The following is a 70208-nucleotide window of genomic DNA, read 5'->3' on the forward strand; positions in this document are numbered from 1 at the left end:
CTAGAGAGGTAAAACAGTGAGACCAGAACAAAAGCACCGTTACACCCCATGCCCAGTGCCACTGCTCCAGGCTGGGTGTGGGAGCTCTCTTTCGCGCACTCAAATCAAATGCTGCAGCTGAAGTGCTTCTTCTGCCAAAGGGTCAAACCTGCCCACTTGGACAGGGATATCTGCTTGCTTCATACATGTGCTTTATCATCCTTCGCTGCTTAAACAGAAGACAGATGGCTGCCATTGGGCAGGTTTGAGGATTTTTCCTTTTCTTTCCTTAGTGTGATGGGTAGCGTGTTATTGAATAAACAGACAAGCCAGATCCTGGGAAAGGTCAGGATTCATTATGAGTAAGAAGAAACAACTTATCCCCCACATGCATATAATTGGACCTGACTGCTGTTAACACGAGGCAAACAGGCAGCTTCCGACTGGGTACCTCAAGGGAGTGTTATAAAAATAGCTGCAGGCTCAACCAAGTTTAGCCAGACTGGAGTCAAGACTAGCACAATAGCTAACAGGAACCACAAAGGAGATTAGAAAGAGATGCAAAGGACACTGCAGGTGACTGCCTGCCCCCCAGACACGTATTTTGCTCTATTCATTGTGATGGCCCCCATGTTAGTCTGGAAGGGACAAAGCAGGAAATCTTTCCAAGTACCTTCACCACATCTTTTGTGAAGAACTGATACTAAAGCAATACTGCTTCTTCTGGCTAATACTTACGCATTTTTGAAATTATTCTTTCCCTGCTGTTAATTTTCAGCCAGACAGAGTCTAACTCTAATGATTACTATCATTATCTCAGGAAGATCAGCTGGTCGGATACCTGTTGGCTTTAGGAAGACAGGAGCGTCAGCATGGTTGATGCTACAGCCAACCTTCCACCCTAGTCGGAGGAAAGCAGACGTAACCCGTGTCCTCAAAAAGTTAACTGAGGTCTTGTGACAACCTGACAGAACAAGAGGAAAGGGCCTCAAGTTGTGCCAGTGGAGGTTTAGGCTAGATATTAGGAAAAATTCCTTTACTGAGAGAGCGGTCAAACATTGGAACAGGCTGCCCAGTGAGGTGGTGGAGTCACCATCCCTGGAGGTGTTCAAGGAACGTGTGGACGTGGCACTTTGGGACATGGTTTAATGGGCATGGTGGTGTTGGGTTAATGGTTGGACTTGATGATCTTACAGGTCTTTTCCAACCTTAGTGATTCTGTGATTCTGTGAACCCTGGAGAAGATAGGCAAGAGCAGTATTTCACCAGCATGTTTCTGCTTTGAACTGAGACTAAAAGGCAGAGAAACTCAAGCGTGACCTGCCACAGAGACCCTGCACCAATGCACTCAAATCCGGTTCAGATCAGGCTAATTGCACTGTGATAACTCCCCAGATAAACAGCCACACCTGCTTAAGCCGATTTAATTTAAGTTCGCTCAGCAGACGTTTCAAAACAGTGAGAGCACTTTCTGTCGGGTTTTGCAGCACAGCCTGGCTTTGCACCAACACATCAGAACCATTCCCGCTGAGAGAAGGCGGATTCAGTACTTCGGGCAGTACGACCTGCCGGCCTTACCCTGCTGCTTCGGGAGCCACCACCAAGCGCTCGAAAACCAGACACCAACCACCTCCTGTGCATGGCCACAGCAGGCAGCCGAGCTGCCTTCACCTCCCTGCAGCCACGGGGACAGGGAAACTCAGTTAAGCATCTGTCACCCCTCTGCATGTACGGGGTGGTGTTACCTTCGCATTAAATTGTCCTGAGATGTAGAGATCTGTAGTTTGTACCACCACAGTTTTAAAGAGTAGATCACACTTTCTTTCCAGTGGAGGTCCACCCCTGCATTTTTCATAGTGTTTCATCTCTCTGCAAGGCAGAGGCCCTGCCACAGAAGCTAGAATCTGACTTCTTAGGAAAAAAGAAAAAAAAAAAACAAAACAAAACTTATGCAGTCTCCAAAATTCAGTTTAAGGAAAAAAGTGAAAGACGGACACACAATGAAAAAACCCTAAAGTCATTTCAGATGAGATCAATAAACAGAAATCAGTACTGAATGCAAAAAAACAATGGCATTATAGAACAAGAAGTGGAAGTTCAACCAACACTTGAATGGGGCAGAGTGCAATTTCCAAATACATAGAGGTTGCATCCCTCATCCAAACCTCATAAGGCATGAGACCCTCCTGTCTTGAAAAGTTAATCTTGTAATCTTCAGTGATAACACCTTTACTATGAAAGACTGTGAATAAAAATATAGGCTCTTTGGAATATAGGTGTATGATAATGCACAATATTTCTCAGCCTAATTTATCCCAAATCTGAAGTGAGGCAACTGCAGGCTTAAAGCCCAGTAGACTCACCTACTCATTTTTTTTCTTTATTTTTTTGTCCCCCCTAGGAGAGTTTAACTTTTTAGAACTTGATCTGATGAGTCTGCAAATAACTGTCCCAAGTTTTAGCAATTCACATCTAATTGGATGAATAGCAATGCAAACCAACATAATTGCTGTAAACTGCCTGTATTGAACAGTGAAGAATCTGCCCAAAGAAGTGAAAAATTGCACTAGTCACTCCCTTTGCTGACAGCAAGAATTTTTCAGATGAAAAATGCTTCCTTTTTGCTATTCCATACCTCTGAAATTATCATAGCCTATCAATATAAAAGGAGAAAATGGCACCATTCAGGAATGCATGCTTGGTAAGTAAAGTGCCATAAACACGCCATTGAATTTAGACTGTGCTTAAGCCTCATCGGTTTCAGAATAGATTTTGGTGCTCTTCTGAATGGACACCTAAATACATTGTAAGTTTTGCAGAACACTTCCATCCTCGGAGGAGGTCCAAGCTGGCTGGAAAAGCACAGCCTTCCTGCAGAGGAGCAGCTGCTTTCTCGCTAAGCCTGCACACGCTCTCGGGACACTGCAGAGATGACACACGGGGCCAGCCTCGTCCACCCGAGTCGGCATGCTCCATTAGGTACTAAACCACAGGTGTCTGAGCAAGCCTGGCTTGTAGAGCCGTGACGCCAGGAAAGAGCACCACAGGTCAAACATCACAGTGGTTAAGGATGGTGCTCGATGCTCTCCGACGGTGGAAGGGGCTGGAAATGGCAGCGACGTGTGACAAGGAATGTTAAGGGCTGCCTTTGATATATGATCATTAACAAGCTCCTCCATGCAAGGTGCCAGCACTTCACCTCCCTCCCAGGCATCTTAGAAAGAAATTAAGGCAAAAAGTGCTACTGGTGCCTTGTGCTCCCAGGCACTGCTGTCGTTTATGGGAGGACAGAGGAACTCTGTGTCAAAGGCCTGGGTTTTTGCTGGCATCCTCCAAAGCTCATATGCCTCTCCACTGACTTAATTCGGGCAAGGACAAATGCGAAAGTCTAGCTCTGACTCTGCGTGGGTCAGAGGGACTACAGCTATCACGGTGCGCTACCGTGGGGACTGCAGGTACTCTGATCTTACCCACTTCCCTGGGTGTAAATGTGGCACCGAGAGAGAAAGGAGGCACTAATTAATTGGCAAGACTGGTTTGATAAAACAAGTGATAAAATGATGGGACTAAAGAACATCACTAGCAGTACTAACACTTGCAACTGAGGCAAGCAAGGTCCTCCCAAATGACAACGGGTATGACTAGCGTGGTTTGGACTAGGAGGGAGCATCATTTGCTCCTGCCGATTTAGCAGAGAAAGAGATTAAAATTCTTTTTATATCTTTTCTTTAGTTCCTTGTGAACAACATTGCTAATGCTTTCAAATGAACAGGAACATCCCTGAAACGCAATAAAAGCCCTGATTGTTGGCTTAGCTACTACAGAGAAGATTCTCAACATTGAGAAACCCAGGTAAGAGTTTCCTGACGGTGTCTCAGAACTGGTAGGGAAAAAAAAAAAGTATCTGCCTTACAAGAATATCATAAGAAATGCAACATGGTATTTTGCCAATGATAATTGATTAGAGACATTGCTCTGCCCTCCAGAACACTTTGGCAACTTTCCCAAAAGAGATGTGATTTTTTATTTTTTAATCTTTAATGACTCTCAAGTCACACAACAGGCAGTTCACATAATTCACTAAGCTACATTGCTGCTTTCCTTGCCAGCAGCAAGCAAAAAACCACAGACTTGCCCTTGCTCCATTTCTGTGCCTATTGATTATATCATTAGGTAAGCAAATTGGTTACCTCACTTCAGACTCAGTGCTAAATTACAGGTTTGTCATCACCTTAATAGGGTATCGACTGCCATGGAAAGAATACATTGAAAATCCCTGTATCCCAGGAGAAGTAATTGTGAAGGAGCATTCCCAGCTCAGATATACTCTAGAGCACAACACACATTGTAATAAATTATAATTTATAGCAAGGTTAAAATTCAAGCCATTGCATATGCTGCAAGCACTCATTTTAACAGACCAAGTTGCCCATCAAATACAGTCTTCCCTAATAGTTAAATTGCTCTGTCAATGGACAGCAAACTGGCCTCCCAGTACACAGAAGCGCTCACGATGTGTTCGTGATGGCTGAACTTCCTAGGGGACGGAGACGGGACAGATTTACAGGAGCCTCCCACGGCAGGGGTGCTTACCTGGTCCTGCAGGTCTGACTCCTGGGTTTTATCTCTGGCTCTGCCACTCCCTTTACTGAGGACTTTGGGCTCTGCTCACCTCTGTCCTGGTGAGAAAAGGGGATTGTACTGCTTTCACCCACCTGCAAAACAGTCCTGATGAGGGGAAAAATTGGTCAAAGAAGTGACTAAACCTCACCAGATACAGGAGTAACCTAACCCCTTGTCTGACTCTTCCTACCCACAGAGTGCATGCTTTGAACAGGAACTACAGCCAGGAAATAAGCTGCTGCAGCCTGCTCTCAGACCCACTTTTCGCCTTATAACACAGATATAATGAGAGCATCTCCTTTCTAGGTCAGCTTAAAATCCTCTAAAAGCCCCAGAAGGATATACTGAGTTAGGGCAGACAGCACATCCTGACTTCAGCCACAGGGAAAGTGCGTTATCACCACTTCGCAAAATGCCCCAGCCTGCATTAAAGGGGCAAAGTCACAAGGCAAGTTTGGTTAGGTCCTGAAAGCAGAGAGATGGGCAGAGACAGCTCTTGTGGTCAGGGGAGGTACCAGACGCCCTGGAGAGAAGGTCTCCATCCCGCAGCAGCCCGTGCAAACGCACACCCTATTTCATCAGGGCTACTGACAAGTGAAAAAGTAGATACATTCTTCTGGAAGGACCTCTCTGTTAGTCACAGAAAGCGTTCATTGATTTCCATTGGTTTTTAGATTAGGCCTTTAATTACTATTAATTTAAGCTGGGGGTTGCAAAGCAACTTAGCAGCAAAAAGGTTGGCAAATACCTGAACCACTCAGTCATTCTGCCAAACACGTCTTTAGACGCAGTTCAGGTTTGGGGTGGACATACACGTTCTCACCTGCTTAATCTAGAGAAAACAGATCGTCTGCTTTTTGGCTTTATTCTGTATTTCACACGTATCAGGATTCCTCCTCCACATCCACGTACAATTTTCATGGGGTTTTGCTAGAGAAGAGAGTTAGCCAGCAAGTTACTTGTATTTCCCAAGAAGCGTCATTAACAGTGTGTGGCACCCCTGCCTGCCCCTGCCCGCAGCGGTGTGATTAAAATGCTCAGCCCAGAAGGCTGCACGAGCAGATCACACAACGCGAAACCCACAGTGGAAGGAGAGCAAGACACGGGGGAGAAGAGGAAATGCAGGAGGACTCCGCATAGCTACGGTGCTAGGGCTGAAGGAAAACAGCCCCTTTGCCATTCACTAGTATCTCAGCTGTCATTTTACCTAAGAAAAAAGTGGAGCTGTGCATTTCCCTCCGCAATGGAAAAAAAAAAAATCGGTGGAGGGCAAAGCACAAGGAGCTGCCGTCATGGGACAGGCCACAGATCCAAGACAGGATGATGAAACATTGAGATCAGGGAGGTTTCTCATTCCCTGCAGCTCCCCTCCAAGCTCTGAACAGACATTATGAGAAACCATCATTAGGAAGAGCCTTATCACACCTACATAACCCCCGAATACTGCCAGAACAGTTCATTGCAGGATAAATATATCCTTGGTATACAGCTCTCTGGACTGCAGCAGCTGGATGATTTTAATTAGGTTTCTTTGTAACGATATTAAGGAAGCTTATCATCATCTCAAGCATTGAATTCAATGAAAGATTCACTCAAGCACACACAAAAATCTAAACAGCTCCAGGGAAAATAGGTAACTTAGAAGGGCCAACCTGTACCACAGGAATTAAAAAGTTTGAGGCATATTTACACTTGGAAGATATACTCCCTTAAGAGCAGCCTGGTGTTTATTGAAATGATGTCTGAATACCTTTATCAATACTGGGTCTATTTAATGGGTATCTTTTATGATTTCTCTAGAGCAGAAACATTAGACTTCCATGCAAGGACCCACGGATACTCTCAGAAAGCAATTCTGTGTGGCAAGCTGATGCAGATCAAATGTACTCATTCCCCACCATCTGAATTTGAAAGTAAAATGGGGTTTTATGTTCCTCATTTTGTTTGCTTCCATATTCCCATGAAGCTGAAAAGCTCGGTGCTTTTTCTGGCAGGACTTCCTCACCTCAGAGCAGGAAGAGCCTCCTGTACTCTGTTTAGAAATGAAAATGCAAACACGCATGCCTGCACAGACAACCTGTAAACACTAACTTCTCTCTCGAAAATACACCAGGAATGAGAAATTATAAGGAGAACAGCGTTGCTGCCTGGGGACCTGGTTGTTCCTACAGGTTCAGTAACACCTGTGTGCCTGAGCACGCAGTTTTGTAAGGAAGCCATCTAACTGATAGGTCCTTGCTGCACCAGAGTCCATGCAAGGACAGCTGCCCCGCTACCTGGGCACCAGCATGAGGAGCCCATCCCTGTGTCCACAAGCGGTTGTTCTGCCACCTGAAATGCGAGCAGTTTCCGTGAGCTGTTGCTTGCAGCGAGGCGGCTCCTTCCCCAGCTCCAGCCAGAGAACGACGTGCAGGACACTACATCGCTCTGCTGACTCCAAACCAGCAGCAGCAGGGGCAGCGCTCTGGCCAGGCTGAGCTGTTTGTCTTCAGAAGGGAATATACCTCTTTACACCCTGCTGTAGGATGCTCTAAGATCCCATGTGTAGGATGGACAGATGGTCCTCCAGCTGAGACTATAAAACCTGAAACTGCCCACTCTCCATGTACGCTGAAGAGCTCATAGCACTTTTCACTCAAGGTGCTCTTTGCTGCAAGGGTCCTTAGAAAAAACACAGTGCACAGCTTTTTCAATAGCACCTTGTGAAACCGAGTCCCAGTTTCACAAAGTGACGCAATTTGGTGCGTCTAAGGCACGCAAGTGCTTTAAAATACTCCATCAACAGATTTTTTTTACTTCCAATTTTAGGAAGAAGCAGAAATTACAGCAACATGGGGGTGCCTGCCCCTGGATAACAAGGGATGGAGAGGGATGCAGGAGTCAACAGTGCTTGCAAATAAATACCTGAGACATCTGTGCTGAGTTTGTGCCTGTCCCAAAATTCACCTTGCCAGAAGGAAATCAACAATGACAAAGTTTGCCTAAGACAATGATCAGAAGGATTAAACAGAAATGGGTGGAGAATTCCCAAGAGACTTGAGGAAAGGCATTGGCTTGGAAACAAGTGTGAGAGACACATGAAAATTTGCAGCAGTGAGGAGAAAAGTAACAGCAGCAGGCAAACCTCAGTCCAGCACCACCAAAAGGTTAGGAGGGTTAGTTATAAGAGGGAATTTAGGCATTTATAGGCATTAATTAACGGCTTGTAAGTATCTAGTCCCATGGTTTATCTGTTGTATTTCCAATACTGATGCTGAATATACAGTTCACCGATTGCCCATTTATTAGATGCCCATAATGAATCAACGAAGTGCTTTGATCCTGATTTGATTTAAACCATGCGAGTCAAGCAGTTTTTCCCTGCGACACACCAGAAATTTTCCTGACTGCAGGGGAGAACATAAGAAGAGGATCAGGCTTATGAGTCCAAATCCCAGATCCTTCACTCATCTCTGAAAACATGACTCACCCAGCAGTAATGTTCCCCATCATCTGGAAGTTTAGAGCACCATTTCAGTGCTTCACGGAGTACTTTGAGATAAAAGATGCCATATAAAAATATTTGATGTTTAACGCTTTGGCAGGTGTGACATTCCATCTCATAAAGGATAATCAGAGATATATACGGGATAACACATTACAACTTTATCTTATAAATCAGCCATAGCAGAGCTTAAGTGCTTATCCAGCAAGTCAGACAGACCAAAACCAGAAACCACCCAGAGGATTTTTTTTTAAATGTTATATTTGATTCCCTTTCAAACCCATTTTGTTTTATTATTTTTTTAAGAGCTGAAAGAAGTCAGATTAGATATTTAAACTCAGGTGCCTTTTCAAATGGGAACAGATAAACTCAGAGCTCAACATTTAAAGCCAACATAAACCTTAGGGATTTCTGTAGCTTCCAGCAGAACCATATTGCCATTTATGCTCCATTCAAGGCAAGACAGATGCAGTCCCAAACCCAAATATGCCTGGATAATAAAGAATGCTATAAGCCAGGCCTTTTCTGAACTTGTGCAATCAGCTGATTCTCTAATAGAAACTACTTGGCAGCCTTTTTTGTTTCCCCACAACAGCTTAATACATACGGATTAAAGGACCCAATCCTGAAGTTTTTATTCTTGTGAACTTGTGAGTATGGCTGATCTCAACCTTCGTGATTACGTGTTGAGATCTTTTTCCTTCAGTAAGTTTCTTACACCCACTGTTTTTTTTCCCAGGGAATTTATAAAGCTAATATTAAAAAAAAAGGCCAGGAAGAGAGAAATTTGTACACATAGGCCAGTGTATCAACTGACTGTCAACCAAGATTTGAAATATGATGGGGCTCAGTAAGATTTGGGGTTTTTTTCTGTGTAGGAAACAAACTGCAGGAGAAACCTGGCTCAAAGCAGTGCCTGTAGCACAGGGACAGGGAGAGAGGTTGAGGAAGCAGAGGAATCCCTGGTTTGTCTTCTGAAGCTTCTCCATGTTCTCCAAGGATATAACCGGGCTCCAGGTAATGGAACACAGCAAAATTTATTTGTTCCCAAGATTCTTTATTAGGCTAAAGAAAACTATAATCCCTAAAGCTCCTCAGTCTTGGATGCACTTGCGTAAAAAAAGTGTCTCTCCAAAAGACTTCCCTCCAAAATGTATTCCTTGTAAGCAACTCAGTGCTGCACATGGTCTATAAAACATGCTATCAAATCCACCTTTCAGCGGTCAACAAAAGGAGCAGACCACCTACCTGCTCACAGATGATGTATGCACCCAGATGCTCAACAAATTCCCATTTTTTTATACAAAATCAAAACCCTGCCCCTCGTCTCTGCAACCTCAGCCCTGTCACAGGGACATGCCTGACAGCCGGCAGCTACTAAAGAACTTTTGGGTGCTGCAGTGACCTACTTTTAAATAAAATCTGCACATCAGGTCTCTAGGAAACTCTCCCTCATCATTCTCTTTGCCTGAACAGTCAGACCAGGTAGCAAACGCCTGTAGCACAAACATGTATTTTCTTCATGGTTTCATAGAGTTCTGCCGACTTTCACCTCCAGGCGTGCAAAGCAAATTATATTTCTTATGTAGCTTTTTTTCCTTAAGCTATGCATGTGAACAGCTACCGTAACTCTTTCAAAAGAGCATCAGCAGAACATCATTGCTTGTTAAAAGTATATTCTAGACAGAAAATTTCTTTTAAAGCAAACTACTTACCAATTACTCAAATCAGCCCATTTATTTTCCAGGCCACCAAATCAGTGCAATTATGATTCGTTTCAGTACCTGAATGTCCTTTTACTTATGCCAGTGCTACACTGATGTATCCCTCACCTGCACACACACAGGCTCCCGCTTCCAGAGGCAGCTTTTAATGCCCACCAAAGGATTTCTCAGCCAACCCCCTGTTTAGAAACCCCAAGACCTAAATCTTGTGCCTTTTACCAAGAAACAGCTAACAGTACCAAGATGCTGCAGGACTCACACCAGGGTAGACAAAGCAGTGCGAGACCATGACAAACCCTCCTGCCAGCTCAGTGACCACCTTCGGCGGGGGAAGCAGGTCACCCCAAGGGCCAGATGTCTGCAGGACTTGGTCCTTCAGGCACTGCCAGCACAAGAAGGGCTCCAACCTCCACCTACAGCTGAGAACAGAAATTTTTAAAAAATTAACCTCCATTCTACTCATTTTCTTCACAGAATTTTGTCTCCCCTTGCTTACATCTTATTTTTGCAATGAGCGTTTTCACAAGAACAAGGACTACCTGTGAGGAGTTCATCAAACCTTACGACTCATGGTCCACCTCAGGTCACGAATCCCTGCCTCTGGACTCCATTGCTTCTGCAACAGTCCCGTGCAGGCTCTCCACCAGAAACGCTGCTGCTTCAGGATCTTGGGTCCTGCTTTCACACACATGCTGCAACTAGTAGGAGAGCATGAGGCAGACACACGCAGAAAGAGCAAACAGTATATGCAGAACTCTTTACAACTTAAGCTAGTTTCAGCTGCCGCAGAGCTAGCAGCACTGGCATTTTGGTAGTTCGAGTTTCTGAGAATAAGACAGATGATGATTTAAAATTAAATTTTTCAGGAGCAACTGAACAATACATTCAATCTCAAGAACTGGAAGTTCTTGATCTACTAGAAGAAGCAGAGGTTCTACCAGACCGGATAACCTATTTCTTGTCCAAGCATGAGAACTTCGATTCCATTTGATTTTAAAATCTAAAAACTCTAACAATGTATATTGTAAAAAGGGTTTGCCTATGAAAAAAGATCAGAGGGATGTATAAAACATATCCCGTCTTACTCTGGCACCATTCTAATTATCCAAACCACTAAAAAAAATACTCTGCAGAGGGGCTCTCTTTTAGCTGGACTTTTTATTACCAAATTCACCTTGCCTGAGCTTTGGAAGAAGACAGGGAGACCTCTTGTGAAAGAACGATGTACTGCAAGCACGCACCGCACCACCTTCTTGGTACGTTCCTTCTTTTCCCTCTTTCCATACTAATGGGCTCTTCAGTGAACATACCCGTCTCTTCTTCCCCATTGATTTCATCTCAGCCACCAGCACCATGGTGGGAAGAATACATCCAGGTCCTGCAGCTGACAGGGATGCACAGAACCTCTGCATCTGTGGGAGACCCAGAAGGATTTGGACCCTGACCAATAGCTTCTACCATAATTTAATTTTGTGCTCATATAAAAATTTCTGTTTATTTCAACAGACTTGAACTCAGATCCATATATGTTTTCAAAGTGTTTTACAAGCACCTGAAAGTTTATCTTTCATATATTTGCCTCTTAAAGAAGGAAGAATGTAAGAATATAAGCAAGTCAGAGGCAGTGGAGGAAAACAAACTATTGCGACAAGCAACAGACACCAAAAATGCCAAAGATGGTGCATGGAAACTTATTTTCTCTAAAACGAAATCTGTGTCTTACAGACCTTTGGCTCCATTTGGTTGGTTGCAGAGCTGGGTGTATTACACACTAACAGTAAACATGGTTGATGTAAAGTGCAAGTATATCTGTAAGTCTGGCTTCCCTGAGGGATCCATACACACGCGCCATTAGTAAATAGAATGCTACGATAGCATCAGGTGAGTTGTCTGCATATCGCTGCTCGAAGACCTCGTGTACCCTGACCCAACTCTAGGAACAGCTTCATTGTCATCACAGCCTTCCTCATCAGAAAGCTTTTGATACAGTGCAAGGCTAATTCAACAAGCCTTGCAAAGCAAATGCACTCCACCGAGCTCGGTGATGGTACTTTCTTCCACAGGCTCCAACTCCAGCTTCAGTGCGCACTCCCCGCAGCCAGTGCGGGACAGGGACCTGCAGTCAGTGCCTCAGCGCTGCCTCGCTGCAGCCGCGGATGGCAGCAGCAGTGGGATGGCTTAAATCCGTGACTTGAGAGATCAAAGTCTCAAAAATTGGGCTTAAAAAACCCCCAGGAGAATACCTGGCACGGCCCAAAGAATTGCTGTCTCCAGGAACTCGAGGTGGATGCAATTGTTTTTCTGGCCATTGCAAGGGAATGGCTGAGACTCCCCGAGTACAACCTGAAAATAAAGGAAGAAATAGATTTGCTGTCAGACACTGGCTGTTTGTCAGTTAAGAGCAGTGATGAGCCGTTAAAGGATGACTGCACACAGACACTCCAGTGTTTCTCTCTGGTGTCTGTTCATTTTTAACAAAACACATTACGACAGTAGCTTCGGTGGTCGATGTTTTCTATACTGGAACAGCTGCTCCCAGGCAGTAATTTGGAAAAGCCAGCGCCGCCGCAGCACCTGCGCCGTGCCTGAAATGAAAGCTGGTGAACACGTACTGGGCTGCCGTCTCCTGTGGCTGGGAAAGAATTGCTCACCAGCACCTCGAAGGCCTTTTCTCTATCAGGTGCCTCATCCTCTCGCCCCAGTGCTGGAGACTGTGGGGGTAAGGGGTAAGCCGAGTACAGGAACTTGAAGAGATGGAGTGCAACAGAAATCGAGCATTTGCTCCTAGAGGAAGGAAGACATTGGAAAAAAAAACTAGGGAAAGGGAGGTTGCTGAGATCCCAGGTCCTCCCCTCCGAGACCCTGCCTGGGGATAAAAACCCCTTTTCAGCTGCCTCCTGCCTACTCCAGCAGCTTCAGCTGCTTATAACAGGCTGGTCACAGAATCACAGAATCACAGAATCACTAAGGTTGGAAAAGACCTGTAAGATCATCAAGTCCAGGACCAGGGGGTCCAAGCTCCAGCAGCACAGGGACAAAGCTCCTTGGCTGTGACTCAGAGGAAAGAAAATAGCCCACAGAGCTTAGTAAGATACAGAACAAAGTAACATATTTTGTCTACAGCATCTCCATTCACTCTCAAACTATTTATCACTCAGAGACATGACTTAAAAGCCTGTCTCCTGTTCACCTCTGTCTGGATCCTCCTTGGTATCTGATGGCACCAGATGACACCTCTCTGACAATTCTTCTGCTCCTCTCGGCAATGGGCAAAAATCTTGGTGTTTATCTCCAAAACAGACAAGCTGAACAGGAGGTGAGGGCAAAACAGTGGCCAAAATGGCCAAGCCTTCATATTGTATAAAAGCAAGGTGTCGTTCGCTGCCAAAGGGTGTTTGCTACAGGCATGGTTTGCACCAGTGGAACCATGCCAGGAAAAAACAGGGTATAGGCTTTCCCAACAGAGAAACCTCGAGGGATATCTGTGGGAGAAGGAGAGAAGACTGTTTTCGCAACCACATTCAAGGTGTCAGCCCTGTTCCCACAGAGGCAGCCGAGGGGTCTAAATGGGAGCTGACACGCGCTGCTGGGATGGCTGCAACACCTCTGCCGGCACCTCTCCACTGCGACGAGCGCTGGGCGAGCTACCCTGGGGCAGCCCCTTGGGACCAGCAATGCAAGACAGGCTTCCCAGGGAAACAGGTGGAGGGAAGATGTCTCCTCAGCATTTTTCCTGGGGGAGGTTCAGAACAAAAATACCAAATTTCCACACCTGCTGCCCGTGGCAGCTGTGGCGCGTGTCCCAAAAGCTATGCCAGCGCACCCAGTCCTCTCTCGTGCAGAAGTAGGGACATCATCAGAGCCATCCTCTGGACCACGTTCCCTGCCAAAAGGGTGTCAAGAAGATTCCCATTTTAAAACCGGTCTTTAAAACCCTCTGGATCCACTGTGAGAAGATGTCTATATTTAAAATGCTTTTTCTGGACTCGTTTCAAAGCCAGGGGACTTTTGTGCATCCTGGAGAGAAGCAGCTGTTCGTGTCAAAGTTCATTTGCAAATTATTGCTGCAGCCAAACCAAAACCTTTATGTGGAGCTAATTCCCGAGCGGAGAGCAGCACCCTGCAGCGCCCCAGTCCCCCCATTTCTGTGCCAAGAGCACCACCCGGTGGCCTCCCCTCGGAGGGAGGCTCACCACGGCTCTCTCCCTCAGAAACCGTAATAAAACCAAAATACTTGAAGGGGAAGGAGAAATCAGAAGCCTAGGGCTGTGCAAAGAGCTGGACGGATAAGCTGGGCAAAACCCCTGTGTGATTATTGTATGAAACCCAGCGAGTAAATGAGCAATGAACAAAATCCTCTATTACAGACGTCTTGTGGAAGAGGAAAGAGTCCCAGGGTTGGTTTTGCTGGGACCGGCTGAATGTGCAGGGCTGCAGAGAGAGCAAGCTCTGGTCCCACTCATGGCAGGCACTTGCCTCCTCCTCCTCCTCCTCCAACACCTCACCTCCCGGGAGAGCAGCCCTGCTGCTTGTGGGGCGCAAGTACCCCCATCCCAAATGTGCCGCACCACACAGCAGCGTGCCCCCTGCTCCATGCGCAGCTCCCCAGGCCATCAGCAAGCCAAGGCAGGTCCGGTACCGCTGGCCTGGGCAGTGACAGGCACCCACCTCCCCATTTCTACCCTCCCTCCACTATCAGTTCACTTCTACACAGGGTGTTTCACAGGCTTACTGCGTGTTTCTCTGAAGCTTTAAAGATCTTGAGGCCTAAAACCGAGCATTTAACATGTGCTCGACAGTAGTTTTTCGCATACGGCTCCCAAGCTTTGGCTGGAGTTGTGTAGTCATTGGGTTCCCTGGGGCACGCTCACCAGAGAAGACCTTCCTAAGCACGGTGGGGTTTCTGTGTGTATTCTCCAGCTGCCTGAAGCAGGAATACATTAAATAATTCAGTCCTGGCAAGGGAGACAACCCTGTGGGAAATAATTTATACAAGCGTTATTGGCTGTTAATGGAAATCTTTGGGAAGAAAAACGCACTCTTCCATTGAGATGAAAGAGGAGCGTGTCCATCTAACAAATAATTCCCAGAAGTTACGTCACGAGACCCACAGGCAAAGGATGAGAAAGCTTCAGTGCTTTTAGTATACTGTTCTGAGGCGTTTTTATATGGGCTGAATGGGTCCAAGGGAAAATTGAAATGGGTGCAAGAAAGCCACACTCCACCTGGCACAAGAGACCTTATCAAGCAGGCAAGTGAACTCACGAGTTACCTGAAGTACTAATAAATAAAAAGACCTCACAACAGAATGAGCATGAAGGAGGAAAGGGTAGGGCAGGGCTACTTCGGGAGCGATCAGCCTACACCGAACGCCTGCCAGCTCAGCCCGACAGCGCAGCACCGGCTGATGTGCAAGTTTGGGCCACCCGATGCACCTTTAGCTCACCAGGTCATGGGAGCCATGGCAATAGCATTCAGTCAGCTTATGCAGTCCTTCACCTCTCTTTTTCTCCTCTTTAAACTCTCTTTCCTTTCCACTTTCATTTTCCTTATGAGTTCAGAAAGAACGGTTTCTATCATCTGTAAACAGACCAGGTGGCAGGTCATGCATCTCTAGCTGTGAGAAATACTACAAATGTCTGATAAATACATCCAACATGTACTTGTCCTGTTTATCTTCTGGATGTCACTTCGCCTGAATACAGCCACATCATGAGAGGCATTTTTTTGCTAAAACATCAGAAGTGCTTTAGTAAAGCTAGAATTACCTAAAAGGCTCTTCACGTCAAGAGACACTTCAAGACACTGCAGCGCTGTAAACCTTTATCATTTTAGTTAATAGAAAAATCCTCTCAAGTGTTTTGTGCTGTGAGCAGTATAGTTTCTGGGACAAGTCAGCATCACTGGAAAAAATTAGGTAAGCGCAAACACATAGAATCATTAGAGTCAACAAGCAAGTGCAGGCACATGGTGTGTAACAAAAGGTAGTGTCAAGCTTTAGCTTCCTAAAATTGCAAGGGCCCAATTTGATAGGAAAACTGAAAAGATAAGCCCACACTAATTCAAAACTTAGAGTAATATTACCCGAGTACATGCTTTTTCTGGGTGTTAGCAGCCATTTGATGAACATCATCATAGAAATGCCATCAGAATGCAAAAAAAGTAAGGAAGAACCCAAAATTATCTGTCTAAAGCCTAAAGCTCTTTGGCGAATTTCTTCAGATGTTTTTTTTTTAAACCACCATTTCTTTGTTCATAAGAAATGGGTGATCACAAAAGCAGCATTTCCTTTTAAAAAACAGTAACATTATTGGATTTTACTTTGATATTAACGTTTCTGATGCCACAATATGTAAAGCAACATTTTCAACAGGTTAATACAGTTTCCCAAGATGTATCATTTCCTAAACATACTTTTTCATATTGTCATATTTCCCCTCTGAAATGCATTTCATGCTGTAACACTTGTCAGCTTGAATCTACAGCCACATCTGTTTTTCAAAGCCAACTTTGCCAATTCTAGCAAAGGATGCAGGCAAGAAGATGGTTTCTCTGCAACAACTGTGAAAATATTACTTGTGGAAATTCACAGTGAAAGTGAGCAGCAAGGATTGCTTTCAGTAGTGAAATTTTGAAGAAAGGCATTGGATTTTTTTTGTTTGTAAGCTGCTGTTTACACCCTGCTTGTACCTACCCTAGCACAACAAGAGTCCACCCTGGAGGGTCTCTGGGTGCTGCCACACAGAAGGTATTTTAAATAGTCTTTGTAGACCTCTTTTTTTCTTAAAGCTCATAGTACTGATCTAAGTACAGTACTTAAAATCTTCACATAAAGTGCCACTAGATCTCAATTCTCAAAAGTATTTCTCCAGCAGCAATGTCTGAAGCTACAAAGGTTTGTATGTGCTGCAGCCACACATAAATGAATGAGACTGGTGCAAAGGAGGAGGCAAGACCCAACCTGGAAAGTGCTTGTAGCTTACACACAGCACTGAAACGAGGTGTAGACAGTGAAGTAAGATGAAACATGCACTTAAGCATAGGTATTGATCCCACTGTAGGCTTGATCAGCTCAAGCCGTTGTTAATTACCTGAGAAAATGACAGTAAGCCTACTGGAGAACAGACCTGGGGATGTCAAAACTTTTACCCATCTCCCAAGTATTTTCTAGCTGAAGAAATGAGCCAGCCCAGTCACATCTCTAGAGAGGTGACTGTGGAGGGAACAACCTTCAGGTGCAGAAGGAGAAAGGGAATAACCTGTTCTCCAAACCCATTCTGGCCATGAGCAGAAGCAATGAGCTAAGGTTTTGGCAAGAGAGACTCACTTGGCAAGAGAGAAATTAGGAAACACTTTCTCACAGTAAGAAAAGCAAATTACTATTACAGATTGCCTGAAAAGCAAACAAGATCTTTTTTCTTCAAGCTTTTAAAGAACAGGCTAGCCAGTGTCCATCAGGAATGCCACAGGCATCCTACCTTGGAAGAAGATGGAGTGGTGACCTCCTGAAATGTCTTCTACTCCCCTGGAGAGTCATAGAAAACGTCTAGGGGAGACTGCAGCAGCTAAGCAAGCTCTTAGCTACCCCTTTGAGCCTGGGGTTTTCCCTAGGTAACACTTGCTGCCTCAGGTCTCCCATTTGTGACTTTTTTCCCCTTCTCCACACCCCCATAGTAGACAACCTGGACCTGCAGCACATGGGCTCACAGCTCACGGCACAGCATCACGTGAGTGTGCGGTGTACGACCCGGGCAGCGGGAAGTGGAAAGGAGGGAGCTGAGTACATGAGTCCCAAACTCATTGCACAAAGTCTGGTGGATCTGTTCAGTAAAGAAGCCTTCTGAGTTGAGCTCACCACCGTACCTGGCTGGCTAGGAAAAGTGAATAATAATCATATCTGTTCACTGTATCTGTCATACACATGATGCTTATAATGTGTATTACTATATGTGGTTATAACTAAAAATTGACGCTCATCGTTTGATCTCCATCTGCCCTTAAACTCATGTGTCCCAGACAGAAGATATTTCATCTTTTGGGTACCATCTACTGGCACTTTAGCTACTACCTACCATTCAACACCGCAGTAAGAAATGTTTATGTTGGTGCACGTCATCATCAAGCAGGTTTCATGCTGACCTCCTGCAAGATGTGAAGGGAAGCTGCCATTCTCTAGCAAAAGTCCAGATGAGAGAGTCTGAACCTGTGCTTATGCACAGAGCAGCCTCCCTCAGTCCCTTGCTGCTCTCCTTGCTATTACTACTATTCTTTGCTACTACAAGGGATTTTCTCTTTGCATTTCTCCTGTTGAAACAAACCCAGTTACGAAGACTGACTTTTCAACTCCTAGTTAGTTCAAGCCTCTTTGAAGATACTTTGCAGCAATGCCAAAATAGCTCCTGTCTCCCTGGATGCTTTTAAAACCACCACTGACAGCCACTCCTGCCTTTCCCTGACTGAGGATTTCCTCTTGCACTCTGTTTTTCACCACTGCGTAATTCCCCTCCCCAGGCTAACCTTTTTTAAACTGAACTTACTTGGGGGAATCTACCCAATTAGACATTTAGTCAATGAGGCTGACTGACAGCAGAATTATGTCTAGCATATTCTTAATTGTGAATGCAAACACTCAGCTGGAATAAATACCTACCTCATAAGGACTTGCTGAGGCTTAATTAGCTAATGTTTGTGAAGAGCTTTGCACACATGAAGTGCTGTACAAGCACTAAGTGCTATTCTCACCATTCCTAGTAGTGGAGGCTTCAAAGTCGGACATGGCAAAGAGGAGGTGGAAGGATTTCAAGGACAGAAGGTGACCCTGACCCCAGGCCGCTGGGGACCGCAACTGCAGCAGTGAGAGGACAGACCGACGTCAGGCAGGGCTTTGCTCTAACGAAATGTCAATGCTCTCTCGTTCCTCAGCAGGATGGCAGCAGCCCCTGACCTCCAGACCTCCGCACCAGCCCTTTTCCCCTCACTGGAGCCAGCCCAGGATCAGTGAGCGAATCCTGGATCCCAGCTGTCCTGCACCCTGTGCTTCAGCATTCCTCCCAGGAAGGAATTCAGGTTGCTGTACTTTCACAGAAAGCCTATCGCAAAGCCTTTCACTGAGGCAACACGGCACTAATGCCTAATAAATGAACAAGAGCTGAAGTTCATTAAGGCCTCTGACGATCCCCATAAGCATCACTATTGTTATTACTAGCTAACACAGATGTAGGAAAGCTTCATGTTAACAAGAAACATCCACACACCTCAGCAATGCAAAGGATCTCTTTCCAAAGAAGCATATATAAAGTAAGCGTCACCTTGAAAACCTAAATATCTGTGGTTATATGGGGTTCCATATAGATCCTGTTTTGACAAGTTGTATTTTTCACCAAAAAAGAACACACCTGAAAATCAGTAAATAACTAAGTATAATAGCTAATATACCAATGAAAATAAAGAATGCTTCTTTCAGCCCACACAGAACTGTCCTGTACAAAATTGCAGATGTGTATGCATATGTGAACTGAAAAGCTTCTAGTTTGGGATTCACAAATATAGTTTGGACTGGCATAAAAAAAAATATTCCCCAGAATCCAAACCATTGTAGCCTGCCAATAAGGAGGCTTCCACTTAAAAAAACAAAGCTGTCCCATCCTTACCCCTCCTCTATCGGTCCATTTGACATTGAAAACAAATTGAATGACAGCAAATCTGGGTTCCTGGTGATTTACCTTGCCAGAATGAAGCTGCTGAATTCTTTGCCTATTTTCTTCCCAGAATCCCTCGTACAGGATCTGTCCAAGAGTTCATCCAAAGTATCCTGGTAAAAGCTGAGTAGTTGTTGATACAATTCCTAGCAGTCCCATCACTGATTCATTAAAACAGTGATCTGATGACACTGGTTTTGATAGCATGTTTTGAATAATGTATTCTTTTTCCTGCTACATGGAAAGGTAGTTACACTGGCAGATAGCTCCAAGAACTGGCACTACAGAAGAGCCAGCACAGAATATGTCATTTATATCATTAAAACACACATGCACCCCCCATGGAAGCTGCTAACCTGAAAAGCCTCAAGCAATAGTTATGTGCCATCAAGGGGCAAAAGTCACTGTCAGCGTACACCAGCTCAAACCCATTGAAACCACAAAAATGCCCTTGGAAACACCAACAGATCTTTTAGTTTCAAATTATACATCTTGGAAGATGTTAATGAAGGAATCTTTGGTGATGGGAAGTACCTAGAAACTAAGTTTAGTGTCACAGAAATCAGTTTCTGTTTTCCTTAAAAGCTGGATTATTGAGCAGCAGAAAATATTTTGAATGGAGGGTGGGGTTTTTAAAGCTAATTACTGCAGAAGCATAAGTTTTATCATTATTTCCACAGAAGGTGATCATCTAAAACCCTTGTTGGTGGCTTTTAAGATCCCACCCTCAGAGCTTAAAATAAATAAAAGAAATATTTAATCATAAAAGAAATACAGTCACCATTGCATTCAGTGGTCTGTTTTGGCAATTAGAGAACAAATTCATTTTCCTGGTCATTAAGGGTCTTATCTCTACATCTTTGTTCAAGTTTTCCTCATATTTCGTGCATCCTTTGCCCAGGTGAACTGTGTACCTAAACACAGGTTTTGGAATATTCTAGTTTTACCACCTTTCACTCATCTGTCATGAATTTATGCAAGGCTTCATTTGTCAGGATGGGTTTATTACTGTTACATTCGAGCATCCAGCTCTGACTATTTGTCCCTTGCACATTAACTGTGTGAGCTATGAAAGCTTTTAAAAATAAATTTCCATAAAATTCTTGTGTGGCTGAATAATTACTCAGAGTTTTTTTACATGTTGGAGCAGTTTTCCTTTTATTTCTTTTAAGGGATTTGCATCCTGTCCCGTTGTTAGGGAATTATGATCCAGTGGGATAATGCTAGCAGTTGCTATAGTATCTGCTTGGAATTGGCTATCCCCAGACACACAGGAATAACTGGGGAACCGTCATGGGAATGTTACACACCAGCAAGGGAAAAGACATTCTTTTATTTGACTCAGAAAGCTTTGTTAGATTTGTCCACAGCATTGATTTACTTAAGAAAATAAAATATTTTGGAAAAAATGAAGTTTTTCTTTAGCTTTTCCTCCTCTTGGGTTTTTTTCCCACTTTTTGCTTTTATATTCTTGTCTTCTTATGGTGTTGGGCTACCTTACATGGTGTCTCTTTCTCTCTTTTTTTATTTAAAGTACATAGAAATAATACCCTACAGGAGCATGTGCTGGCCTTTAGCCGAACAGCCTACATGCTCACATTTTTAAGGATACAACATTACACTTCCATTTGAAATACTGGTCAATAATACATCTTTCACCCATCAGTCACCACGTGAACATTATTTTTGCCAGTATGTTTCCAGCAAAGCTGAAATGAATAAACTGTATTTGACTCCTTTAGTTTCATCTTTACACTAGGCACATAGGTTTCTTCTGAGCCTGTTAAATAATAAGTTTATATGCTGAAGCATTACAATGTCATTAAAACTGTCAACACTGCAAGCTGGGTAGTTGCAAATGCTTAGGATCACAAAATTGCACTCTTTTTGAAAATCCAGCAATAACATTTGCTTGACAACTTACCGAAGCAGTTAACGATCATACATTTCCATTTTCTAGAAAAATTGTCTTCATTGTTGAAATCCTTGACATTAAACATTATCTAAAATATTTTACACTGAAATTCTTCATGAGAAATACCTTCTTACAATACATTTGTTGTCATTGAAATCTAGAAAGATTTACCAACTAGCACAGCAACGACAACGCAGGAATAACCTTTTGTTTATGATGCATCACGTTTTTCCAGTGATTGGAAGGAGCACCCTGTATTCAGTCCTGCACCCTTTAACCAATATAGCAATCTCAAACACTTTCAGAAGACTAGATTAATGCAGTACAGGGACAAAAATGGTGTTAGAACGAATCTCAGCTCCAGTTTTGCAAAGAATTGTGTTGATTTTAATGGGATTACATATAGCAGCAAAGAAAAACACATCTGTAAGCATTCAAAGGACTGCAGCATTAGAATGGGTCCTTCTAAGTGTAAATGAAGGTACACACAATACTAATGAAATTGCAAACATTTTAAAACAAGTATTTCCCAAATAGATAAATTCTAGGGGAAAAAACACCAACAAACAAACCACAACTCAAAATACTTGGCCAGGCAATTGTTTCCCAATATATTGGAAAGAATATTGAAATATAACACCCACTATATAGTTTGCCTTTATCGGCAGGGAGAACAACCACTTTTCTGCTGAAGTCTAGAATGTATTTTAATTTAGAAAATGACACCTTCAGTCCAGTTGCAAATAAACCATACTGTAGAACAAACAGTGCCAGTATACACTGTTAGCCCAGTTAAAGTGCCCATATTCCTTTCAGGAGCAAGAATGTCAACAGTAAAGAATTGTACTGGTGGACTCAGAGAGGACAGAAAAATGCATGCCCAGTGACATAAAAAAGCATTTTCCATACATTGCTTAAATTAAAAGAAATATAGGTGACAGAAGAAATGACAGGAGGAAGATTTCAGACTGATACTTACTTGTCTTTGGGAAGATCAGTTTATGAGCACAGCAAATTTACTATATTCTCAAGCCTACTGAATACTGCCCCAAATCCGGATACTTGCAGAAAAGTAGCAGTCAATTCCAGAAATTTCATTTTCACATAACCCAAAAGACTCAAGCTCAGAGGATAACATTTCACTACCCCTCTTTTACCCTCCAGCCAAAAATTGTAATAACTGAGATACAACAGAGGCACCTATCATGCCAGTCAGAACAGTATACTGAGATGGCAGATTTAATGGTTTCCGAGTTCAGCTATTCCACAGAGCAGCTAAACAAATCTTAGATGAAGAAGAGGGGTCCCTGAGTAAGAGAAATCAGAGCGTCTGTGTCTCAGAGGAAATAGAGTCTCTACTGTATTGCTAAGTTTCCATCTCTTGGGCACTCATTTTTTAATATTAGGTGACTAAAGCACAGACAGGGACCAAATTCTCACTGTTCATTTTAAGGCAGTTAAGCACTACACAATATGAAATGCTAGTATCTTTTGCACAATTCCAGATGCCTGGCTACATTCCTATTTCCCATTTCTGATAATTCTTTCATACGTCGCCAGCATGCCTTGAAGAAAAAAATATTAATATGTGAAGATTTCACCATCTTTCAGTAACGAGTCCTCTGAGGGGAGAAGATAGGTATATGACAGTAGGCAGATGACAGGTGATAGAAAATAGGTACGTGAGGTCTAGGATCAATGAAGTGTAATAGCATATGTGAAAGTGAAAAAGTTGACCTTGGTGGACAAATGGAGGGGGACATCCAGGAACCACTTTATCTTTAGACAGTGGGAAGTGTATCACTGGAGAGAGTTACTACTTAGTTTGTCAGTCACAGGCAGTCACTAAAAGCCTGGACTTAATATTCAGAAACTCCTAACACAGGCAAGGAAAGTTTATGATGCACAAAGCTAGTAACACTGGCTTTCAAGGATGCTCAGAATGCTTCACAGGACTCTTCGGCTGATCTCTGGGAGTAGCACATCCTTATGTAGACCCCAACTATCCTGCAGTGACCACTTTTGTTACTAATGTAGTTGAAAGCCTTGACTGTGATTTTAAGTGCTGACCCAGTAATAAATAAAAAAAGCAACTCTGACTATGAGACATGTGTGTCACTAGGAAATGAAATATTGATCACCCAATTCTATATGTTTGGATCTTCGTGCATTAAAAGTCTGAGAAGTCTTACAGTTAGGGCATGAAAATATGAGAGTGTGCTTAAAAACTGCAACGAACTAGAGAATAGCCAAGTCTATGGTTAAAGATAACAGAGAGTCAGGGTCTCTGGTTTCTAAAAAGAGAAAAATTTTGGAATAGTCAATTCCAGATAGTAATGAAATAACCCTGGAATAACTAGAATGTGGTCAGGATCTCCGGTTGTGAGACAAGAATCAACCAACACCTTTAAGAGACATGAAAGGATTCCTACTCAGCTGACTTGCGAAAGCTTTCAGGAAACAAACAGGTTCTTCCCTTCCGTTGCCTTAGACCTAGCAAATCCTCTGTAAGTGAATCTTTTCTATTGAGGTCTGCAATATGAATTCATACTTTGCACTTAGTTTTTGGGGGGCGGGTTTGTTTGTTTGTCTTGCTGGTACATTCTGACTTTCTGCATTGTTACTGTCTAAAGAGCTAGGGACACTACAACTAGCTTTATTTTCAGTGGAGTATAAGGCCATATGAGAGTCTAAATCACAAAGGTTTAACAAAGGGCAAGGAGGGATATTTCTTCTTCTTAACAAATCAGCAAGAACTTGCTCTCTGTGAGACTTTAATCTTCCCCAGCTTTGAGCTTCCTCAGACTTCCTGTAGACAAAGGAACCAATCAAGAAACGCAAGCATAAGGGGGAGATGACTCCAGAACCCAAGGAGACAGTAATCATTAGAAAAAATCTCAGGAAAGGAAGTAAAACCAGCAAAAATCCCCACCCCTAGAGTGTGAATTTGGTTCATGTATTAGAAACTGTCTTACAGGGCATAAAGATCAGGTCTGCATTGGAATGTCATGCAGTGGGAACAGAAAAGCTTGAGAAAAAGCAGTAGAAGATGAGGGGACACTGGAGATCTTTGAGACCAATAAGGGATTTTCACAGGTTTTTTTTGTCTGAGTCCTCTCTAATCTTACTTTCAACATTAGCAAGCAATGCTTGAGGCTGAGCTCACCAAAATCATATTTGTTCTCATTGCTTCAAGCAACTTAAACCATAATGTTTGGGGACCTGGACTCCTTAGAGCAGCACAGAGGCAAAGCAAGAACACTGGAAGCAATGGGAGAAAAGAAGGAACATCTAAGCAGAAGAGAGATAGAAAGAGGCAAAAAGCCTGAGAAGCACCTGGAAGCTTTTTCAGCCTCCAACCTGAAGGAGGAGGACATAATGCAACGTGTCTATTGGCAACACCAACAAACCAGTCCCTCAGCACTGCCACAGCAGTGTTTGTACTTACAGATGTAATGCAGCGACAGCACACAGCACAGTCCATGTTTAGTCTGTCTGTGAATGAGAGAACTTAAGAGTAAAACAAAATCTTTGAAAAAATAATTACTTTTATATTCATTACAAGCAAATTCTCTATCTTCTGCACTATAAATAAGGCTGTAGACAAGTTCTTACAGGTGAAAAAGGCAACTCGTAATACAGTCTCTGAACTGCCAGATTCATTGCTGATAAAAGTATTCTTTTTGTCACTTCAAACTTTATTCCTAAATGACTATATTAAAAATAAGATAACTACAAAATATAATATTGCAAGTCAGAAGCTATTTTTCCACAGCTTCCTATCCAAAATAGACTTAAATTAACAGAGGAGAAGTTATTACTAGACCACATAATGCATTTAGAATATGAGGTTACACATAGCCTTAACTCAGGAAAGCACTTAAATCCATTCTTGTTTTCAGGAAAAGGGAAAGTCTTCCTGACTCAGGACATTTAAAGCAGAGGTATGACATAATATATACATACTACTTGGGCATACAGTAAAGATTTGACTGGTTCATTTCACAAATTCTTGAACTCCACAGCAAGTCTTACTCCAATATGTATTGAAATAAGCCAGTTCAATTGAAAGTGCAATTCTCCTCTAAAAGTCAAGTTGTCTCTACTTTCATAGATCATTCTCACAGCAAAACTGTTGCAAGTTGAAACAGAAACATGATGACAGTACCCCACAATTTTTGGTAATTCAGAAAGTTCACACAAAATATTTGCACTCACCAAAACAATATTCTGGTTCATATAGTTATGAAAATGTTCTACTGGTTCTGAAATGCTTCTTACATTTCTCATTATGAAATACATAGGCAGAGCAGCAGCACTGCAATTGTAAAATACCCTCATTCATTTCTACAAGCTATGAATTCAATGCTAATACCACTGATATTTGAATGTCAATACTATTTGCTAGCACATGGAACTCGTGAACAAAGCATTATAAAACAGACTATTAAAAGTTCTTTCTGGATTTGATTAGTTAACCAAAAATTCTGAGATTCAAAAGCTATTCTCGGTCACGGCCCTTCTCAGGACTGTTTTTTTCCCCCCCCAGGATTTCTTTAAAACTGCATCCAATCAAATTATAAAAAACATATGCAATGAAGCATCTGACACTTCCTCTGGGAGATCTTTCCATAGCCAACAAGTTGTTGTTTTTCTCCGAGTTGAATTTTAATGTAATTTCATCCCATTGCCCATTCTCATGAAAGCAAGGAGAAAGCGTCCCCAGGGAAGGCAATTGGGAAAAAACCCAAACAATTGCTAAACTACACTGGAAAAGTGTATAAAAGCAATTCAGCTGTGAAGTGTGTTGATGAAAGGGGAACCAGGAAGGTAAGGATTGACTTAAGTCACAAAAGCAGCTTCCCAGCTTTCTCTTTGCCATCAGCATGAAAAAGTCACAGATGCACGTGGATGGCTCCTAAGAAAAAAATCAGTATGAAAAAACGCTTGGGTTATCATTCCATAAATACACCTATGGAAAAAGTACCAAAGTTCCCTTAGAATTGCTTAACTTCCTACTTCCCACAGTAGGAAGAAAAGCACTTTGAAAGTTATTATTACAGTCTTGAAAAGGTATTGGCCATGGTACCTTCCCACTTCTTCTCCTAAACAAATGAAACTACCATACTACACAGCACTACCATAGTTTAACAGAAACATTGCACAGTATATTGCCCTGTCCATGAGAACATCCAATGAAAGATATTGCCAAGGGAGATATCATAAAATACCTGGTTTAGTCTATAAGGATTTTTCTTCCCTCACAACTTAATAAATAGTATCTTGCTGCTTATTTAACATATCCTACAGCTAAAGAATATATTTGCTTTTTTTATTCCTTCACCTTCTCCATTGCTAGCAAGAATTGGTGAAAAGACAGTTCAGAGAATTACTGTAGGATGTGTCTGCAGACAGCTATTTTGAAAACATTATAAAATACAAAAATCCTGGAAGGTATCATACTAAAAGAGACAAGAGAAATTATTTCACAGTCATCACTAGTGTCAGCCACAGATGCAAACATTTGTCGTCTAAAAGATATACATTTTGTAATGTAAAAGCCCAAATCAGTATTTAAAGAAAAATAATAGATACCCTCCAGGAAATATCTAGTCCCCACTGCTGTCAGAGAGACTACTAAGTAACAGTGGAGGGAAGTGGATGCGAATTTGATCTCTGCCCTTCTTCAGAATCTCAGAAGCAAAAAAAGGCATGGTGATGGCCAGCAACAGCTATACACTAAAGGCCCAATTCATTTAGAAAAGAAAACATAAATAATTTGTTTATCAACAAAAAGAAGACTAAACGAGCTTGAAGAGATTTCATGTGTCCTCATCTGCAGCTTCCTTTCGGCGCTGGGCCCGGAAATGACGCTCAATATTTATTGTCACTTCCCTCTGCAAATTTCTGCTGTTAGTTTTTCCAGCTGTTCTGATCCAAGGGTGCTGAAGTACTTGTCGTGCTGTGTAGCGCTTCTGGGGATCCACTATCAACAGCCTGGTTATGAGGTCTTTTGCTGCTATTATGAAAAAGAAAAGGAGAGAGGGGAATAGAACAGTGGTGTGATGATGCTGACAGTTACACCTACACAAAACGTCCTCCTTATTTTTTCTTATTAGTTTCACCTTAATGAGTTTTGTGACTATCCCCAGGAGATATTCTAACAATTGGATTTAGAACCAGTGACAGAAGAAGTTAAATCTCCAGCATATCTTTTACTCATATCATTCTCTCCTTCAGAAAGAGAGGAGAAAGTGAAGGGAATTTAATCTTGAAAGCATGCTGAAGGCATCAGGCTGGGTGTTCAGATTCACAGGAATTAGCATTGGGTATCTCATCCATCAAGGAGCATAAAAGTCACAGAATGCTGTTGAGCATGTTCTCTGAAAGACTGTATAGGGAGAGAGGGGTTTTAGGGTTTCTGATTCTGAAGAGTGCACAAAAGAAACTGTACTAGCCTGTGAGAAGGAGAACACTACTACGTGCAGAACCCATTGATCTCAATAGAAAATCCACACTACGTTCTGCAGAGCAAGGATTTCATTCTCAGTTTTTGAGATTTTTGTGTACATCTTTACAATTTAACATAACCCTGAAGATTATTTTGGCATCTTTTTCTACAGAGGCAATTCATATAAGCAAGGTGAGGAAAATCCTTGTTCTTGCCTCAGAAAGGGAGCAATCCATTAAATCAATCAGACCTAATACTCAGATTCACAGCCACTGACACTACCAGAGGACTAAACTCACATCTAAAGCAAACACAGAATCACAGAAAAGAAAGAGACCTGTAAGACACCCCCGAGTTTATTGAGCCCACTATCCTGAACAAAAGGAAGTTCTTCCCACTCCAGGGAAGAAGTCTGTCACTTCTCAGATCTGCTATACATGCTGAATCTTACCTGCAGAAATATTGTCCCAGTACGGGGAAAGGAACTCATAGTGACCCAGCTGTATGATCTGAAACAGCTCTTCTTGATCACGTTCCTGACTGCGAAAAGGGGGAAAACCACAGAGCAGAATGTAAAGGATCACACCAGCTGCCCACATATCTACTTCGAGCCCATAGCCTGAGGAAGAAAAGACAAGTTTTGTTTTAGAAAGAAAACTCACAACTGGTAGGGAACTGTTTCTTTTTCATTCTATTTTCCACGAAACACAGAAGCTCTGCTCAGTTTCTCAGAAAGATGAAGTCAGCAGAAGAATAAGTGGCTGGTACACCATGCTTACAAGCTGAGCTGCTCTGCCTGTTAATAACTACAGCTCTCACAAAGTGCCTCTCTTCTTCAACATGTTTCACAAACATTGTCTCACAAGGCCAGTGTCAATTGGAGAGTAATTGAGAAAACACAGCATATATTTCTAAAATAGTCCTCCTCAGATTCCTTTCAAAAAAGCACTAAGTGTGCCAAGTTTCCATTGAAATTGGATATAACTGGAGATGTGCAACCCAGCTCCACAGAACAAAAAAACAGAAATAGCTTTGCTTGAGTCATCAACAAAACTGACTCCTTTTCAGGTCTGAATCTTTTTGGAGATGAAATATCCAACATTTCTTCTGGTGTGAAACATGCTTTGGCTTGTTACATTAGTTTAACATACATGTTCACAATGTTTTTGCATCATTAGGGGCCTTGGAAAGCTGTTTGGGTTACAGTCATGAAATGGGGCTGACTACCTCAGGTTGCAACATGAACTTTCGCTCATCTCCCCACTTCACCAATTACCAGCTATGATATTTTATGGCTTGTCTGCTTTGAAATCAGTGTTATATTACCATAGATATTAATAACGCAAACATGACTTGTGTCACGCTTGTGTTTGTCAAAAGCTAAAATCTTTCCTTTCCTTTCACAGATTACACTGCTAGCCAACCTCCTACCCTGCAAAGACATATCAGTAGGTTGAAACATTCTGGATTATTTCCATGACTCCAAGTTCAGAGTAATTGTATGATTTATGACAAATTATAAATATATACACTCACCCTTCTCAGCAAGTATTTCAGGGGCAACATACGTTGGTGTTCCGCATACAGTAAATATGGGTTTCGTAACCTGCTTTGCAAGGCCAAAATCTGCTAGTTTCAGTGTAGTAGATTTATCTGCATTATGCTGAACCTATACTCAACGAAAAATACATATATTTAGTCCAGATGCATTTTGAGACAGCAAAAGATAAAGGAAGCAGTTAATAATAAACAGGAAAAAGTTCTAATTATAGTGCCTTCAAGTAAAGCAACATGAAATGGAAACAGTATTTTGATAAACAGTATTCAGAAAGGGGTTTTCCCTCCCGTATACTAAAAGGGTGCATATACTTAAGAGGACAAGCAATAATGGAAAAAGAAAACTTTGCTCTACAAACTCAGGCACACTGTAATTTCCAAGAAATGAAAAGGAAGAAGACAAAAAATAACCAAGAGTCAATTAAATGTTATTATTTCCTCTTGTGAAAGTAAACTCTTCCCCTGGGAAAGCAAAGAAGAATGCTGTGGGCGTCTTTATGCTTAAAATGAGATATTCCCAGGTAAGCTACTGACTTTACAGTGTCACTTGAAAAGCATATCACTATCATACCGGTCTAACAAAAACAAACAAACAAAAGCATTACTTTCTTTGCACATTACTCTACTAGTCTACCTGCTGCCCTGAAAATAAATGAGTTACAGTCATCACATAGTTAAGAGCTGGAGAAATGAATCCATGCAGAATGTTCTCCTAAATGGGTCTTTTCAGCAGTTCCCATCTCCTACATCCACCTGGAAAGTAATCAAAATACTTCTTCCCATTCTAATTTTATATGCATGGGTCTTTAGCATTAATTTGTAATGCAGTTAATGAAACATTATTTTAAGAAACAAAATATGCCAGTGACATAGACAGTGGGATCAAGTGCACCCTCAGCAAGTTTGCAGATGACACCAAGCTGAGTGGTGCAGTTGACACGCCTGAGGGACGGGATGCCATCCAGAGGGACCTGGACAAGCTCGAGAAGTGGGCGCATGCAAACCTCATGAGGTTCAACAAGGCCAAGTACAAGGTCCTGCACATGGGTCAGAGCAACCCTCAGTATCAATATAGGCTGGGGGATGAAGGGATTGAGAGCAGCCCTGCCAAGAAGGACTTGGGGGTACTGGTGGATGAAAAGCTGGACATGAGCCAGCAATGTGCGCTCGCAGCCCAGAAAGCCAACCGTATCCTGGGCTGCATCACAAGAAGCGTGGCCAGCAGATCAAGTGAGGTGATTCTGCCCCTCTACTCCACTCTGCTGAGACCCCACCTGCAGTACTGTGTCCAGCTCTGGCGTCCTCAGCACAGGAAAGACATGGACCTGTTGGAGCGGGTCAGAGGAGGGCCACAAAAATGATCAGGGGGATGGAATACCTCTCCTATGAAGAAAGGCTGACAGAGTTGGAGTTGTTCAGCCTGGAGAAAAGAAGGCTCCAGGGAGACCTTATTGCAGCCTTTCAGTACTTAAAGGGGGCTTATAAGAAAGATGGGGACAGGCTTTTTATTAGGGCCTGTAGCAATAGGACAAGGGGTAATGCCTTTAAACTAAAGGAGAGTAGATTCAGACTAGATATAAGGAAGAAATATTTTACGATGAGGGTGGTGGAACACTGGAACAGGTTGCCCAGGGAGGTGGTAGATGCCCCATTCCTGGAAACATTCAAGGCCATGTGGGACGGGGCTCTTAGCAACCTTATCTAGTTGAAGATGTCCCTGCTTATTGCAAAAGGGGTTGGACCAGATGACCTTTAAAGGTCCCCTCCAACCTCAACTATTCTGTGATTCTATATTCAAAGGCCAAGCCATGAATAATGTAGTAGTATAATTAAATACATCAGTATTCTTAATACTGATGACTGATATTCAAATATTCTTTAAGAGGTAAAAAATGTCATGAAATTGCTTTAAATGAAAAATGGTCTGTCTCTGGAACTATGGGGAACAGATCAGCAGCTAAAATGTCTACAAGAAAGCCAAGGAAATCTGGACTCCAGTTTTGAATGGACAAACTGGAGTATAATGTGACAGGTATACTCCATGCTTTAACACCTCATACTTTGCCCTCAGTGCTTGAGAAAGACCATCTTGAATTTTTGGCTCTATTACAGGACAACTAAGGGCACAGATGGGACAAAATTTGCTCTCCTACATTACAGCTGACTAATCCCCATTTATCATCTTTATTGAAACTGTAAGCACTCATCCAATTTTGATTAAGCAAAAAGCTTTTGGTTTTTTCTTCCTTTATTTTTTTAAGAAAAAATATTACATTTCAAAATAATACATTCTAGCCTACTAATCCCTTTTTATCTTCTTTATAGAACATAGAAGCACTCTTCTAGTTTTGATTAAGTAAAACATTTTGGTGTTTTTTTCTGTTTTTCTAAGAAGAAATATTTTTCAGCATGAAACTGAAAATAAAGTTTACTACAACCATTCAGTCAAAACTTCTACAGGAGAAAGCTAAAATGCCATAACCATTTTCTCTATTACATTAATCAGCTTCATGATGATTTTTTGCCATGATGCACTGTGGACACAACAGCTGACAAAAATGAAAAATAAATTACAAAGGTAACAGAGCAGCATCTATCCACAGGATTTATATTCTAACAATAGGGGTAACAGTGGTAGAATGGTACAAAAACTCACAATTGAAATGCTCAATTTTATATGTGCTATGACAATATGAGCATGAATATATTTTCCTATTGTATAAATAAAGCTTTTAAAATCATATAAGAAAATTATGTCACACAGAACTTTGACTAATGCCCTGCATGCTACTCTACTAAGACATGTTTAGAAACCAGCAGGGGGGTGGGGAGGGTGGAGAACACACTGGTCTTAATCCCAATCCCAAAATCAGCAGGAAATATTTTGCTTTGTAAAATACACGGTTGTACTTTTTCTTTCATCAGGATGCCAGACTCCTTATCTCTCATCACAGCACAAGGTGGCAACACTGCACCATCTGTTCTTCCAGGACAAAACCACTGAGCTTTCATTTTACTTAACAACCGAACAGGTAGGAACAGCATGCGCCATGGGTATATTCTCACAGCTTTGTGACAATCATTTCAAAGACAGCATGTAACCTGTCAGCACGCCTGAAAACCTCAGCCCAGAACTTCTCGGCATCTTCACTAACACTATGCTCAGAACAACTCAAAGTCAGCTCGGGCAGAGTGAGCATTCCCTTCATCCCCAACTTTGCACTCTCCAGTCTACCTTCCCGTCACCTGGCATCACCTTGAGCATGCAAATATACTTCACTGTAGAAATAAAAGCTTCTCACGTTGCTTTTATTCCTTCCTGAGGCCAGACTACTTACTCACAGCAGTATCACTGCAATGTACAACCTGCTCAAGAGAAATCTAGCCTCTAACATCTACAGTATGTGCTCTGTGAAATGGTGAGACCAAAGCAAAAACGGTAACATTAGACAAATATACTAGCCTTACTGTGACACCTAGAAGACAGCTATTACTGTTTCTGCATTCAAGACTACAAAGAATGGTTCCAAAAGTCTATTTAAAAGTGCTGCCTTGTCTTACCTGCCTATAGAGTTAATTGAGATAAGGAAGACCAGTATTCAGTACAGCTTCTATAGACAGCCAATTTAGTCCATACAACTACTTGTGTCCTTCAACAGCAAGGGAAGCCAGTATCTGGTAGTCCTGGACTAAAGGCAGTCAGAATTGCTCACTACTCTCTCAAATGCAGATGCCATAGCAGGATATTAGAATATCATCTGAGGATTTCTAGCTATCCCAGCCACCCACCCAGAAGATTATAATACACTAATACAAAGCCAAGTTCATCTTCAAAGAAGGAACAAATTGATCTTTTCCTTTTCTCCTGTCTGTTGATGACTCCCAGCTCTTCATGCTCCTGTTTGTTTTCATATCTACCTTGTGAAATCCATCAAGGCGTTTACGAAGATCATTTACAGCATCAATATTTCTTTGGATGCACATATATATAGTAGCACAGATTCTTCATATAGACATCATGAAAGCAAGCTGGCCCATGGGACATTTTGTATTTTAGAAATAAACAGAGCTAGAGAAAAAGCACTACTTAGATGTTTGAGTTTCAGACATCACTTGCTGCTAGCTAGCTAGAAGAATCTCTATGAAAAATCTTACAGAAAATTCCATGTGTAGGTTTAGCATATTGAAAGCTCTTGACAGGTAACTGGTTAAGCAGGTTTTTAACTCAAATGCACTTGGAAACATCTGACAGTGCTTTGTGTATATGTAAATATTGTCACAAGAGCAAAGTTAAAGGACAGAAAGGCTATACTTGAAGTTCTCATACATATATGAAAACTTGAGAGAGAGAAAAAGAGGGGGGGAAAAGGAAAAAAACTCAAATACATAAAAAGCTGTAACACTTATATTATTTGTAAAGCTGAGTGTTAAATAATTACCACATTAGCATGTTGGTGAAATGTACAAGGAGATGAGTTTAAAATCACAAATACACACACGCACAAATGGGGGCAAGGATGTGGCTTTGGGTCTTTTATGGCTATAACCTGGAAAAACACCTGTAGAATTAAACAGTCCCTTAGCTAAAACCTTGCCAGCAAATTCTGCTCCTCCAGGTAGCATTAAAGAAGTGACTGGCTTCTTTTGTGGGACCAAACACATCACGTCACTCTACCTTGGTGGCAAAGGTTTTCTTGCTGAACACCTAGTCCTAAATTAGGTGATTCTGTTAGTAGATGGGAGGGAGTCAGAGCAGGTGCCTTCACAGCAGCTGTCAAACAGATTTTGTTTTTGTAGCGCAAGTCGCCACCCTTCTGCCTCACAGCTACGCTGCAAGGAGTCTGATCATTGTGGGCAGATGCAGTAGTGAGAGAAGGAGGGGGAACACAAAAAAGAATGATGGTGGACCGTTACAGAAGGTTATAACTAGAGGACAGTTCCACAAAAGGAACAGTAGTGCACTGGACTAATAATTAAAGCAGGTTTCCAACTCTCCTGTGACAATCATTTTGCAATTCACTAGACATCAAAGTGTATTCCCACCTTTTCCTCTGTAGGGACAGAAATGCTTTCCCTTCTTTCCCCAGCTGCTTGTTTTCATGAAACTTATGGAAATATTTTTTCCCCAGTTTGCTGCTCCTCTGTCAGCTCTGATGGAAATTAGCCAGAAGGTTCAAAAGTCACTAGGAGCAGGGTTAGATTCTCACACAAAGCACATTTACAGTAGACAAACACATTTCCTTAGTAAAACAGAATAAGGATCTTTTCTTTTCCGTTCCCCATTTGATGGAAAGGGTTAGGAAGTGTGGAAAAACAGTTGACAAGAAAGGACAGGATTCACCTGACCAAAAGAAGATTCCAAAGTAGGACAAACAAGTAAACAGCCTAAAAGTAAGTGCCTATTTCTGTTCTCTGTGTACAAAGAAAGTCTAGGGAGACTAATTCAGACTTAAATATCCGCAGCGTAGGAACCTGAAGCAAGAGGTATCCCACAACCAAGGACATCCCTGCAGCATGCCAGCACTTCCAGCACTGTGCTTCCTCTCCAGAAGGCTGCCCCCAGCCCCTGACCCACCAACAGCAGATGAAATTTGCTTCAATGCTGTTTGTTATTGTTCAGCACTGGCTGACCTTAAGATTAGCGGCAGGTCTCCTTCCTACTCTGCTGCTACTGCTCCAGTCACTCTGAAGAGTCAGAGGCAGCACATTAAAAAGTCAGAAAAGCCCGAAACTTGCTCAAATGTCCTGTATTTATAGGGATGCTTGTTAGATAGCGTGTGAGCTATCTAACACTATCAAGAGCTTATAAACTCATTTGGGTTGTTGAACAGACTAACTTTTCAAAAGGATGCTTTATGTAAATGCTATTAATACAGGTGTTCACAGCCAATTAGCAGCAAGGTGAAACTGGAACAGGTACAATTTTCTTTCACACAGTGTTTGGGTAACACTGTTCTTGTATGACAAAATACTTACAGGTTGGGGGCCAATCTGTCCTTGAAAAATATTTTCTGACTGTCAGAATGGGCAACATGATTATTTCAGTCCTACAGAACTTAGCCACTGCCCAGCAATCTCTGCTTTGCGGTGATGTGAACTAAATGTGAAAACAGCCTAAACGGACCTGTATCATGCCTCTTTGCTTACCTGCATCACTGCGATGATTACATATTATAGAGGGAAATGAAGCATCTGGTCTCAGGTGTTTCACATGCACCAGCTTATTTTCAGCAAATAGGAAGGAGCAGAGCCTGGTTCATAATGGAAAAATCAGCTTCTGCAAGAAAGCCCTGCAGTTCTAAGCAAGGTTTTGTTCTAATGGCAAAAGGAGGCATAAAGGCAGGGCCCAGATACGTACTTCCTCCTGCAAACCAGCCACTTGCACTCACCGTCTTTTATCTACACACAGACCACATACCAAGGATTTTCATCAGATTAAGCAGGATGCATAGCAGAACCTAGTATAGATGCTATTGGTTAGGCAAAAGGTTTGGGAGCAAACCTTTCATGCCCAGCCTTGTTCATCCTCTGCATGTTCTACAGGCTACACTGCTGCTTTTCTCCAGAAATTCACACTGATTTCTTCCCAAAATTGACTCCCTTGAAGAACTGAATGGCACATAGGACTAAATAATCTATTACCTTTTTGTCTGGCTAACTGTGATCTTCCACCAGCAGATCAAATCTGATTTGTTAAAGACTGGCAGATGTTTGGTATCTATCTATTAGGAAATTTGGAACCCTAGTGCAAGAGTGTAACACACGATTAGCAAGGGAGAGTTGTTTACTGTTACTCTTCTACAACGGGTGTCTTCTCAAGTGTCAATACTGCAAACTTTTCTATGCACATTCACACATGTGAGTAACTCTATTGACTTCAGTACTGGATGCAAAGAATGTAGCCTCAGAAATGTGATGTAAAAAAGAACTTTTCTCTTTGGCATGAAGTTAGTATTTGAGCTGACTTCAGTGCTGTATTTCACCAAAACACTCACATTTTACTGTCAGATTATTTCAATCAACTGCATCATACTTCTGCTGCTAAGAAAATAAATTATCACAAGAGAGAAATCACTACAGCAGAGGACTAGCACAGCAGTCTGCAGGATGTGTGACTGCAGTGGATGAAAAGCCCACCAAATAAATAACCTAAATTAGCAATTTTAATAAATTTTAGTCTGCAAGAAAGATGCCTTATGATTCACAATGCTTCATGCAAAAAAATTCATCCTTGCATACCTAAAAATCAGATGCTAAGTAACAGGCCTAATTTCCAGAAAAATACAAATGCTCTCTACCCCTGAAAGCCAGGTCATTTTTATTTGAATTTCTATCTGTAAGCACTGCTATCTGCAACGCACAGCAGATCTATGTGAAGTAAATTGTAATGGTAATTTCACCTTCAAAATTGTACCCATTTTTCCAAACAGCCCTGTCATAGCACATTATCTCTGCACAGTATCTGCTTAAAAATATTCAAAGATCCATAACTAAAAGGAAAATAAATTCAATTCCTGCACACATGCAATGTGTTTGCCAATACTTACCAAAAGATTCTCTGGTTTGAGATCCCTGTGGACAATGCTCTTGCTGTGAATATAAACCAACGCTTCACACAGGTCAGTGATCATGACAGCAGCATCATGCTCTGTGAACTTCACACTTTCGATGATTGCATCAAATAAGTCCCCTCCTGGGACATACTCCAGGATTAGGTAGATCTCAGCTTCTGTCTCATACACTTCAATTAAGCTTACTATATTGGGATGAGAAAGACTTCTAATGATCAGAATTTCACTTTCCATCATGTCCTCTTTCCCCTTCAGCTTAGATTTATCAACAATTTTCATGGCATAGATCTGATTGGAGTCGCAGTGGCGACATTCCTTCACCACTGCAAAGTTCCCATCCCCAATAGTTCTGCCAATCTCATAGTGTTTTTCCACATCAGTTCTGTTTTTAATGGCATGCCTCCGGCTTGCATTTTCCAATCCCTGAACCTTGTTTTCTTCTTTATTCACTCTGCGCTCCCCTGTTTTTTCTCGTCGTGTCATGTCACTCTCTCTACACGTGATATTCCCCTCTCTTCTGGCACCCTCCTCTTTAGCCCTTTGTCCCTCTCTGACCTCCCTATGTGTTTTAGATGGTTTCTCAGCATCCCTCGGCGTGTCTTTCTTTAGCCAACCACTTTGGTTCATTACGCAGCTACTTCCATTCTCTTCCTTCACTTCATGAGTTAGCTGCAGCCCTTCTACAACATTCTTCTTGATTTTTATTACTTCCTTCCCATGGTTTTCATGTTTCTCCACATCCCTTTCCTTCTCAATGCTCCTCTTCTGTTTCCCCAGCCCTTCATTAACATTCCTATGTAGGGGCTTCCACATCCTCCTACAGCCGTTATCTTTCCAACAAATTTCTTCACCTTCCAGACAGGTTTCTGAAGATTTTTGGCAATTCCTGATTTTTGCATTTCTTTCTGCATGGTACCTCTGACATGCGCCTGTGCTCAGGTCTTTATTCTCACAGGAGGCCTCAGCTCGCCTTTCCCTTTGTAACTTTTGTCTGGCCTGCCTTTCCTGTTCACACTTCTCACACCTCATCACCTCCTCTGAACACTCTTCTAATCCCTCCTCAGGACTCCTCTCATGGTTAAGGTACCTCTCGCTCTCTCGGGCTTTTCTAGAAGGCTTCACTCCTTGTTCACCACCCCAGCTCTCTCTAGTCCACTTTTTTTTCGTTCTCATTTTTTCTTCTTGCTTTGTCTTGGCTTGACTTTTTCTTTCATGTGTATCTACGGGTTTGGGAGACATGCCATCACTGCAGTTCTTGGTAATTTCTGTCTCATCAAAGCCACTGTCCACTTTTGAAGCCTTGTCATACAGCCTGCTCTTCAGTTTTTGGGACTGCTCCTCGTTCTGCTGAATGGCAGCGCTGGCAGCATAAGGATTTTCAGGATAAAGTTCTTCTAATACCACTTCCAGGTTCTTCAAAGTGAGGGGCTCTCTCCCTATAGCTATGAATGCATCACCTTCCCTGAAGAAGTCAGAAACACTTCGGATTTCTCTGCCTCTCAGATTGTAAAGCTTTCTCACACGGTCATTCTTCCAGCGTGGAAATCCCAGAGCTTCTGAAATGTCAGCCATCAGCTGTTCAAAGGTCTGAACTGATCTCCTGTTCAGAAGCAAGGTTATCCTTCTGAGTGTGTGTCCACCGGGTTTCACCACTGTAATAATCCTTGGCTTCACAGGACTGTGCTCTGAGTGTATCGTGTGAAAACCGTTACGGGGATTAAAAAATGGGGACCTATGACTGTTTTCACTCAAACATGGTTTTCCATAGTTGCCATGACCAACAGGAGGACAAGTCCCTTGTAGTTTCCTCTCTTTTACTTTTGAGCTTGCATTGTGTGACGACTGGTCAAGCAAGCCTCGGCGTCCTAAAGCAAACAAAGGGTAGGCATATTACTCATTTTGCATCATCAGATCTTTCTGAGCAATAGTTTTCTACATATCAGTGTACGTGACCTCAGAGAGTAAGGGTACATGCACTCAATACTTATAAAGAACCTTAACTGCCACTAAGGAGTAACTCCACATACATGCAACTACAAACATTGTCAAGTTTGTGAGAAGGTGTTATTGGACCTTGTGACAGAGAAATGCTATTAAAAAAAAAATAATATTGGAAACAAGTAGATCCTTCTGCTAAATCCTCTCATCTTCCAGAAAACGTCAAAAAAAAATGGGGTTACTTGTGCCAGGATTGCATCCAGATTGTTTAGCATCCTCTTATGAATCTACCTACTATGAATTCACTCAATTCATTTCTGAACCTAATTGCAATTTTGGCCTCCGTAAACCCTGTGGCAACAAGTTCCACAATTACATTGCATGAAGTAAAAGAAATTCATTACTTCTGTTTTAAAATTGCTACCAGATGGCTATGTGTGTGCAACCTCATATTCATATAAATAATTATCTCCTTTTCCCTTTCCCTGGACCGTTCATTTAGTTTCTAGACTTCTATAACAAATCAAGTAAATTAGATTCTTTTTAAAAATAATTACTTTTGCTATAATTTTACACCAATTTTATAGTACATTTAATAGTAATGTAACTTAATTTTTTCTCTTAAAGAAAGGACATCTTAATTTTGTTTGATAATTGGGGTCATAGTTTTTCAATATTTTAGTTTTGCTTCATTATTCTAAAAAATATGTAAAATCACACAAAGTCCTCAATATCCTCTAGGGACATTAACAGTTTTCCCTCCGATATTTCATCTTTGAACACCAACCAAAGAAAACAGCACCATTCGTTACGTGTAATTCTGAAAAGGAAGAACTGAAAACATAACATGTGGTTATAAGCAAGCCAAGCTATAACATAATTCACTGTCTGTAAACACAACAATAAGCTAAGAATAAAAATTTTCCCCTAAAGTACTCTGATTTCTTATTAAGATTAAAACTTGATTACAATGCAATTCGTTTCAGCCTCAAGAAATAAACTTTCAGAATGAGATCACAGAGTGCTTCCAACTCCATTTAATAGTCTTGCGGTTCAGTTGGGAACAAACATTCAATATGTATGAACTAACAGGATCAAGCCAAAAGAAAGCAGCCAGAATGATTACTGAACCATTACAACGAAATTCCCATACAGAAATGGCTTATCTCCCAGAAAATCCCACCCATTTTCATACATTACATATTCACAGCGCAGTGGGCAAATCCACAAAGGAAAATCTGTGCATACAAGCGCTCGTCTTGGTGCTAGGGTTAACAGATGCATGTTCAAGAGTTCTGGCAAGCTTAAACCTACTACATTTTGGTTTTCAACTGCCGAAAAGCCATTCTCAGTATTTCAAGCTATGTGTTTTTATTTGTCCTTTTCATCAAGGCATAACAGAGTGAAGAGGAAATACGCCTCCTCACCTACAGTAACAAACAAAAGGGACAACTACAAGAAGTGCTGCAGCATTCACTTGCTCTGCCTCAAAAATAGCGGATCCAAAATGCCAGGTGTTGAGTGGGGAAAGCACAGGAGGAGACACTGCTACAGACCTCCACCCTGCTGTTGGCTTTGCTCGATGTATGATGATGGACACTTCTTAGTTATCATGCTCTTACCAGCTAAGTGCTGTGTGCCCCCCAGCACGCCACTTAACTCTTGGCTTCATTTTCTTCCTCTGTGAAATGAGATAGATACTTCTTCTCCAAATAAATATTACAAAGAAGCCCAGCTGCCAGCACGCTGATTGAAGATGTAAGCATTATATAAGAGCTACGTGTGACTAACGCTTGGTGGTTGTACAAGTTATTTCTGTCTTCATTCTGCTTTTTAAGGATGATCTCTTGTTATCAACAGATGACTACATATGTGCTAGTGATTTTTCAGCAATCAGATATTTACATTCCACCCAGAATACAGCATACTGTGAATGGGGGAAAAAAAAAATTCAGATGTAATAATAGTTCTCTGAAATCTAAATCAATCTCAGAACGTGTTGGTTACCAGGAACTGCCGAAGCTCTGAATTTAATCAACATTTCCAGATTCTTGTGTACCCCCTGTATCAAAGCATTACTTTGCTTATAGGAACAGCAAGTGACATTTTTACTGCTTATAATCTTGGTACAACATAAAAACAATGCTGCACTAATAATTACTTTTCCCACAGATTATGTTGCTCCCAGCTATGCTGCTATTATCACACCTCTCTATAAACCATTCATTTTAAGTGCCTGGCTGCACTGTTGATCGGTTCAATTATCCAAACATCAATTATGTTTCCTTTCTTCAGTAAATCGGTTAAGCTTTAACCAGAAACCAAGTTTATTTTTTAATTCTATAACTAATGGAATAAGAGCAGTTTTATGTAATTATTAAGAACAATCCAGGAATGTGTTTTTGTGCTTTTTAAACTGGCTTAATTCCTAGCCAAAAACAGTTTGATACAAGCCACAAGTTAATATATAATCATTTTAGGAATAATAAAAATACTGCATATTGTTCTAAGATGAAAAAGGAAGTTACATGAATGCTTAAATCAATGCCTAAAGGAATCTCCTAATGTTTTCTGAGAAAAGGGGAAGAGTCAAATTTTGTCAAAGAGGTGGTCCCAGTGACTAATCCATATATTACATAAAATAAAAAAATCAATTTCAATTGCCTGTTACAACTATTTCGGTCATGATTTCTGTTATTTTCCAGTTATGCTGTATTTATTTTAACTGATACATATTAAGCAAGCCTCAATCTGTCAGGGAAGTGCACAGACTTAAAGCAGTAACAAGCATTTCTAGAAAGCCTTCAAAGGTCACGCACATACACAAATCCTATAGCTACAATTTGTACTGCTTCAAAATCTTGTTTCCATATTTACATACAAGTGGGAGAGGGAGGAAGAGGGAGGTGGGATCAGAAACACACTTCAATGAGTCTAAGTACTGGCAAATTATACATCAGAGAATAAAATGTGTTTTTTCTTTTGTTGTCTTACTGAGAGCTAATGGGTATCAATTACACATATTTCTTACACATGTTAATATGGATGGAAGCATGCATGCATCTGTCTACTTTTATCCGTATACACATCTATCTATATATGCTTGTGTATCACCAAGTATCAATATCTAGGATGATGCAAAAGATTAACAAGGCAGAAAACTGTAGGGGAGCAGCATGGCCGAGGAGGCTGCTGAGGACTGTTGCTGTGGAAGGGCAGGGGTAAGGCAGCACGGCTGGTCAAGGGCACCATGCGCACCACCTAAGCTGCACACGTGGGCAGAGAGAAAAGAAAACTGGGACCCGCAGAGCGATACAGAGCTCCAGATGATGAAGACACAATGGTCTTGTAGAGTAAACGATCGCACCAAATCTCTAGAGAAGCAGGGAGGATGGGACAAACAGGGATTTGGGAGCTCAAACAGGTAGTAGGAACAAGAAGTTTAGCACCTACTGATCAGAGCACAAGTGCTCCCTGTAGAGAAAATGGTTGCTGCAGGGAGCACAGCTTCTGTGGTTCACTTTTAAAAGCCAATTCACCAACCGTTTGTGATAGCCACAGTCAATCCCACTGAGATGGGGGAAGGTATAGGGGGGAAACCACAAAAATTCCTCCAGAAGACCTTTCCTTGTAGGGTTGTGGCTCATACTCTGGACCTGGAGTGAAGTGCAGTGAATTCAGAAGACTTAAGCTCTGAATAAGGTGTGTATACAGAACTTCAACCAATCTTTATCTTAAGGAATTGCCTGGCTACACCCTTTACAACAGCAGAGTAACAGGATTCGCCAGAGGTCATCTATTCTTGTGATTAAAAATGTATTGCTGCCATTTGTCCTGCAAAAGTTATCCCTTCCCTTGACCAGTCTATAAGTTTTTATTCATCAATTAAAATATTTCCACTCATCTTGCATTCCTGCTTGGCTCTTCTGCTTGAGATCACAGTCTCAGTAATTAACTGAATGGTTTACCCAGCAGCTAATTCTGCTATCAAGTCACAGGTTGCAGTGGAATTAAATTTTTACACGGAGTATTACAACACAATTTAAAACAGAAGGCAACACTGAAATAGGATCTAGTTATGGCATTGCTTTCTGTGAATAAGAGGGTGTTATTTAAGCCCTGCAATTTCTTTAGAGGGCCTTGGATCAATTTGAAAGCCTCCACTTACAAAAGCAACCGTGAAAACTCCCCAAAACATTAGCAGCATTCTTCACACAAGTTGCACATGACGGAAACTGTGTATCTGGGAGAAATTTTGATACATTAGTCCAGATATAGCATAAACAAAATACTGTTTCAAATGGGAAGGGAAAGAACAGCACTAAAAATGTCTGGGTTTTCCTTAAGCCCCAGCAATTCCTGCTGAGGGCATACAAAACAAAGACCATAGGGGAAAAAATTAAGATTAATTGGAACCAAAAACATTTAATTCCTGTCTAAGTATCAACAAGTATTTTAAAGTACTTGAGGGTAAAGAATGTCTCTGGCCTTTAACTCAGAGCAGCCAAGTACATAGTTCACACAGGTTACCCGTGTGCATCAGCAGTCGGCTCCAGGATGCAATGTGAGTCCTCTAGAAGTGTGCCATCTTGATCTCCTCTTCTTGCGGTAAATTATTAAATGTTGCAACTTTCAGGGCTGGTGCACACTGTTAGTGCCCAAGACTGAAATAGCAGTATGACAAGTCTCACTGTACTAAATTAGTTACACGGAAACAAAATATGATCACAGGCATCCTTTTACAGCAAGTAAATTTTACATGGGCATTATTTACAGCCCTACTGTTGCAAACACTACTGATGAATTTTTCTCTAAAGAGCTGTAGCTGTAGCACCCTCTCTTTCCTTCCCTCCTGCTCACCCTTGCCTCCCTGCCATGCTTTACAGCATTTTAGGGCAGAGATTTTGTTTGAGACAGGACTTGTGGTTATTTCAGCAACCACGAAAGGCAGTCACACTGCATTAGTTTTGTCCAGATAAAATCCTGAGTAGAAAAAGAAAGTCAAATTTCATAAGGACTGGATCAAGACCGTGTCAAACGTAGCAGGACAGTCCCTGCTAGTTACACCCTGAGCAAGCTCCAAAGGTTCACACAGCTCAGAGGTATGGTGGACCTTGAGGACCCCAGAATGCTTCAAGCCAAGCTTCAAAAATGTCTTTTTCCCCTGTAATAGCTACTTTAGTAACTGCTAGAGGAGGGTCAAGCACCAGCACTGAGAAGACAGTTTGTCTCTTCATCCTCTTGGCAATTCCGTGGTGCTCCTCTGTGTAGAAGCCATTTAATTCAGACGAAAGCAGACAGAGCAGATCACAAAGGAAAGGAACATCTGAAAACGGGGCATTCAGAAGTATTACGCAAGACATTTCAGTAGGAGGTCAGTGTCTGGCTGCTTTCAAAAACCCCACCAGCTATCAGGCCGAGTGAGTAATGTCAATAAGACAAAGTGGAAGTTGAACAGTTGAATCAAAAGTTGGGGACTGAGTAAAGGTGGCTGGCCTTCTCACATGGAAACTGAGAGTCAAGAAGGGAAACTGAAGAGACTGGAAATGGCTAGTCAGAAGGGAAACCAGAAGAAAACATGGAGCACCGGGATTTTGCTACCAAAGGAAACTAAGACTATAGACAGACATGTACAGAGACAGACAAACAGGACTAGGGAGAAGGGGGTTACTCTGTCCTCCCATGTGTTGTGGAAAACAAATTGGCCCAGCAAAGAGACAGGATTAGAAATTTCTTCTAAAACAGGGTATGGCGAAGGGATTAAAAATGGAAGCTGATTGGGGAAACGCCAAGGAGAGAGACAATGCAATAGGAGCTGGGAGAGGGAGCTGGAACTTGCAGGGAGAGGCGTGCTGGGAATAGAAGAGAGAACTGGAAGGGGCATTGCCCTTCTGGCATCACCATCCAGAAGCCAGCCAGCATGTAGCAGGGCCAGACACTGAAAGTGAAAAAGGAAACCTAGTAAAGAACTGGACAGGGAGGGTAAGAGAAAAGAAGTTATAAGGGAGACTGGGACAGACTGCAGGGAATGGAGCAAATAAGGCCACAGTTAGACACTGTCTGACAGCAGTTCCTATGAACTTTGATACTGGCTGATAGCAATTTCTGTGAACTTTGCTGACAGAGTGGAAGCAGATGAAGACCATAATAGGGAAGCAGTAAAACATGAGGGTGAGAGTAAGAGTGGGTCAGGAAATCAGGTTGGATGCTGAACTTAGGCAAAGGGTTGGGACTGGGAGCAAGCAACAGAACTGTCCTCACGCGGTCTGCTCCTTTGCAGTTCTTCATAAAGGACATCTACCTGCTTTAGTTGTCACTTACCATATTAGTTCACCTCGATCTTTTTTTTAAAGAACAGGAAAAACTGCATGCACACAAACAGGTGACTACATTAAGAGAACATTACCAAGGTCGTCATTAAGACAGGACAAAATTAAAGTTGTCAGCATGACTTGAATTCACCTCCTCCTTGCATACAAGATAGTTTAGAAGAACATACAGTTTTTCCTATATCTGTTCCAGGGTACAGTGGGTCCTCTATAACAGATAATCTAGAATCAGGACTGTGCTGTAAAAAAAATAGAGACCTTAACCTCTGTAATCAGAAGAGCTGAGAAGTGTGTAGTGAAAGAATACAGGAAGAAGAATAGTTTCTCTGCACAAGGCAGTGCAGCCCTGAAGAAGTGGATTTTCTCTCAACCAATCCCACAGAACTTCAAAGCAATCGACTTAATCTAGATTTCTCAGAGAGGATTACATTCTGGCGGCCAAAACAATATCCTGAGACCTGATCTGCAAACCTGCTCAGTGCTCACAGCTGCAGGAGAATATACTGGAAGAGGTACTTCAGACACAAGGTAATATAACACAACACATAGATAATGCTAAATCATCCCAAAATTCAGGAGCTAGGCATCTCAGGTTGCATTCTTCCCCAAATAAAAGTACTTTTGACTTTATTTTTTGCACCTTGACTCCCACTGACTGCAGTTCATGCCCTCTCTTTACAGGTATCACAGAGATGCTAACCCATGTTTGTTGCTGTAGCAATAACCACGACAGAAAAGCTCACAAGGTAATAAGCCTGTATTAATAGCAGGGTTCAGAAAGCATGCAGTGAAAGGCACAAACAGCGAGGGTAAACAGTAAGTAGACACTCATTAGGTAAGCTTTGTCCATCATATGCACTGATGGAACCAGAGACCCTGGGGGGAAAAAAGCAGCGTCTGATAGTGTAATTAATGTTTATATCTTAACGCACAGGAACAGGGGTTGGGGGAACAGCACTGCTAATCAATAGTCATAAAGGCTTGACTTTGTAACCTGAATAATGTTAGAGTATAAGTACCTGGCCTCATAGAAATAACTTTTTTTTAATACATTGAACAAATATGTGTTGAGAATACATTTGATGGTAAGGCAGTTATAAATTATACTATGCAATAAAATACTACTGTAAATCATGTGGTATTATAACCATGGTTTACTAAACCAAATAAAATAAGCACAAACTAAGTATTTTTAGAAGACCAAAGTATATTTTATCCAATTACATAAAAAAATTAACTTGTCATAGTATTTGCACGAATTCTCATCTGCATTAGCTACTGGTGCAGAAGGAAAACAAACCCATGTTCAATATTACAAATCCCATTTATCAGCTGGAATCTTTCAAGAACAATTATAATACTGTCACAATGAAGGAAAAAAAAAAAAAAGGAATCAGTTTATTTTCTGTAACATCATTTCTGCTACCCTAATGGGCATCTCCAGTCATACTCATGCCAGCACATCCATGTCCAATTTGCACTAGTGTGATGGAGATCAATCACTGACCCAGTCTAACCCAATTTGTAGAAAACTAAAATCACTCAGCAGCTCAGGCAGTATTCTAAGTTCACCAAAGAAAAACTAACTTGGGTTCATCTACAAAAAAGAAAAAAAAAAAACCCAGAATAATATCTCTATCTCATAAATATACAGTTTTAGCCCTAAAAGATCCTATAAAATTAGTATGACAGGATTCCAAGTTCATTACCTTTTACAATTTCACATCAAGCATGCTTAAATTCGCATGCAATGTTATTTTTCCTTTAACTGTCAGCCCTGCAAACTCAGCTGTATGTCAAGTTGAGTTCCTTCTGTCCCACAAGTCACTAACAGAACTAAAGTTTCTCCCGGCCAAATATGTCTGGTCCCATTAAGTGAGTACCGAAGTGTCAGCTGCAAGGAAAAGGAAAGAAAACGTCCTTAGCAGCTACTCCTAGAGTGCAAGAACATGGGAGACGCACGCCTTTGTACCCACTCCCTGCCCTCATAAGGGCAGGCAAGAAGACTTCAAAATTTTGCATCATACACCATATCTTCAACATACCTGCTTTTTATTTTAAGAATAAAAGCTTTCTATTTTAAGAATAAAATAAATATCCGTTATGTCATGCGAACTAGAAAATCCAAATCTTTCAGTCCCATAAACACCCATTCTCATTCTTCCCCAGACTTTCACTCTACAAAGAAAGAAGGGACTCTACCTTCTCCCTGCCTATTTCTCTCACTCCCTTTTCACTGCCAGTTTTGGGACACAGACCTCTGAGTTTATGGGAGATCCTAGCAGGCAAAGAGTACCAGAGCAGCTAAAAAGCAGGCAGATATTGTAGCAAAGGAGTTCCTAAGATGGGAAGAACTGTCTAGAGGGACAGCCTGAGTGGAAAACCTTGCAGCTGGCTGGACTTCAGCTGAGGGAGGGAGACTGAGGGATGCCCACATTGGATCCCTCGCTATGGCTAGATGTGCTCTGGATTTTTCCATCCTGAGGACGGATGGTGCCTCTGTCTCCTCCAGCCCCAGTGTGGGTGCCATCCTGCAGTAAAATGCATGTAGGAGGCTCAGCATGCAGCAACATGTGACCGTATTTACTGTATGAGAACCACGAGGGATAAATTACATTTAGCAGCCACCTTTCCTTCCTTCTCCTGAAAGAAGAAACTCAGGGTTTTCCTTGCCTTTTTTTTATTTTTTTTTTATTTTCTCCCCTTCTCCTTTGCTAAATGTTCAGAGCCCCATTGCAGACTGTCCTTGTCCTCTCCTGTCCAGCTGCCCCCAGGATGGAGCAGCAGGGGCCAGACTGCTGCAGGGCAGCCTGGTTTGCTCTCTCCATGTTAACGTTCCCCTTTTCTGACCTGGCAACAGTGGTTGGGCAAAAATTACCTTCCCAGGCACTCACCTCCTTCCCCTGCAGGCCCACAGCTACCCCACTGTACAGTTTAAGATTTTCTAAATCAAGCCATTTGTAATTAAAAAATAAAATATTTACAGCAAACACAGATGGCTATTGCCATGTGTTAGTGTTAAACTGAGCTGAATCACCCCCCGAGCAGCAGATGAAGGTAAAGATTTCATGTCGTCTGGTAATGAGTCACAAGTGCCATCGTTTTTACTGTCTTTTTTTTTTAAAGAGCAGAACCCCACTTTCATTATCTTCTTTCTGACATTTTAAGAGTAGCAAATTAAAAAGCGAGCATAAAGAAAGCCCTTTAAAGAAGTATACAGATGCATAATCTGTAAAGACTAAGTGAAATGTAAGACTGCACGTGAAATGAATCAGTGCCTTTGGAGGTGTGAGGCTCAGTTCAAGTTGCTACCCTACATAAAACCAAAAAAAGAATATTATGAAACTGCTCATTTATTTAATTTCTTTTAAAGCTGACAGGCTCTGTATTTTACTGGGCACAGCCATGGCTGCTTTCTACAGTTTGACAGCTTTAGCATCTGCCCCAGTAACCAGGGAAGTGAGCTCTGAAGTCCAGGACCTTCCATCAAGAATCTTTCAGGAGAGGGACAGATCTGACAGAGGGAAACCAAAACATCTTGCACAACTGCAATATTTGCCAGAATCCATCTGGCAAAGTCCTCTATGTGCTTCTCAAGGCTCAGCGTACAGGGCATTTCACTTTCACGTTGATGCTCTTGACTCCTGAACAACCATACATTTCAAATTAGTTAATTCATGTTTCATCACAAAGTAAGCTTTCACTGCTTTTTAGTCCCGTTAGCCAAAGTTGCCTCAGTGAAAGGAGCAGGACTCTGTTTCTTCTTGTGGGAGATTTTATTTGCATTGCTTCCTAAATCTCAACTTGATGACTAATCGGTTGCAACTGAGCAAACGCAGTGAAAATAAGAGAGCTTGCAGAGGTGTCACTGAGGGTTTAATTAGGCTTCCAGATCCTTTATTACCAATAACCTTGTTGCATAACTAAAGGAAAGACACAGCCAGAGTCTGATTCTCCATCTGGTTTGCAAAAAGGCAATTACCAAAAAGTTTTCTTTGGAAATTTAGGACATTTAAGAGAGGTTAACTGGCATAGAAATATAGAATTGCCAACCTCACTTTTACAAAACCCTTTTTTCAAAAGAGACTAATATTTTAAAGTCAACATTGCAAAATAAATTGTTTTGCAGAACTTACAAAAGAAAATGGGTTTCTCAGGGAAAACTAAGCCAGTGCTAATTAAACTTAAAAGCATGATGACAAACAGAAAGGTTTTTCAAATAACCAGACATTTCTCAGCATTTCCATTAACTACATTATTTGGGGTGACAAGAAAACTAAAAAATTGGAGTGTGTATATATATATATGTACTCTTATATATATACACATATATCTATTGCTAGCACAGGCTAGCAATACTGATTGAGTGGGAGATGGTGTTTTCAGAATGATTATTGAGAGCTTCTTCTAAGAATACATGACATAAATACTTGTTTTGCATTCTTACGATAATTAGACTGAGTAAACTATACTAGCAACAGAGGGAAGATGGTAAATGTGCCTGACTTTCATTTGCAGTGAAAGCAACCACTGCTGGGTAAGATGAACAATTTGCAAGTATTACCAAAACTTCAAATTTACATTAGAACCAGTCGAGGCAGCATCTCCCCCTCCTTTTTTTCATTGTTTCCAGTATCTGGTGAACACTCCAAAAGGACAGACCCTGTACCCTGAAAATGAGAAAAACTTGGAAAATAGTATACCGAGAAGAGTCACATTCACCTCTTTCAACTACTACATTTTCAGCTCTGATCCAAGTTGCACTGAAGCTAATAAAAAAAAAAAAAATTCACATTACCTTCAGTGAGGTAATTATATCTACAAGAAAATCTATATAACACTGATTTCAAATGATGTTAAATGCTTAGGAATCATCAAGTCAAAGGAAAAGAGGAAAAGCAGTGACAGAAACCAACTCAATTCACCCTAGAACTATTGGAAAAGAAGGAAGGACCACCAACTTCCCTGATTTCTACAAAACTATAGATGTTTCTGCAGAAAACAAACTAAGCTAAGTAATCTTAGAAATAGGGAAATGAATCCCACACAACTTCCCTTAGTCACCACATGCTGAAAGTCCCGCAGATGCCAAAATTGTGAAGCTCTGCAGAACATGACTAGAAAAAGCAGCAGTGCAGATAAATACAGCGCATATAGTGACACTACCGGATAAAGATACATTCAAAACTCAGGTTAGCATGCCCAAGGTAATTAATTTGAGTATGAAAAAAACAGTAAAGACAAGTAACTTTAGCACAGCTCAAATTCAGAGGCATGAACAGCTACCAATATCTTGAATTAACACCAAGTTATCTTTGCTGGCAGTTTAAGTCCAATTAACCAATTCAGGTTAATGAACCAAAGATGGAGAATTACCAGGAGCTAGCTCTCAGCTGATGTGTCCTAATATCCTACAAAAATTTTCATGGAAAGAGTTATGCCACTTCAGGAGATCCACACCCATTACACTACCAGAAAGAGACTCTAACTCTGCAGGATCAGTTTCATCCAGAGAGCCACAGGACAGCTTCCCAAGATACAAAATGCAGCCACCTCTTGAGAAGTGCATGACAGAGTTGCTATAATAACTGCACTTCTACTACATAAAGTAGCTGTAATACGTTTTGTAAGCTTGGTTTCACCTGCTGTTTTGGGACTCTGTGCTGGTTCTCAACATTTCAAAGAGTCAAAACTGCATTTAGACAGTATAAAAACCACAAGAAGCAGTGAGAGGAAAAAGGGGGGCAAAAAAAAAAGAGACAAGGAGGTGGGAGGTCAAATTTGCATGTAAACGTGCATATACGTACATTTTCATTTCTATATAAAGCTAGCAGCAAAAGCATGCATGATAAACTAGCAGGTTTGGTGAGAAACTCTTAGATTATCCCCTCACACAATACAGGTTGCAGTCTATATGCTCAGAGGAAGAAGCCAGAATTTTGTTACACTGTTGCGAGGGGTTTGTTTGTTTGTTTTTTTTAAAAAGGAAATGTTTCAGTACAAAGTGTTACAAAAGTTTCAGTTTATGGGGTTGTTTACAAACACAGTGTCTCACAACCCGAAAACTGTTCCATTAGCCCAAACCAGTGGCCCGTCCAGTCCTCCAGACATTGTGTACTGACCGTCCCCTGAGGAAGACAGAAAATAATGCTGCGCAGTGAAAAGTTATGGAATAGTTTTCCTGTAAATATCTGCTCTGTTATTAAATAGGAGCAGACATAACCGATGTAACTACAGAAGTCAGGGGGTACAAGGGCCCAACCAGCATTCCTCCCCAGAGAGGTTTGGCTACCACATGTCACAGCACCCACATCTGACACAACAGCCCTCCCCGTCCTTCGAGCCCGTGCCTGTAACCCGCACAGCTCCAGCTGTAGTAATTTCCCAGCTGAGGGAAAGCTCACAGCCCTGAAGTGTGTTTTAACACACAGTTGTGCAACAGCTTAAAATCTTTGCATCGCGTGCCATTTACTTTTTTGCGTCGGTGCTCTCCGAGCAGCCCACGAGCATTCACTCCAAGCGAACTCTACTCACGCCGACTACTAAGAGCGCAAGTTACTGCTCATCTTCGATTTTTAGCGCGGTGCAGATGACGCTGCGCCTGCCTTTCGGAATGGTAAACACTGACTTCGCATTCAGCCTTCAAAGCTCGCTCTTGCATCTCGCACGGCTGCTGAGGTGGTCTCTCAGCCAGGAAAAGGGAGCCTGACCCCCGGCACCCCCGGGGGAAGCCGCAGAGACTCGCTGTCCACGCAGAAGCAGCCGCCTCTCGTTCCGCTTCCCAAAGGCTGTGCAACGAATCCGCTTCATTACTTTCCATTACGATACAAAGCAGGGCGGGGGTGAGGGGGGCTTCTCTTTCATCAGAATGAAAAGTAATTGCAGGTTGCAGGACCCAGGCGATAGGCATGGAGGAACAACCATCCCCACTTCGCACCTCCGGGGACCCCCTTTTTTAAAAGCTTTCCTTCCCTCCCGAAGCCCTCGCCTCAGTCCCATCGCCAAGCGGGAACCGCTCCTTCCTCCGGCCCTCTCGACCCCCCTTTAAAGCCCAAATGCCACCGAGAGCTCCCCCCGCTTCCGCACGCCGCGGCGGTCCCCGCAGCCCCACGGACAGGCGAGGACGGCGGAGGAAGTTTCGCCGGCGCCGCCTCACGCCCCCCGCAGCCGGGGCGCGGCGCCCCCCTCCTCCCAAAATGACCCCCCGGCTGGCGACCTGCCGGGCAGGGGGTGCAGGATGGGGCGCGGGGGCTGCCCCCGGGGCGGGGAGGCGAGGGAAGGGGCACTCACCCGCGCAGTGGCCGTAGGGGCAGCAGGAGCCCGCCGCGGGGTGCAGCGGGGGCGGCGCGGCGGCCGGCATGGCGCGGAGGCTCGGCTCGGCTCTGCTCGGGCCGGGGGCTGTCCGCACCGCGCCCCGCCGCAGGCGCGGTCTCTCCGCACCGCCTCCCGCCTGCGAGGGCACTGAGAAGGAGGCGAGCCGGCGGGAAGGCGGCGCCGCGTACCGGTCACACCAGCGGTCACACCTCCACACCCCTCCCCGGCGCGGGCGGGCGGGGAGCGGCCCGCCCTCCTGGGGCAGCCCCGCGGGACGGCGCCTCCCCGCCGCCATCTCCTCAGGCGGCCGCCCGCCCGCCCCCGGGCCCGCTCCCCTCCCGCTTCCCCCGGCGCCGCAACCGCTCCCCGCCTTTCCCCGGGCCCCCTTCCTGTCAGCTCCCAGCGGGGGCGTCGCGCTCGGCCCCAGCCGCCGGGACGCCCCCGTTCCCCCACTCAGCCCGGCGCCCACCCGCCCGGCACGGTTGGTTTCGTGGCGGGGCTTCACGCGTGCCCGTGGCTGTTCCTCCGGGCGCAGCAGCAAGGCCGCTCATGAGCGCAGGCATTCTGTTGTAGCCCCTTACGTGCCAAGTAGGGTTGGTAACTCATTTAATTGGGCTTGGATGAAAAAAGAGACGTGCTAAGTGATGTAAATAAAACGTTGGACACCTGAACCATTGGTTGCCCAACGCCTTCGTAAAGTGTGAGAAGGTGAGGGAGGAGCAAGGAGTTAATTTCAACTCCCTGTGCTGCAGCATCCAGGCTGCCCATGGGGTGCTGGCTGCGCGCCTGGCACGCATAGTCATAGGGGCACGTTTGAAAAATACATGAGAGTCAACCGATGAGCCACAAAGCCGATTTAAGGACTGTATAAAAAGAAGTCGGACCGCTTACCATACGAAGGAGATGCAATTTGATAACAGCACATATCATATCAAAAGGGCCTTTAATCTGGTAGAGGAAAAGAATAACAGAGAGTCAATACCTGGAAGCTGAAGTTGGACAAATTCAGAGTAGAAATTTTATCAATGGGAGTGAGCAATCATTGGCACAAATTACAGAGGGAAGCTGTGTTTTCTTCTTTGGAAATCTCCAAATAAGATGTCTCTGTGGAAAATACACTGTATCCCAACAGAAGTAATTGGACTTACCACAGGTATAATTGGGTAAAATTTAGTGGCCAGGGATGTATAGTAGGTCAGACTAAAAGACTTCGTGATCCATCATTCTGGCCTCAAATTCTATGAACAGGACAAAGCAGAACATGCTAAAACACATATCCCTTATACTCTGTTTTCTGTCATTTAATGAAAGTTTTGTCCGGCTGCCCCATTTAACTAACTTGTCTTCTCTGGTTTTACTTCCAGAGTATTCCATCATTTTTGACACAATACAGTCTGACACAAAGACCTTTGTAAATGTAGACCTTGATCAATTCTTATCCTGAAATGTATATCACTGTGTTTTTTTAAGAGTTGAGTGTAAAGACATGGACAGAAAGCTCAGTTATCTTTTCTGGCTCTTTGACACAGAGCATTTATATTTTGCTAGACTATCTGATGAATGAAGCCATGTAAAATAAAAGCATAGACAAAAACTGTCATGTAAACTAGTCAAAACCCAGGCTGTCAAAACCTGCAACACATTATAATACCAAGTTAGCAAGTTGTTATCTAAAAATTTAGCATAATTTCACTTCCATTTGAAATCTTCCAGTTTGTTTAAAATCTGTAATACTTTGTAATTCCATACTTATTTTCTTATTTTTGCCTTACCCCATTGTCTAGAGCTTGTTAATCCTGCAGTCATTATCTGTTTGCCCCGAGTATTGAAGTTATTTTCAAATAAATAGGTCTTCAGGATTAGAACTGCCTGGAGGAGCATAACTAAAGTGTTGGTTTTCAGTCATTGTTTACACATGCAGCTTGTATGGTATAACAGGCTACCTCTTCTGTCACAGTCAATGTCCATGTGAAATCTTGGCTTCACTGAAGTCAATGGGAGGTGCCTTCTGCCCTTCCCCATCTTTCAGATGGTTCTTTAAACAGTGCTACAACTAATTTCTGCAGTTCTTGGCATCTCAATGACTTAACACTCTCTTAAGAATTCAGGGACTGTGTTCAGTTCCTGGCTCTGGCACTCCTTTGTCAGGTTATTCCACATTTCTGCATGTGACCTTTTCCACCTGTAAAGTGTGAATAATGACACCAGTTAAAGGGATTTGCTGTTTATACATGCAAAATCTTGAGAAGAGCCAAGTATCAATCCTAATTATCTGGTATTACTCCCTGCAGCTGGTTTCTGAAATAAGAACATAACATGACTCAAAAGTCAACGCTCATCAGTAGTACTCACATCTCTTATCATAGAATGAAAAACAGATAAAGAGTGAATACCGACTTCTGAAGCCATCTCATTCCTACCTGCCTCTAGAAATTTGTCACTTCTCTCTTCAACAGTCAGTGAAGCTGATTTCCCTCTAATCCCCTTTTTAACCATCCGGTGATCTCAACCATCCCATTCCTCTACTAAACCATCTGCAACTTCCTTACTATTTCTTAATAAGCACAAACAAGAACCACAAGATTTGCTTCTCAATAATAGCCTTTTAACCTGCAAGAATGCTTAATTGCACAGACTGAAATTACAGGCTAATGATTAATTAGCAGAAAGTCTTCGTGTGTTGCGCACCCAGGTCATAGACGGTATCTACACATGCCACCGGTATGTTGGTACACACTCGGAAATGGATGTTCAGTCTCTTTTAGGAAGAAATCCTGCTTTCTTTTGACCTTGTCCTAAACTCAATGACTTTTTCTGTCTTAGAAATCACCTATTCTTTCCCTCCCTCTTCTCCCTTGAGACCCGGGGTTCTGCTGGCATCTGTTCTGTTTCAAGGGCTGTACTTAAATTAGATGAGATCTGTAAAACAAAAGATCCTACTGATCCTCTTGAGGAATTAGTCTCTTTAGATGATCATGCTCAGATATTGTATTTTGTGTATTTCTCATCAAGTTCTTAGGAAAATTTCATTAAAATAAAATCCACATTTTTTCATAGTGGATCTATTAAGTTCTATCACAGATACGATTGTTCTTTCTGATATCACAACATATTGCTTTGAAAATGATAAATCACCTATACATACTTACCATATCAAGTGAGGTAAAAGTAGCAAGAGAAGAGGAACAACTGAACTATATATATTTATTTGCCTCTACTTGTTCTACGTAAGTTAAAAGACATTACGATTGCCCGATGACAAGAAAAAACACCTACTTTAAGCTTTACCAGTTTATTTACAAAGTCCGATGAGAGCTGTCTTCCTAATGTCCAGGAATCTAACCTAGAATATTGAAGAAATCAGCACAAAAGTAGCAGTTTCATAATGTGCTTTTAATAATAAAAATGTTAGCTTGTCATTTGTATGTGAAAGTCATTCACACACAGTGGTTTTCCAACTTGCTAATAGTCCTTGAGAACGCAAATTAGGTTTGAAGTCTCGAAGCCCAGCGCTATAACATAATCTGTCCTTAGTCTATAAAGAAAAGTGCGCGTATCCTTTTCAGATGAATCTGAAAACCCTACAGCGCTGGGATATTCCAAACAACCAGAAGCTGATGGCTGCTTTGGGCACATTAAACTTCGTCACGTCATGTGGCGTAGAGTAGCTCTTGCTGACACAGAGCGTGAAATACAGACACGTGTGACAGGCATCCTGCCACTGCTGCTACTGGCAGAACTAACACAGATGATTTAATATTTGCAAAAATATCTCTATTGTAAATAAGACAGCAGTTAATATGGCTCCCTTTAAAAAAAGAAACCCAATGCATTTAATATAAAAATAAAGAAAAAACCTGACCTTTACACGGGACTAAAAATAAGACTGAGTTCTCTCCAAACCACATTTCTATCTCATGTTCTATGGCTTGAGTATATGAAATACAAGAGGCAAAAGATGAAGGAATTAGTCTGAATAAAGGTGATAGTAGCTAACAGCTGCTGTTAGAAGTCCAGAAGCAAATTTTTCAGACCTCCTCAATAAGAAATCAAAAGCCGTCAGTAAAATAACAAAAATGACAGACATTATTCAAACCACAAAAATCAAATGCCGAACTATATGTGAGCAATAGAGGTTTTACTCTCCACCCTCAAAAATAAATTAAAAAAAAAGTCAAAGAATTTGCATCCATGCTGCTCCTTAGATGTATGCTAAATGTAATGCAGAAAATAGCTCCCGATAGAAACCAAGTCCTAATACCTGAGTGGAACCAAGACAATGTATCGTTTTGCCAGAACAGTGATATTACAGTCATTTACACAAACAGCAGCACTGAACAAATTCACAAGATCAAGAAAAAAGATCAGGATCCAAAACTTCCTCAGCCTCAGTCGGCAGATCAGCAGATACTCAAAGCAAAACCAAGACTTTGGCAACTTCTTATTACCTAACCAACAATAATGATAATTAACATAATTCTGTAGTTCTTTCCAGAATTAACTTTTTGTTTAAAGGGCATATCTAGAAAAAAAGCACTGTAGTTTCACCACAGTGAGTTGTATCCTCCTCTAACATACTGCCTTATTTCAGTTTCTAAGTCATGAATATACTTAATCAGTGTCAAATTCAGTTAATTAGAAGCTGCAAATGGAAAAGGGCATTGATAATAGGTGTATTATAAATGGCAACATTTTGATGATGTGGGATAATTCTCAATGACTTGTTTTAGAAACCGTTAATGTATTATTTTAAGAGAAACTCATTGGTATCAATTGAGTAGAAATTGTGACCACCTGACATCCCCTGACACTCCGGATTTGTGCTTTACCTATGCTGAACTAATACATACAGGATTATGACTCTTGCCTTCTAGGAAGACTCACAGAATGGCATGTTCATCGTTAAGACACTTCTCAAGGGAGAGATTCAAGTATCTCAAAGCTCACCAACATTCAGTGAAATCTCACACAATGATGTAAGGCATGTAGGAACTTCGTTAACAGGTGACCTGATCAAAACCCAGAGCTAGAGAAAAACAGTTAAGGTGAATAAGCGTTATTTTATTTTATTGTCTTAAATGAATATTAGAAGTGAGAAGGTTGAGGCACAAAGAGACTCAATGAGGGTCACATAGCAAGTCGTAGAAATAGAAATAGAAACAGAACCCAAACTGCCTGACTTTCTGTGCTTCAATACTTACCGTTGTTATTACAGTACTTGATGCTGGATGGGTTTCTTGAAAGTACCCTAGGTATTTAGACACCTACATACACACATAAGCTCGTTGTGGATTTTTAAGAAGCCAAATTCCCTGGTTGACAACATAGGTTTAAAAATACACTCCCTTCTTTGCTCAGAAGTTTTGAACATTCTCTCTGCTGTGAACACCTCTACTTGCTACATATCAGCTTATTTCATGCCCTCATATAAAGTGGAGAGAAACCTTAGCTTATGTGGGGGACAATTTTCATTGCCACTAATGGCTCAGGTAACAGAATTTAGCTGCAAACTGTGTGAGACAGTGTTTGTACAGATACATTTTTAAATTACACAATTCATAGTGTTTGGAAGCAGCCAGTTTCCACTTACCGATCATGTCTGTATTCTTATTGTAGAAATGGAATGATACTAGAAAAATAAAGATGGATGGGAAAAACAGATCACTAAACCAGAAATAACAGTGCCAGTCTGACACCGTCCTTTACCTCAAGGTCATTTAATCTAACACAGGTCAGTATTGATGAACATGTCTGACTTCTGAGTGCCACCAGAGGAAAGCAGCTGCTTCCGACAAGGCAAGAGAGGCATCACTGATTTTCTGGGCATCTCTTCAGGTAACTTGATGGGCAACATATGTTTCTCTCCCCATGTTCAGCAGTTGGGCTTGATGAGTAAATTCAATTCCTCACTTCTGTTATTGAATGAAAAGGCTGGAACAGGGAAAGTATTTCTGTTTCCAGGATTAAGTGGACTGGACTCAAATTGCCCAACCTCTGTGCATTTTTGGGAAATGTGGCCACAACCTGTCATGCTCATACATGCAAAAGGGAGGGACTGACTGAGATACTGCAGTCAGTCTTCTGTGTAATACAGCTGTAGATCTTTCTTAAATTAATTCTCACTTAAATTAAAGCTTATCCTTTGAAATAAGGACATGTCACATAGACAATGCCCTGCCTTATGGTTGGTGGGAAAAGCAAGAATTTGAAAACTGCAGATTTTATCTGAGAAACCTCCCAAATAATACAAAATGTGGGCTTTTGCATCATGGTAAGAAGCATCCCATCTTCTGTGCCTTCATTAAGAACACTTGAAAACTGCCTTTTGCACAAGGTCCAGTCTAACTAATAATGTTTATGATTCTTAGGAAAGATGGATAAGGAATCCATATTTTCCTCCTCACTCTTGAATACACTCCACTGCAGTTAAAATTCAGACAGCAAACAGGGGACTATCACTGTTGCCTTCTGCTTGCTTGCAATATCACTTTTCCCTTTCTTCCCCAGGACAGAACTTGTTGCTTCCCCATGCTTTTGCAGTGCCGACCACGATGGAGTTCCTGGTGGTCTTCTCTCCATAAGAAGCATGCATGACGTGGAGCAAACTCAGGCATACAGGGATTCAGCATTTTGCCACCCCCCCAAGGAGAATTCATGGGTTAAGCCTACACAGGCGGCGATCTCATGGACACAGATCTCAGTGGGACTCCTCGGCAATCACGTTAGGCAGGTCAAACCATCTGGGAAGACAGGCTATGGGACCAGCCTGCCTGCTCTTACTGTATGCTCACGAGAACGGAAAAGAGCCAGACCTCCATACAGAAATATAAAGCTCCTGCAACAGGAGGTAATCTATTGCTTTGTACCCAACAGGGAGGAGAATTCAGAGCATGTAAATTACCTCCACTTGTACTTCCCTAACCCCCAAAAGATTGCCTTGCAATCCCAGTTATTCAATCCATTATCGTCATAGTACAGTAATACTGAGAGGCGATGATGTAAAGTGGCATATCTTTGCACCTGGAATAATACAAATGCATTGTGACAAGCAGGTCCAACAGCCTGATGAGCTGGGTCCAAAATTACACTTTAACTAGTCGTGGTTTGTCAGTTATAATAGGAAAAAAGGACAAGGTTAAGCCACATGGAATAATGTTCCTAATAGATTACAACCCACACAAGGAGAAGTTAACATATTTTTGTTTGTATGACTCATAACCCCTTTCATATCCACAGGAACCTGCATTTACCTATTTAGTTCAGAAGAATAGGGTAATAAAGACCATTTGTGATCCAAGTCAGTAACAAAGAAAGTCCTACAAGAGAGAAAAGTATATTAAAGAAAAGAATGTGGTGGGGAAAAAATTGTATCACTTTGACAAGGCCAAGAAACAAGACAAGCCTGTGCATGGTAAATACACGTAGTGCTCACGCATTTATGCTAAAGACAAGGTGAACACAAATATACTTAATGAGAATATAATTCTCATGAGAGATCAAGGAGTATGACAATTCATGAGTGTCTGTAAAGCTTGTGATGAAGCAGAATCCTTGAAAGAAATAACTTTTTTCTCCCCCTTTTTTTTCCTTGTCTCAACAAAGATTTTAACAACCTTGCATAAAAGTGAATGAATACTGCTCAGCCATATCCCAAGACACAGTGTATTTCGAGTGTTTTGCACAGTTTTCTATATTTATTAAGTATTTATAATGTTTCCTTAAAACTTTGAGTTTCGTAACACCATATTAAAAATGCAACATTTTATTTGGGACCTTGCGATGCGGCAGGGGAGTCCAGGGAAGAGATTCCGATGGGGAGGCAGGAGTCTGGGCTCTATTCTCAGCTCAGACAGTGATCTGCTCTGGAGCCAGGCACAAGTGACCTCATTTTGTGGCGCCTGTCTTTCCTTTTCCACTCTTTGCGTAATTAGCTATGATATTTTGGGGGAAAGGCATAGAGGGGAACTGGGGACAGGATTATCTCCTACAGCATGTAGATACAAAAAATAGTACCTTCAGGCTCCACTTTCAGCTAGGACTTGTTGGTATTACTGAAGTATAAATAATAATATTACATTGCAAAGCACCCTCTAACATTTAGAGGAAGATGGTGTGTAAAAACAGTCACCAGCTGTTCTTTTTCTGCATGCTTAGGACGACTGGTGCCACTCCATAACTTTTGGGACCCCTGGTTAGAATTAGCTATTTATACCAGACTTTAACGGACAAGACACCAAATCAGCAGTAGAACCAAAACAGGAGAAGCTGTTCTGGCAAATCTTTTTTTTAAATTAATCTCATAATATAACAATGATTTTTTGAAGCCTCAGCTACAGTTACATGAGAATTTGTATTACCATAAAAAAATGCTCAGCCCTCCTGATTGAGAAAGAGTACCTTGAAAATACCTGCCTTACAAGTTGAAGAAGGAGCAGACAAATACGCAATACTGGCATTAACTGTTTCAAGCCTGACTTCCAAAGGAAGAATGACTTTTGAGGCTGTGATTTTCTCCACCTGTCTTATTTGGCACTTTCCCTCTTCTCACCCAATAATTTTGAAACCACAGCCTAATTTCTACCAAAATTGACAAGAGGGTAGACATGTGAAATATAGCTGTCTTGTATAAATTTTGTGAAAACTTAAAGCTGGCTAGCGCACAACAAGCCAAATTATTTTCCCTCACAAGGGCAAAGCAACTAGGATGTAGCTGCTCTTCAAATATTCAACTGCTGACAACCAACTGGCAGTCCAACATGGGTAATCAGCCATGGGTAGCTTCACGTTAGCCCTGGCCCTGCTTCTCAGGGCAAGCGTCGACAGCTGCAGCATCAACAGCACATGGTGGAGAGCTGACGTAGTTCAAATTGGAGAAAAGCATAAGGGAGGAGGCAAAGGACAATTCATAGGAAACCAGGATTGCTTAGTCCCACTCTTTGCAGAACAACTTGCTTAAATCTCACTGATTTTAGGACAGGGGCCACATCACAGTGCAGACACTCTGTCAACTTTAAAAGAACACAGTAAAATGAACACATGGCATTAATTTTGACCCCTCAGAAAAGCACTTTAAAAGTCTTGCCACCTTTTTTTGATAGCACTTTCCTTTGCTTCCTGTGCCAATATTCAGTATTACATTATTTACAAGCTTTTGAGCTCTTTATGCATTAATTTCATTGCTTTCCTGACTTAGCCTTGCAAAACAAGAATGCAAAAGATGCATATAACTGGACAAGGTGAAAAATCATGTGAAGATGCGTGGTTTTCCACCAGCCCTAACGAACTTTGCTCAACCCCAGAGAACACAGGAGAAGATGAAGTACTAAAACTGCTTCTATATAGCTGCCAATCTACCCATACCCAATTAAAGGAGAAAGATGTAAAAGGCAAGAGCAGGCAGTTAAGTGCTTTATTAGGATTTTGATGGAGATGGTGTTTTAGCACACAGTCACATGGCAGCAGGCAATTTTTTTTCTGGTTTGCTCTTTTCCTCGTGGTGTGGTGAAAGAAAGTGGAGAAAAAGTTGAGGTGCCTCCCAAACCATGGCTACTCAGCCAAGAGGACTGTGCCTAGTATAGCCTTTCCTCTGCCATGTGTCCTTCAGACATAGTAATAAGCTCCTTGATGGGGAGAGGGAAACAATCCCCTTTCCCTGCTCCTGCCCACATACGTTACACATCAAATGGTACGGGCACAGTCCCGCGTCCCCGCTCCCAGCTCAGTCAGATCAGAGCTGCCCCTATCTCAGAGACATCTTGTTGGAACAGAACTTGGTATAAGATCTTCTGGAGAAGAAGTTTTCTGTCCCTCCTTCCCTGGCCCAGACTCATGGTCCCAGCTTATTCTCTAGTGCTCTATCCAATGCTATTTGTAAGGTCTTGTTTTCACAGGAGGCTCAAACTCAATTGGTTAATGTAGGTGCACTGTCGCAGAGATGATCTGTTATAGGGTTAAATTAGCCGTTCTGCAAGAGATGAAGAATACCTTTCTACCAGGCTTCCACCCAAATTTGATTCCTAAACACCTAGGCTAAGCTTTTAAACGGCTTTGAACTGAAAGACCTGAGACTAGATGAATTTTGCTCCTGCTGAAAGGGATGACATTTTTCTGCGCATGCTGAATAATGAGGAATAGTGCATTGACATGAATGCTTTTTCAGTCTTCTCAGGCAGGCAGAAGATTTGGATGAAGTATTAAATTTACAGACAATGCTATTTATTGTTATGGCTACAGATGGCTACAACCTTTTGTTTATACTTTTCTCATTTGCCAGTGTTCCTCACAGTCTCCATCTAAACCAAGGAAAACTAAGCTTGACATTTCAATGGTGAAAAGGTGACAAAAGAAAAACAGGCGGCAATTTCCTTCCCTCTGAGAAAATTCAGACAGTCTTTTCAAAGCCATCTTAAATCCATTGCAGATCACTTCACAAAACCCCATGTGGCACTTCACTTCATGCAAAGGCACCACAAAGCAGTGGGGGCCAGCTGCCTGTGTCACTTCATCTAGTCAAGCAGTAGTTTGCCTGGAAAACATGCTATGTCACCCCAAAAAATAAGTTCTCTTCTAAAATGTCCCCTGCAAACACCACTTTCCCCCCCTTAAATGATCCATAAATGTCTCTCAAATAAGGAAGCAGGAGCGAAACAGTTCAAAGAAAGCAAACAGTTTCTAATCCCTCTACACTTGTTAGGAACGGGCCTGCAACGGAGTATTTGCTCACAGCCTGGGAGCCTGGGGACGATATTTTGCTACCCAGGCAACTTATGCACATAATCAGTAAAGCCCTATGGATAGTATCTGCAAAATAATTTGAATGACAAACCCTGCATCTCACCAACTATGTCTTTTATTTACTTAACAAGATACAAATACAGCATCTGTCTGATGGTTTTTGTAAAGAAAGGAGTGAAGTTTACAGTGAAAACTTGATCAGAGATTTTAGCCAGTGTTTTATCCTCCCATGCCTGTGCTGAAGATCACCATAAGACTGTCAAATCACACTCCAAGGATGCATTTGCCTTTACGTGATGCCGGTGCTGAAATGCGGCATACCTTAGACCTTTGTGTGAAACTGAAGATGTGATTCAAAACACCATCTTCATATCAGGGAGAAATTAGGATTATCTGTTGAGTTTTGCCATCAAAGACGAATAAAAGAGCAAATCAACCTTAACTAAAGATGTAAAAACTCTTAGTCTGTTTGCTGAAACCAACCAAATGAGATGCTTTTACGGATAACTTTGCTCATTTTAAGAAGAAACCTAGAGACTCTACTCTTTAAAGAGAAAATGGGCTTTCCCTGTATAAATTCTACCCACTTCAAGTAATTGATTGAGGCTGTCTGGAGTTTCAGACAATTTTAAATACTGACTGCATTAAATACATGGGTCATACATGTGTCAATGTGTGCATTGGTCATTTGTCAATATTGTCCAGTGCGTGACAAATTCCCAAGAATCAGAGCTGAGGAAATTAATTCAGTCTGTACAGAACTGTCTTTAACATTATGTTCTGAAAAGAGTGCAGGCTAGCTCTTCCCCTGCCCTTTCCACGGGAAGATTTAAGGAAGCTACACCCATTATTTCACCCTACTCAGTGCTTCATGCCCTGTGGTGAGTGTGAACTGCACTTGAAAATCAAGACTAACAAAAAATTGCCTCTCCAGCACGTTGATAAGGTAGAGAGCAGTACCATGTGAACCAAGTCTTGCTTTATGTTTTAAACATCTTTTTTTTTTAAAGGCAGGAATGGGAATTCATTATTTTAGACATTTAAAAAAATAAATGTTTTAATCAAATTTCTCTGTTACAGTAACACATGCATCTATCCTGCAAGGGCATAGAAAATACCTGGAGGCAAGATTACCAGTTTACCAGTTTTGAGTGTTCAGTTAGCACTCCAAAGGAGGACAATTTAGAGGAATCACACTGTGGTAAATATTGAAAGTTTTCAATAAGAATTCTTTCAGAATAGAGTCTGTCTGAGCTGGGGTTTTTCTGTGGCCACTTTTTGAGGTGAGGTTTTAGAGGAAAGCTGAGTCTCTCTGTTATAAAGTCAATGTGTGGGTGCTGTTAATAACTCCAGTAGGTTGGGGATGATTGCACATGACTTACAGCTTTGTTTATTCACTGCATATTTTTTTTAAATGACATGGCATAAATCCAAAGGGAAACAATTAGTATCCATGTGCTAAGAAACAAAGCAGTGCCAGTTCTTTTACTCTTAAACTCTCTGAGTAGTGACCAAGAGCTAGATTTAAGAAAGAACTGAAAATCATAGAAGTGAGACTTAAGTTCACCAAACCAAAATCACATTATTGAGCATCTCCCCTTCCCCTTGGCCACCTCTAAATGCTGTCAGCACCTTTATTTTATCCAGATGTTCAATGTAAAATGCAGAACCATTGAGAGGTGTGCAGGCTTTATAACCGAGTGATCTCAGCGCTAGGCTGCAAGGTCTTGGTCCCTGTACCCCCTCCCTTTCTCACCCAGTAAGTCTCTTAATGACTGTTTGCGTGAAGGGGCCAGGTCCAAGCGGGAACCTTGCCTCCAGCTTGGCTTTGTGTCATTGTCTGAAGGTGGGAGATGTTGGTCTGAATATCCTGGGTGAGGAAGAGGCTGACTGTGCTCCCATTTTGTGTTCAAATACTCCCACCATTTCAGTGTTGTCTTCAGGATGGGGCTTCAGGAGATGCTTTAGAGAGATGGATCCCATGTAGACACCAGGACACCTCAGACAGAGGTTCGTCCTTCTCTCTGTTATTTCCACGTGCCTAGCTTGAGGCAGCTGTATGTTTTAGCTGATCTCACAAATGAGTATAATGGCTGCGCTGGATTGCATCCTGAGAGTCTTATTCTCTACATGAACTGCATATATATCTGAATAGAGGATTTTGGATTTCATTATGGAACCAAGCACTTAGTATTTGAGTGCCTAACACATTCACTGGACACATTGGCTTTAGTGTGCTTTCACTAAATAGAAAAGAGGAAGAGAAAGATGCATGTTTGAGGTCACCACATCATTTGAGGTCATCTGTTAATTGTTCATTACTCAGTTGATACCAGAAAGAAAACCTAAAAAAATTAAATTCAAAAATGCAGCTATCATCAAACGCACACAAAGCCTACAAGAGCTCGAATAGAAAGGTAACATATGGGTAAGGCTGAAAAAGCTAATTTTAACATTATTTAGTTCAGCAAAGAACACATCCTGATTCAAAATATGGCTTTATTCTTATCTCACATTTTTTATACTTAGTTATTTTTCTGAAGATTGATTCTCACTTTTAGCAGTTATTAAGACATGCTGTGTCACAAGTAAGTGAGGTGTTTTTACTAAATCTGGTACTTTGGTAACTAGAAGAATGTATAATTAGGTAACTTAATTTTTAGACTGCATTCTATTAGAAAAAGGTAGATAATGCTTCTTAATTCTAAGGGGATTCCTTTTTATTCATCATTTGAGTTAAGCTAACTTGGATGGAAATTTCAATTGCATATAAAAGGCAAAAACTTGATATGCTTTAATCAATTAATTATAATTATATGGAATACTATGAATAATAACTAAACATTTATTGAATTATATTTGAAGTTAAAACTATTTTAATAAGGAATTCTTCCTGGCCATCTGTCCTTCAAGATATTTAGAAGCAGAAGATGTTAACTCCTTTTCTACTAGGCTGTTAATTTTCTTTATCCAGGTTTCAACTCCCAATCAACTTGTCAAGTGCTAATTGTCCTTGCATTGAATTTAGTTTTTCATGCAGCAAAAAGTAAGAGTATCTACATATAATCTATTACTTCAGCAAATTCTATGCACAAAATCACTAGAGGTGATTTCACCTATTTCATTGACTGGACTTTTGTGACTGACAAATACAGACTTTTTTCTAGGTGTAATTTACAAGAATTTAATAAATAAATTAATCTACAATATACATTTTCATGGTAAGATTCAGGTCATAGGCTGTAAACACATTTTAGTAGAAAATATGTATGACAATGGGCCCAGCTGCATGTCTTTTTTGAAGCCACCATTGTTTTATTCTGTCTTTTCACAACAAGACAGAAAAATAAACCCTGAAACTTACATTTTAGTTTCTTTGTTAATCTACTCCTAAGTTAGTCTGGAAATGGGTCAGTTAATGCTCTTTCATTCTGCTTCAGACATTTTTCTTATAAATGAAGCAAAAGAATTCTCTGTCTTTGTTTATAAAGCTGTTTTTGCTCAAGGCTCCTTATCTCTTCCTATCAATCAGCCAAGACTAATATGTGTGACAGAAAATAGGACAGAGATCCCCAAAGAGGGACAAAAAAATGAGATGACAAATAAGCTAGAAAAGGTGCAGGGTCATTTTCCTTTCAGCTTCAGTGAAATACCTTGCTTTATGAGTCAGCATTGAAGACACAAATTGTTTGTGATTATAAAAATAGTCACATGATGAACACCAGACATTTGCAGAATGTATTTTGCTACCCCAGTTTAGCAAGGCAGGAACAAACAGGACTGATTGGTCTGAGGTACAACAGTTAAAAAGCATAAACCCAGGAGCTGAATTCATGTTTTGGATACCGAATCAAGCAGCCAGAACACCAGGCCCTTGTGTGACAGAGGCAGAAAAACAGCCAAGAAGTCTAATGCTTCAGAAGCTTAGCTTAAGAAATCCTCATATGCCCAGAGACACACTCTCCTAGCCACGGAAATAAACTCTTTCTAGAACCTGAGAAAGCAAGCAAGAGGTTCATTGCCCTGCAGTTTTCACCAGTGGTTCAATACTATCGACATCCAGCCAACCTGCCCAGAGAACATCCCTTTTTTGTTTTCTGACTGGATGAACAGGTCAGAGTGGTTCAGACGGTCCACCTCAGCTTGTACATTGAGACCTGACTGCCCTGCACTAAGACTCGAAGAATCTGACTCCGGTTTTGCTTGTTTTCCTTTTATACCGATGAAATGAATCTGATTTTTACCAATTTACTCCACTTTCCCACAAGTATAAGTAAGATTAAAATATGTCAGGAAGGGTTTATGCTGGGTGCAAGTATACCCACATAGTTACTTCTAGCGCATGGACAGCAGAACTTACAGATCTCTGAGCTCGTGTTTAAACATTTCACCCAAATACATATCTTCATGTAACCATGATTTTGACTTTGCTTTAAAACAGCAGTTCTTTTTTTGAGGAAATGTGGAAAGCTAATTAATTTATATTGCAACAAATTATCAGAGATGCTTTTTTCCCCATTTAAAACAACTGTTGAGGGGGAAAAACTAAGATTTTGCAGGTGGAAACAGTACAGATACTCTCACTTAGTGATTCTCTCCCTGCCATTCTCAGATGAGAAAATTTGTTTTCCAGAAGAGCTTTAAAGTCATCAGTTCTAATGAAAGCGACAGGTAAATTAAGCCTGATCAAGGAAAGTAAATGACAGTGTATTCCAGGGGAAGGCTGGGTCAGGCACATACAGAACTGGCCACGTTAATGCCCAGCAGCTAGCCTGAGTCTGAACAACACATACGGGTACTGGGAGCAGAAGGTGCTAGTAGCATGAGGTCCAGCCCTACAAATCAATATTCTGGTGCACCTAAAGCTTGTCACATACTCTCTGTTCCTAAATTTTTCCATCTCTAAATAGGAATGATCGATACATGTCCACTGGGATATCATAAAGCTCAGCTGCCTAACGTTTGTAAAGCATTTTGACAGTCCCAGATGGAAGCTGCTCCATAATTATGGAGAGTTGCCTCTGCCTCCTTGATGCTGCCGCACTTTTTAATCCACCCTTTTACTGACTGGTATTTCATACACCCTCCCTTGCCACCAAAGCAGTCAGCGAACAGAAATGACAAAGTGCGCTTCCAAACTTCCCTCCCACTCACCTCTCCTCCATCTGTTGGAGAGAGAGATTTTATTTGCTGCAGAAGTACTGTCTGGCTAAAAATGTGAGCACTTTTTACAGCATGATCCCACTCTCTCCTCCACACACACCCACCGCCCAAGTGCTTCATTTTGAAATATGACATCGCTTCTTAGCTAACACCCTGTGTAAGAGGCTTCTACAGCACATTTTATTAGGTGCTGACTAAAAAGCTGCTATAAAATCCCACATGGTGTTCACTGCTGATCATCTCCACCCTACCTCTTAGGAACGGAAAGGAACAGAGGATATCCAACAATAAAGATTATTTTTCTTTCTCTTTTCCCTGTCACAAACAGTCCAATTCAGTCATATGCCTCACTATTTCCAAATTTTGAGGTTTAATCCTGAGTCTTATGACCAATTGGTATTTTTCTTTAATACCTGGCTCCTGGGAGGAAGTGCTCACTTCAGATTTTCTTTCTTTGAAAGAAAGCAGTAAGTCGAGCACCCCTGGCTGGGGAGGAAAATTAGGTTTGGCTGAAGGCACTCTAAAAGATTTAGGAAACAAAGGTCTGTAGAAGGCATCAAAATTCATTAAACACACAATAGAATCTTTTGGTTTTAGGCCAGCGTGCAACACTTCTAAATCTGTGGAATTGGCACTATGAGGAGCGGGGAAAGCTTGTGGTCATGAATACAAGATTGTCCACTACATGTACCTAAAGGAAATATAAACCCCAGTGTTCAGACAGTATTCTAGACCAGATCTCAAGGACTGGGCTTGAGACGCTGTTTAAAGAGAAAGCACAAGAGTAATCAGATAAAAAGGGAGATATTGCCTCATTTATCACTGAGGTAAAACCTCCCAACTTCATTCTTATTCTGAATATTGCAGCTTTCATAAAGAGAAAGGTTTGTGCAGTTTGGGACTTTTTAAAGTTTGATTGGTCAAAGGAAGTATCTTTCCCAAGTATGTATGATAGTCTATCTATCAATTGATCTAGGTAGATAGATAATTTTATCCCACATTTTCAGCTAAGTTTTTAGTAATCTTTGCAGAATGAGTACAAAATAGGGATGGCTGGAAGATGAGCATCAGCCAAGAAGTGGCATTTTCTCTTCTCTCTCACCCCAGTTTTGGTTAGCAGGAATATGGAGATGGAGGTCTATACTACAGCTTTGAACCGGGAAAGATTGTGTCCTGTCTTCTTCTGGATGCAGCTTCTTCAGATTGTGCTCTCGCAATTCCTGTCAAAAGGCTGCAACCACAAAAGCAGATGCATCCCTGATGCCAATTAAAGGCCCATGCTATATTGCCAGGTGATTACAGTTCATAGTAAAAGCTCGTTATACCTAGAAGAGAATGTTTTCCAGTTGGGGAATTGTGGCCAGTCCCAAGTAGTGGCTCCAGCCTTGGACAAGGCTGAGTCAATCCCAACAGCTGCTGAAGTTATAGGTCCTCCTGGCCAAAGGGGGTTGTCTAACGTAGATCCCCACAACACTACTTACTGAAGATTTGGCATCTTTATTTTGATAACTCATAAGCCACAAGAGGTTCAAAAAGATCCTCCAGCAAAAGTAGGCAGAGATAGCTATTTCTGAACTAGACAACACAAAATGGGCAAGGTGAGGGGATGAAGAAGGACTTATGTCCTTAGGGCTGGTGGTGGAAATAGGCAAAATTCTCCTCTCTCCACACCCGTATTCACAGTTCAGTAACAAACAGCAACCTAGTTTTAATTCCCAACACAAAAAA

The 70208-nt window shown here is 41.7% G+C and overlaps 1 protein-coding gene across 1 annotated transcript; it reads right to left on the reverse strand.

The window, feature by feature from the left end:
• Positions 1-27245: 27245 nt before the first annotated feature.
• Positions 27246-52629, reverse strand: DCLK3 (doublecortin like kinase 3). The gene is made up of 5 exons (XM_059818938.1): positions 52560-52629; positions 36979-38867; positions 29411-29543; positions 28326-28493; positions 27246-27442 (listed from the first exon to the last, which is right to left on the reverse strand). Exons 1-5 carry the CDS (start codon positions 52627-52629, stop codon positions 27246-27248), a joined length of 2457 nt encoding a protein of 818 aa, XP_059674921.1.
• Positions 52630-70208: the final 17579 nt, after the last annotated feature.

This window comes from Gavia stellata, chromosome 6, assembly GCF_030936135.1.
Source record: "Gavia stellata isolate bGavSte3 chromosome 6, bGavSte3.hap2, whole genome shotgun sequence".
NCBI lineage: Eukaryota > Metazoa > Chordata > Aves > Gaviiformes > Gaviidae > Gavia > Gavia stellata.

Excerpts from the sequence above, each read along its gene's own strand:
- DCLK3 (XM_059818938.1), bottom strand. The coding sequence starts at position 52,629 with ATGCCGGCCGCCGCGCCGCCCCCGCTGCACCCCGCGGCGGGCTCCTGC. Across the intron at positions 28,494-29,410 it reads TGAAATACTTGCTGAGAAGG|GCTATGGGCTCGAAGTAGAT; the intron begins GTGAGTGTATAT and ends TTTCTTCCTCAG. Across the intron at positions 27,443-28,325 it reads CTGGGACAATATTTCTGCAG|CAGCAAAAGACCTCATAACC; the intron begins GTAAGATTCAGC and ends TTTTCATAATAG.